The sequence below is a fragment of the Pyrus communis genome, chromosome 3, assembly GCF_963583255.1.
Source record: "Pyrus communis chromosome 3, drPyrComm1.1, whole genome shotgun sequence".
NCBI lineage: Eukaryota > Viridiplantae > Streptophyta > Magnoliopsida > Rosales > Rosaceae > Pyrus > Pyrus communis.
In genome coordinates, this window is record NC_084805.1 from 15,688,936 (window position 1) to 15,761,024 (window position 72,089).

At 36.1% G+C, this 72,089-nt stretch overlaps 5 protein-coding genes across 5 annotated transcripts in view; 2 read left to right on the forward strand and 3 right to left on the reverse strand.

Annotated features, from left to right (window-relative positions):
• Positions 1-19,007: 19,007 nt before the first annotated feature.
• On the forward strand, positions 19,008-19,967 carry LOC137727323 (NADPH-dependent aldehyde reductase-like protein, chloroplastic). Its single transcript, XM_068466188.1, has one exon. It carries the CDS (start codon positions 19,056-19,058, stop codon positions 19,836-19,838), a length of 783 nt encoding a protein of 260 aa, XP_068322289.1. The 5' UTR covers positions 19,008-19,055; the 3' UTR covers positions 19,839-19,967.
• Positions 19,968-20,265: 298 nt separating this feature from the next.
• On the reverse strand, positions 20,266-28,366 carry LOC137727437 (lysine histidine transporter-like 8). Its single transcript, XM_068466297.1, has 5 exons — positions 28,059-28,366; positions 25,112-25,245; positions 24,603-25,018; positions 20,975-21,106; positions 20,266-20,876 (listed from the first exon to the last, which is right to left on the reverse strand). Exons 1-5 carry the CDS (start codon positions 28,364-28,366, stop codon positions 20,385-20,387), a joined length of 1,482 nt encoding a protein of 493 aa, XP_068322398.1. The 3' UTR covers positions 20,266-20,384.
• Positions 28,367-52,651: 24,285 nt separating this feature from the next.
• On the reverse strand, positions 52,652-53,323 carry LOC137728268 (uncharacterized). Its single transcript, XM_068467104.1, has one exon. It carries the CDS (start codon positions 53,321-53,323, stop codon positions 52,652-52,654), a length of 672 nt encoding a protein of 223 aa, XP_068323205.1.
• Positions 53,324-57,126: 3,803 nt separating this feature from the next.
• LOC137727299 (lysine histidine transporter-like 8) lies at positions 57,127-60,100 on the reverse strand. Its single transcript, XM_068466163.1, has 5 exons — positions 59,694-60,100; positions 59,421-59,557; positions 58,669-59,096; positions 57,836-57,967; positions 57,127-57,615 (listed from the first exon to the last, which is right to left on the reverse strand). Exons 1-5 carry the CDS (start codon positions 60,098-60,100, stop codon positions 57,127-57,129), a joined length of 1,593 nt encoding a protein of 530 aa, XP_068322264.1.
• Positions 60,101-69,949: 9,849 nt separating this feature from the next.
• The window catches only part of LOC137728269 (uncharacterized), a 2,183-nt gene continuing 43 nt past the window's right edge, over positions 69,950-72,089 (forward strand). The window contains exons 1-4 of the mRNA XM_068467105.1: positions 69,950-71,106; positions 71,198-71,506; positions 71,595-71,700; positions 71,803-72,089. The exon at positions 71,803-72,089 is cut by the window's right edge and continues 43 nt beyond it. Of these exons, the coding sequence (XP_068323206.1) occupies positions 69,950-71,106; positions 71,198-71,506; positions 71,595-71,700; positions 71,803-72,089 (1,859 nt within the window). The remainder of the gene's footprint in view (positions 71,107-71,197; positions 71,507-71,594; positions 71,701-71,802) is intronic.

The window sequence follows — 72,089 nt, forward strand, 5'->3', positions numbered from 1 at the left end:
GTAGAAATATTGAATGAGCAGTTCCTCCTTCATTTGGTGTGGAAACGACTCACCTTGATTTTGTTGGATGCCACTAATTCGTTTCCTCAAGAGAATGATCTTTGCAGTGGGAAAGAATTTCTCTAAGAATGCACGTTTCATACTTTCCCAAGAATTGACAGTTCCAGGGGACAATTCAAACAACCAATCTTTGGCCTTGTCCATAAGTGAGAATGGAAAGGCCTTCATCTTCAAAATACTCTCATCAACGTTGATGGGTGTCATACTTGAGCAAACTACTTCAAATTCCTTAAGATGTTTGTTAGGATCTTCCATGGACAACCCATGGAATTTAGGAATATGATGTAATAAACTAGACTTAAGTTCAAATTCTTCCGTCTTACCTTCAGCTGCCGTAGGGTATTGTATGCAAAGAGGGGCTGCATTGGCCAAACCCGAGGCAGAAAGCTCTTTGATGGTTCGATTGTCCACTACCATGGTTGGTACTTCCTCTTCAACCTCAATTTCAACTTCTTGCTCCTTTAATTCAGGTTCGGGACTAGGAGGATTAGATGCTCGCGATTTCTTTTTCCTTCTCAAAGTCCTCTCGAAATCGCCGTCAAAGTCGGAGATATGCTCACGAACAAGTTGTGAGCCACGGGTCATAAACTAGTACCTGCACACAAGTAAGGAAACAAGGTGCCACACACGGCACAAAAACAAAACACACACACACGGTGCAAAAAAAAAAATTAAAACAAAACAGAACTGAACAATTTAAACAAGACTCAAGACAAGGGATTAGCAACTTTGCCAATCCCCGGCAACGGCGCCAAAATTTGATGCGAGAATTATACGCACACAAATTAAACCCTATTTGTGACAATTGTAGTAATGATGTAAGTAGGGATCGTTCTAACCGGGGATTAACTAGGGGTGCTAATCTACTTTGAATTGACTTAAAAACGTAAAATAAAGTTTTAAAACACTAAACTAAACTCAAAGAATGCAAAACTAAACACTTAAAACACTAAAACAAATCAAAAGACTCAAAACAGAAACTAGAACTTAAATTGGACGAATTTGAAAGTGCTTATAACTCCAAATGCTTAAAAACACAAAATAAAACAAATACGAATGACTACGACTCAACAAAATATGGGGGGATTGAGTTTTTGATGAAATTAACTAAAATGCACAAATTATAATTAAGGCAGAATGTAAATATGAATGTGATGAAAATATGGATTAATGCTAGCTAGAAGGTTCTTCTCCACACATGTTACACTTGCATACAAGATTGATTTTCAGTTGGTCTTTCGATAAGTTATGAAACTCAACGCTCCAAGTTAATTAGGTCCGCTTAAATTAACCGTCAAGTTCTCCTTAAGTTAATGAATTGGATGGGTTTGCGCAACGCAATTCACAACATTCTCCAAAAGTCCTTTACGTGAAAAGCACAATAAAGATACAATCAAAGATCATTAAGCATCATGAAAACTATAAGTGTTGACGAGGCCTTCGTTACTATGATGAGCATGAAACTAGTGCCAAGAATTCATTTAACGCGATTGTTTATAAGCAACCTCCACTACTTGTGAATATAAGTTCATAACTATTAGGTGAAACTCACTTATATTCTAGCGTCATATTCATGCATGAAAGTTAAGCGTGCACTCTCAATAAACATACATAAATAAGTTATCAATCACACGGTTAAACAAATTGAATCCATAACTTATGAAATTCCAACCAAAGGTAATCAATTCATATTGCAAGCATAAACATGGTTTCGAATCACCCCCTAGCTAAAGGGGGTTTAGTTCCTCATACGTACAAGACAAAGAGAATTGAAATTAAACATTGAAATCAAAGAAACACCTAAACATTCCAACAACTCAAACTTGAATTGTATGAACGTTTAGGCCCTCTTCTCTTCCTCTTTGTTGCGGCACAAGGTCTAAGGATAGGTTTTGGGGTGGTGTGAAGTGTTTTGGAGGGATGGGGAGTGGTTGGAGTGGCTGCAATGGAGGAGAAAAACTGCAGAAAATGGAAGGAAAGCCACGGCAAAGGATTGCTGTTTTGTGTTGTTTTGTGATTGAATTTCTGTGGTGAAATGGGAATTTTTTGTATGAATGCATTGCATGGTTTTATAGGGAGAGAATGGATGGGAGAGCATGTGAATGGCAGCTAGGAGGGAATGATTAAAGAGGGAATGCATGTGGAATGACAACTAGGTTGGTTGGTGGAAAGCTGAAAATGCAAAGGGGAATGCTGGAAATGGGATGGAAGTGCACGGCAAGGTGTGTTTGGGTGCATGTGGCTGAATTATTTGTTTGGGAAAGCATGTGGCTGCCAACTAGGGTGAATGATTGAAGTGGGAATGGAAGAATGTGGCTGCAATGATGAAGAAAATGCTGGAAATATTGGAATGAATATACACGGCATAGAATGGGAAATGTTTTATGTGGCTGCAAGGTTGTAGTTTAGGGTGTTTGAGTGAATGGCTGAGATGGTTTGATGAATGACGGCAGCAAACCCAGGGGCGTATTCACAACGTCTCTCTGCAGGACGCTCAAAACAATCCAGACTTGATCATGGGTACGTTAAATATCCTTGGTTATTTTGCTAGAGTATTAATTTACTGTGGTGCTACACATTCTGTGATTTCTCATACATTTGCTCAAGTGACGCAACCTCACCCTACACCTCTAGGGTATGATTTAGAGTTTGCTATGCCTAGAAGGGAGAGATGTATTGTTGATTATGTGTACCCAGGATGTCCAGTGATGGTGGAGGATGTTATTATGCCAGCTGATCTTATCTCGTTGGATATTGTTGACTTTGATGTGATTCTGGGCACGAATTGGTTGCATTTCAATCGTGCCAATATTGATTGTTACGATAAAATAGTTACTTTCCATCGTCCTGGATTACCTGTGGTTACTTTTGTGGGCGAGCAGATTGGGGTGAGACATGACGTTATTTCTGCTATGCGAGCGGAAAGGTTGTTATCTAAAGGTTGTCAGGGGTACTTAGCTCATGTAATGTTGGATGATGTTGCTCCTAGTAGTGTGAAGGATGTAAGGGTAGTCAGACATTTTCCTGATGTTTTCCCTAAGGATTTACTTGGTTTGCCGCCAGACCGAGACATGGAGTTCACCATTGATTTGCTTCCAGGTACAAATCCTATATCTTTGACTCCCTATCGTATGGCTCCTGCTGAGTTGAGGGAATTGAAAGTTCAGTTGCAGGAATTAGTGGATAAGGTTTTATTCAGCCTAGTACTTCACCTTGTGGAGCTCTAGTGTTGTTTGTGAGAAAGAAAGACGGAACTTTGAGGCTATGTATTGATTGCCGGCAATTGAATCGAGTAACGATTAAGAACCGTTATCTGTTGCCGCGTATTGATGATTTACTTGATCAGCTTCAAGGTGCTTATGTATTCTCCAAGATTGACTTAAGATCTGGATATTATCAGCTAAAGATTAGTAGGGATGATGTTCCTAAGACGACTTTCAGGACTCGTTATGGTCATTACGAGTTTCTGGTTATGCCATTTGGATTGACGAATGCACCAGCTGCTTTTATGGATTTGATGAACCGAGTATTCCAGCCATATTTGGATAGGTTTGTTATTGTCTTCATCGACGACATTCTGGTGTACTCTAAATCTAAATCGGAGCATGTTCGACATCTTACTTTGGTGTTAAAAAGGTTGAGGGAACACCAATTGTATGCTAAGTTTAGCAAGTGCCAGTTTTGGTTAGACCAAGTTGCATTTTTGGGGCACGTCATTTCAGCTCAGGGTATCTTGGTGGATCCTCAAAAGGTGGCAGCTGTGGAGAAGTGGGAGCAACCGCGAACCGTCACTGAGGTGAGGAGTTTCCTTGGTTTAGCAGGGTATTATCGACGGTTTGTTAAAGATTTTTCTATGATTGCTTTACCATTAACAAGGTTAACGAGGAAAGATGTTAAATTTGAGTGGGATGATAAGTGTGAGCAAAGTTTCCAGCAGTTGAAGTATTGTCTCACTCATGCATCTGGTTTGGCGCTCCCGGACGATAGTGGTAATTTCGAGGTCTATAGTGATGCTTCTTTGAATGGTCTGGGAGGTGTGTTGATGCAGCATGGTAGGGTAATTGCTTATGCTTCACGGCAATTGAAACCTCATAAGTTGAATTACCCTACGCATGATTTGGAGTTAGCCGCCATTATTTTTGTGTTGAAGTTGTGGAGACATTACCTTTATGGAGAGAAATGCAAGATCTTTATGGATCATAAGAGTCTTCAATATCTTTTTACGCAGAGGGATCTTAATCTTCGTCAGCGGAGGTGGTTGGAACTGCTTAGTGATTATGACTGCACGATTGATTATCACCCTGGTCGTGCAATTGTGGTAGTTGATGCACTTAGCAGGAAGTCTCAGGGTCGTATCAATGCGTTGTACACTAGTCGCGTTCCTCTTCTGGCAGACTTAAGATCCATGAGAGTGAGGTTGGAGGCAGAAGATCGAGAGGTGGCTTTACTTGCTAATTTTCAAGTTAGGCCAATTTTAGTTGATCGGGTGCTTGAAGCTCAGGCAGCTGATGAGAAAACTCAAGAAATAATCCAAGCTCGAGATCAAGGGTATGTTAGTGCTGCGGACGCACAGGTAAGTGCCAAGTAAGTTATGGTTTATGTTTATGTTTAGAAGTGATTCGAGATGCATAGAGAGCTCATAACCTGCACCCTCGGTGTTAGTGCTCCCGCCCAGAGTTGGGCACAGTCCTTCACATGATGTTCCCTTCCCGCACCACACGCTCATCTTGGATCCAAGTTAGGTGCACAGTCCTGTCGTACAGACCACTTTAGGTGGTTCCGACTCGTAGGTGACCCGCGATTATTCGCCCAGTTGTCACGTGATCGTAGCACTTGAGCATACTTATTATACACCCAGTCCTATCGTACAAACCACTTTAGGTGGTTCCGACTCATGTGCAGGTATAGCTAGTGAGTTGGAGATTTGAGCTCTAGATTCAGCCGTACAGGTCACGTTAGGTGACTCCAGCTGGTAGATTACATAACATTGTTTGGCATTACCTGAGTATTTGCATTTTATTTCGAGGCATTTGGCATGGCATATTTCTGAGCATGATTTATATATATGTATATCCTATTTTTCTGGGAAGTATACAGGTTTAACGGCGAGGGGTTAGAACTTTGTTTATGAAATGGTTTTTGAAAAGCTTTGGTTTTGCCCACTCACGCTTTCTGTTTTGCGCCCCTCCAGGTTCTAGTTGGGCTAGCACTTTTGGTGGCTCCCTAGAGGATTTTCCTGGCTTATCTGACAAATTATCACCAGTGTAGAACCACCCTTGGGTGTGTTTATTTAGTGTTGTTTCTCCCGGATTGCACTAGGTCTTTCGTGCTCTGAGCTTTGTTTTTCACACTTACGCTTGCACATGTATGTTATTTACTTTGTGTATAGCTGGGTTTTTATTTATTCGTACTTTTATTATTATTTTTTTAGCTTCCGCACTGTGCACATGGTTACGTCACTTCCACGTGACGGCCAGCATACCCTGATCTCGGTCGGGGTGTGTCATTGGAAGCACTTGTTACATTTTTTTTGAAAACTACAGAGAAACTGATTTTTCTTCTGTCATGAGTGATGCTAAAGAAATTGCACTTGATTCAGAAATTGACCCTATTTTTCAAACTAAACATCATAGACCTAGAAAAAGACATCATGATGAAGTTGATGGTAATGGGAGGGAACAACAGTCTACTGAAGAATTAATTAGAACAGATTATTTTCTTGTTATAGTGGATATTGCTCTTTCTTAACTGAAACATAGGTTTGAACAGTTAAAGGCTTTTGAATCTATTTTTGGCTTCTTGTTTGATGTACCGAAGTTAATTTCATTAGATGATCAAAAGCTAAAAGAAAATTGTATAAATCTTGAAGCACATTTGAAACATGGAAATACCATGGATGTAGATGGAGTTGACTTATATTCCGAATTACAAGTTTTGCAAATGATGTTACCTGAAGAAGCCTTTCTCTCTAATAACCCTTGGACATCCATGGAAATAGCAAACTTTGTATAAGAAACTGGCATGTGTACTAATGTCTTGATTGCTTATTGTATACAACTGTACCTGTGACCATGACATCTGCAGAAAGAAGTTTTTCAAAATTGAAATTATTAAAATCTTACTTGCGGACCACTATGACTCAAGATAGGCTAATGGATTAGCAATCTTAAGCATTGATAAGGATGAGATTGAAGACTTGGAGTATGATGATATAATTGATGATTTTGCTTCAAAAAATGCCATAAGACAATTTCTTAAAGGTTGAAATTTCAAGGAGCTTTTCTAGGAGTGGTTGCATATGATTGTACTTTTGATTGTTGGGGTTTAGGTACTATGTCCCCCCAATTGTATATTTTCTCAAGTAATATAATTTGGGCATAAGGGCCTAGCTTCCCAGCTTTGACTACGTTCCAGCCCTCGTTAAATATTTTTTTTAAACATATGTTTCCATATTAAAATAGCATATTTTGAGCTTTAGCATTGGGCACCTAAAAACTCAAGACCGGCCCTTGTGTAAGGTGAGTATTTTAGCATGATTAGACAAAGTGGTAACTAAGGTCTCTTTAGTTGACCTCGAAGATATTGTGGTGCCTCTAACGGTAAAGACGTAACCCGTTTAAGAATGAGCCTTGTGCGGATCAGATAAGTAACATGCGTCGGCATAACCAATAAGGCAAGAATCGACTCGAGATAAGGGGGTGTGGCATCACTCAAGGATCCGTAGGGATAAAATGGGTCCAGAATCGTAGTACCCTTATGGTAAAGAAACATGTCTTTAACACTAGTCCAATGCATACATGTTGGTGCATTACTGTATCTTACCAAAAGATTAACAGCAAGAAGATATCAAGTCTAGTGCATTAAGCTAAGTACGATAAAGCGCCTATCGCACTTAGATAAGGAACTTTGGGTTCCAAAATCTCTTCATCAACCTTTTTCGAATGGAAAGGATCTCGTTTTTTTATCTAGCGATCAAACGACCATAAGAGTACTCGAAGGCTTCACTTTATTTTCATTAAAGCGGCGCAACACCTTTTGGTTGTAGTTCGATTGATGTAGTAAGATTTCATCTGAACGGTGCTCTATCTCGAGACTGAGATAGTATCGAATCTTTCTTGGATCTTTCATCTTAAACTCCAACTTCAAGTGCACGGCAGTTCTCTTGAGCTCTTCAAGAGTTCCGATGAAGTTCATGTCATTGACATAAACTACAACAATCGCAAAATTGGAATGTGACATTTTAATGAACACACAAAGGCATAGTTCATTGCTCACGTATCCCTGACTAGTCAAATACTCACTAAGACAGTTATACAACATTATTCCATATTGCTTTAAACCGTAGAGTAAACGCCTCAGTCGAATTGAGAGCGTGTTCTGGGGTTTGGAAATATTTGATCCAGTCAATGTAAGTCCTTTGGGAACTTTCATATAAATTTCTGTACCAAACTCCCCATAGAGACACGCAATTACAACATCCATCAGCTGCATACTCAGTTTTTCAGAAACTACCAAACTGATAAGGTAGCGAAAAATAACCACATCTATAACGGGTGAATAAGTTTTGTCATAGTCAATCCCGAGGCATTATGAGAAGCCTTGTGCAATAAGATGATCATTGTAAAGCACAATTTCATTATTTTCATTACGCTTCCAAAAGAAAACTCACTTGTAGCAATGAGCTTCACATGTGAAGGAGTAGGAGATGGAGTTCCAAACACCTTATGTTTCACAAGTGAATTGAGTTCGACTTGGATTGCTTGTTTCTAGTTTAACCAATCAGTTCTACGTCGACATTATCAACGAAACGAAGTTCAATGTCATCGCTCAACATGATCTCAATAGCTACTGCATATGATAAAGCATCGTGGATAATCATCTCATTTCTCCACGAACGACATAAACTACAACAATTGTAAAATTGGAATGTGACTTCTTAATGAACACGCAAGGGCATAGTTCGTTGTTCACATATCCCTAACTAGTCAAATACTCACTAAGATGGTTATACCACATTATTCCATAATGCTTTAAACCGTAGAGTGAACGCCTCAATCGAATTGCGAACATGTTCTGGGGTTTGGAAATATTTGATCCAGTCAATGTAAGTCCTTTGGGAACTTTCATAGAAATTTTCGTATCAAGATCCTCATAAAGATACTCAGTTACAACGTCCATTAGTTGCATATTCAGTTTGTCAGAAACTACCAAACTGATAAGTTAGCAAAAGTAAGCACATCTATAACGGATGAATAAGTTTTATCATAGTCAATCCTGGGGCGTTATGAGAAGCCTTGTGCATTAAGACGAGCTTTGTAACGCACAATTTCATTCTTTTCATTACGCTTCCGAACGAAAACTCACTTGTAACAACGGGCTTCACATGTGAAGGGGTAGGAGATACAGGTCTAAACACCTTATGTTTCACAAGCGAATTGAGTTTGACTTGGATTGCTTGTTTCTAGTTTGACCAATCAGTTCTACATCGACATTCATCAACGGAACGAGGTTCAATGTCATCGCTCAACATAATCTCAGTAGCTACTGCATATGATAATGCATCGTGGATAATCATCTCATTTCTACACCAAACATCATCCAAGCTAGTATAATGGATCAAAATCTCTCGATTCTCGGGATGTGGATTTGTTTCTTTAAGGACGCTTCCATAATCTAGAATTTCCTCATGAGTTGGATAGAATGAGTATGCGACAATTGAATTCACGATAGGCTCAACAGCTTATGTCGTTGATTTCCTTTTCTGAGGGTGTAAATCCTTTGAACCAAGAAGTCTGCCATGCTTTTGTATTGGGGCAAAGGATTAGGTAGCCGCTAATGTATATAGATCGGCCAAGTTGGTGTCCCGGGCCTCCAGGAGGGAAGTCCATCATACATTTGGTACATCCATCTTTGCAGGCATATTTGTAGCTGGAATATGTGATCTTGTCACTTGCACTAGATCTGTGAAAGTATATGGCGTGATCCGAGCTACGCTCTGAAGATCTAATATGCTCTGCAATTTAGTTTCAGACGGAGTGGTACGAGAATCTAAAAGGACAAAGTAGGAGTCATCCATGATAATTCATGTCGTTCTTCATGAACAGTGATGTTCTTATCTCCTCTTAACGATGAGAAGATTGTCTTATAGAAGTGACAATTTGCGAAATGAGCGGTAAAAAAATCACCTGTCAAAGATTGCAATTAACGAATAATTGAAGGAGAATCATATCTGACATAGATTCCTATCATTCGTTGATGCCTTATTTTTGTACGTAAAGGTGGCGACATCTGCACATAGAACGCACAACCTAAAACGCGCAGATGCGATATGTCGGGTTCGTATCCGGTAACCATCTGAAGGGCATTATATGGCTGGGTTGCAACAGGCCTCAGGCGAACCAACATGGCTGGGTGCAATATTGGATGGCCCTAAGCAACGATTGGGAGCTTGGTATGTATAACCAACAACCGAGCAATCATTTGTAAACACTTAATGAATGCCTCTGCCAAGCCGTTCTGGGTGTTAAGATGGAGTACAGGATGCCTCAACTTCAACCCCAACTGATATACAATCGTCATCAAAAGTTTTAGATGTGAATTCTCCAGCATTATCCAATCGAATAGATTTGATCGAATAATCAAGGTGGTGGGCTCTGAGCTTGATGACTTGAGCTAACAGTTTGGAGAATGCAGTTCCTTGTGGGCAACAAGCACACGTGTGACCAACGTTTGGAAGCGTCAACTAATACCATAAAATATCTAAATGTTCGCAAAGAGGGTGAATCCATCCACAAATGTCCCCCTGAATCCTTTATAGAAAAGTAAAAGGATTCGAGAGAATCTCGTGATAAAAAGACTTAATAATAAGTTTTCCCATATAGCAGGTTTGACATGCGATTCCTTGAATTGAACCTCAACTTCGGGGTTAGTGGATGCCCGTGTGAAGATTTGAGGATACGGAACATCGCTGTTTGTCCAGCATGTTCCAAATGATCATGCCAAAGTGGCTCTCTATAAGGCGTATGGTTATAGTATACAGAACACTTGGGATACACTTCATCTTCTCTAGAATACACTTATGGCCATCTTCATAGGAAGTAATTCAACTTCATTTTCTACATAGGTTTCAACTTGGTAATTATTGTCTCGAATGTCCTTGAAACTCAACAACGTTCTTCCAGAACGTGGAGACTAAAGTGCCTCATCAATGGTCAAGATTGTACCATTGGTCAACATTATAAGTGCCTTACTGTATCCTTCGATTAGGTTGGATGGGCCTGAGAGGGTTATCATAAGTGCATTCTTAGGTACAAAGTTAGTGAAATAGATGCATTCACCCAAAATGGTTGGCGTGGTTACACTATATGCCAGACAACTAACTTTCCCACTAGTCATACCTACAAATAAAAATTAATTTGAATCGATCACATGCATAAAAGTTCTAAAAACAAATATCCATTCAAAATAATTTAAGTATTCAAGGACGGTAATTAAAAAAAACTTAATATCCAAAAACAAATCACCAACAAATAATCCAAACATAAAGAAAAATTGTTCAAACTTAAACCAAAAACAAGGGGGTTCGGCCACTTAGTTGAATTCGGCCTAGGGGTATAAAATTCAACTAAAAATATTTCATAGACCCGGCAGTTTCTTACACAACACCATGACATGACACGAAAATAATAGGTTTCAGGTCAACACGATAACTAATCGGGTCATTATCGGGTGACCCGTTAATAATGGGTTCTTAACGGGTATACACGTGGGTAACCCATTTCAACCCGTTAAGAAAAATAAATTATAATTTTAAAGTTTAATTACTAAAAAATTTATTATAAAGTACAATAGCCATATTGTATATATTGGTATATTCTATATTAAATATATGTATTTTTGTATTATTATTCTATATAAGTTAAAAAAATTAAGTTTTATTCATTTATTTATTTTTATTATGAGAGTTTCTTATTATCATTAATGGGATCAATTTTACTTAACATGTTGTTGTCCAAAATTAAAATCAACTAGTACAGTATTAGTATAGACAATAAGACATCCATACGAGTATGAAAAATGTGAAAGAAAATATAAACACTCGTGATTCATCATTCCTCCACGAGTAAACAATGGTTATACTTACATTATCGTTTAGATTTTTAACACCCTCCAAACTGTCATGAATAGTGTTTTTTATTTGAGTGTAAAAGTAATAAAATTAATAATAATTATTGTAGAAGTGTATGAAATGTAAAAAAAAATATATATATATATATATATATACACACACACAATCACTCATAATGACAAGCTTTACAGCTTTCGTGAAGTGGTCAACTTCAAAATCCAACACTATAATCCATAATCCATAAACCTTAAATTTGTATTTAACCGTCGATTGTCGTTTAGGCTTTATTCTTTATATTGAATTTCATTTTAAAAAATTTCTTTTTTGAAAACATGATCTTCTGGGGGATGTAGGAAGATGAATGGTTCGGATCTTTGATATCACATCCCGATATTTACAGTTAATTGAAATATGAGTCGATGTTATATAGTTTGTACATACTTTATAAACATCAAGCAATATTTTCACTAACGGTAAAACTCTGAACATAATATCAACGATCCAAACTGTTCATCTTCTTGTATCCTCTAATAGATCATGATTTCAAAAAAAAAAAAAAAAAAAATCAAAAACAAAATTTGGTGAGAAAAATGAAGTATAAATGTAAACAACAATCGACGGTTACATTTTGATCTATGATTTATATGATTATAGTGGCACATTTCAAAGTTAAGCCCTTCACAAAAGTTGTAAAGCTTGTCATTATGAGCGTTTATATATTTTTTCTGTATTTTTCACACTTCTACATTAATGAAAAACTATTAAAGACTTTACTTAAACAATAGCAATAGGATAAATGAGAAGAGAATGCTAATGTAGAAAGCCTCACTAAAAATATCATCAATATAACTCTTGAAGATAATATATCAAGCCAAAGTTCCAATACTGTTTCCCATGGTAATTAATGAAAATTGAAGAGTTTGATTGTAAGAAAATGTGCAGGGTTCCAAACCTTGAAACATAATTCCCTTAATTTTGCAAATCTTTGGAACATTTGATATTTTGTAATGTTTTAATGTTTTTTTATTTTTTTTTATTTTTTTATTTAGTATGCTCTTATTTTGGGTATGTAAATATGTAATACTTGAAAGACAAATGCGTTTTTATGTTTTGAATATGATAATATGGTATTTATATACTTATTTAGTATTATGTTTTTCATTTGATTATTTATTGGTTTAAAATATATTTTCCTTAACGGGTAATGAGTAACGGGTCAGGTCATATTACCTGTTAATATTATCGGGTCGATTTCAAGTCAGTTCATTTTGTCCGTTTATTTTAACGGATGTTACACGACACAACCCGTTAAGATATCGGGTATGACACAAAAACGACATGAACATGGGAAACATGACACGAATGCTAGATCTAATAGTTCTTGTCTAAGATTCTAATCTTTCATAGGGGTAACGGCCTCTTGAAAGTTAGAAAGCTTCATCTTGGTACTTTCAGTTCATCCACTTGCACAAAATTTGATTAAACTTCTTACAATGAGAATGGTATTCAACTATAACCTTCTGGGGAGCACTGCAAACACAGGACCAATGGTCCTCTAAACCACGACGGTAACACATGTTTGCATCCATGGTATCAGGTGTTTTGCCCTTATTCTTGAAGTTTGGGGTCTTGGGAGCGAGGTTAGAACGCTTCTGGGCTTAGTTTTCTCCCTTAGATGGGCCTTGACTCTGTTGACCTTGACAGGGTGGCTTCTGGCCGCCCTTACCACACCTATGTTGGCGTTTTGGGCGTTGGTTTATGCTATAGTGTGCTTCAAGCACAATAGTTACCCAAGTAGGTTGAGCATGATGATTTTTCATAAACAGCTGATTCTGCTTTTTAGCGAGAGTAAAACAAAGATCAAATAAAAAACTTAGTAAACTTTTGAGCCCTATATTGTTGCTGCTGAACAATATTGGTGGCAGAGAAGGTCGAATTGGTCTTCTCCAAGAGATCCTCTTCAATTAAGTTCTCATTGCAAAACTTAAGAAGTGATCGGATTCAACAAACTTCAGAATTATATTCATTCACAGACTAAAAGTCTTGGAAGCGCATATGCTACCAGTCATGTCTTGCTTCAGGCAAGAAGATGTCATTTTGTTGATCGAAGCGATTAGCCAAAGCAACCCAAAATGCTCGTGGATCTTCCTCAGCAAGGTACTCGGTTTGCAGTGCATCATGAATGTGCCTTCAGATGAAGATCATTGTAGTAGCTTTCTCAACTTTGCCAACCAGGTTGTCCGTCTCATCTTCAATGGCGGGACACAAATTCTTTGCAGTGAGGTGAAGCTTTACATCTTGGACCCACTTGAGGTAGTTTCTTCCAGAGACATCTAAAGCAGTGAAGTCGAGTTTGTTCAAATTCGACATGTCCCTATCACAAAATAAATGGACAAGAATGTGGTTAGTGTAATGGAAAAAAAATCAATCCATTCACATAAGAGTAGATGAAAAAAAAAATCAATCCATTCATGTTCTAATAAACATTTATTGGTTTAATGTTACATGAAAAAGGCTTTAGGTTTTCATGGGTGATGTTTTTAAAGAAAACTTCAAGTTTTCAAATAAGGCATGTTTCTAGAAATTTCAGGTTTAGAAAGAATTATGAACTTCAGGTTCATATATGCTTGCAGACAAACACAAATAGATATACAAAAATATGCAACAAAAAACTTGCAAATAGATCTTCAGGGTCTGCAATTATAATTGAATTAATTATTTGGACTTCAGGCCAAAATTGACATACCCCGACCCAGAATGTCCACTAGAACTCCGAATCGAGCTGTGCTGGCTGACACCAGAAAGGTGACGAAGCCATAAAGTGTGAGTGACCAACACAAAGATTTTCAAAATCATTTCAATTATCAAAGGTAGTAACCCCTCGCCGTAAAACCTGTATAGTTTCCAAAATCATACTACGTATAAGTATGAAATCAAAAGTATACTAACAGTAAATCTAGAAGTATACCACAACTCAACATCTCAATAGTAATATAATTACTCATATGCTTAATAACCCATACTAACACGCAAGTTAGAGTCACCTATGGTGACCTATACAACTCATCCATATCTCATCAATCAATACTAGCACAAGCCAATCCCTGGCCGGAGGTGTGCCGATGAGGATGTTAGGTCCCTAAGAGAGGTGGATTGTAACATCCCACATTGCTCAGGGGAGTGGATCTTGTAAGCCTTATATGTATATTCCCATCTCTACCTAGCACGAGGCCTTTTGGGAGCTCAATGACTTCGGGTTCCGTAGGAACTTCGAAGTTAAGCGAGTAGCGCGCGAGAGCAATCCCATGATGGGTGACCCACTGGGAAGTTCTCGTGTGAGTTCCCAGAAACAAAACTGTGAGGGTGTAGTAAGGGCCCAAAGTGAACAATATCGTGCTACAGTAGAGTCGGGCCCAGGATGTGGTAGGGGCCCGAGCCGGAATGTGATAAAAATCAAAGTGTGGGTGAAAAATTATAAAACCCAAATTGTTTAAAAAAATAGGCAATAACACTTGGGGCCCAAAAACAATGGACCAAAGTCCACGGAATGGCTAATTAGTTATGGTCGTGCAACCTAAGCCCAAAACCTGGGCTGGGTATAAAATGGGCCGAGCAAACAAAAAAGGTTGCAAGCTTTTCTAGGCTGTAGAAGCAGGCCCAAATTGCTGGGTAAGATCCAAAAGGGCCCGTTAAGGGCAAGATCCACTGCTTAGTAGCACAAGTGATCCTGAGGACGCGATCCAGTGCTTCACAGTGCAGGTGCATCGAGTCACTAGCTGTTAGCTAGGATCAGGTGTGGCGCAGTGCAGGGAACACCAAGAGTAGGGGTCGGGGTTGGGCTTGCAGTAGTGAGCCCAGAAGAAAAAAAAAATCTTTTTTTTTTTTTTTGGCCTTAGTCAAGGCTAGGCCCAATAAACTGGGGTCGGGCTTAAACGAAGATATCCTAGCAAAGCTAGGTGTTCTCGCCGGAGAAGATGATTGGCATCGCCACTATAGGTGGCCAAATCTTGGGTGGGAAGACTCGGGGTACCCTCATAGGTTGTTAGTGATCATAAAGACAAACAGAGATAAGGAAATCTCAACGTTTTAAACAAAAACCCTAGAAATTTAAATCAGAATTTCAAAAAAATCAATGAGATTCGAAAGAATCTTGAGCAAACGACATTGAGGACAAGTTGCAATCCATCAAGACAGTGACCCATGGGCAAGGATTGCTTGCAGGCCAACCTGCGACGATGGGGATGCCATGGAAGGCATCAGGTTTCTGGGTTTCAAACCTGGAGCACGTGGCTCCCATTTGGTCTCTTGGCATGGCGGTGAGGCTTCGAGCCGCTGCTTGCTGGTTGGGTTTTTCTGAAACCCTAGATTTTAATTAATTAATTTTTTTTCTTGATTTCTAGATTATAACTCAATTGAATTTTATGCATATTCAATATATAATTCAATTCATAAACAATTATATGATGCAATTCATGGCAATATCAATTCACATAATTCGATAATTATGGATATAATGCATACACAATTTATGTAGAATGTAAAATTCGAGAAATGTAAAGTTGGGTCATGCATTATGGTGAATGTTCATGCTATCTGAGCTGCAAAAATATCGAGATAAAAACTGTTGTTTTGGAAGAACCTAATTGTGTGATGATGGTTTGATGCAGAAAACTTTCACATCAGATTCCCAAGCATAGTGGTAGAAGCGTGTTGATAATGTGTTGTCGCTTATTTTAATCTGAGAAGGGAGAGAGGGGGCACGACAGAGAGATTTGTTTGTAGGGTTGTGTAGAGGATGTGTTATTTCTCCTACGTAATGCCTTTATTTATAATAAGAGAACTTTAATAAAAAGGGTTTGGGCCAACTTTTTCTTAACAAAAAACTACTATAAACTTTTATTTAACCAAAAGGGCTTGAGATTTAACCATAAGAACAAAACTATTCATCTCCCCAACCCTACAAACATTAAAAACATGGGTTGAATTAAAGTCCAACCCGCAATAAAATTCTTTTTCCATAATTACCCTCAACAAACTGGAATACATGCGTGGACAAGCTTGTCTTTTCTCTTGAATATGCGCTGCACGCTCTCGGTTCACCAAAGCTGTTGCTTGGTATGCCCCAAAGCACCAGGAATGCATGATAGAGATTTGTTTTTGAGACATATATAAAACCATGTTTTATTATAAAAAAAAAAAAAAAACAAACAAACAAAAAAAAGGGTCATTTTGATACAATTAGATTACTAGTCACCTTTTGTAGAGAATGTTATTAAGCATGTAGTCCATAAGCTAACATAGTCTTGCATCCAAATATAAGATTAATATAATTAAGGTACATCTCATAATAAATTTTAGAGTGTATCAATTATATTGTAACATTATGTTATTGGTTTGCTTATGATGATAATGATTAATGACTGCTAACGATATAACTGATATTTCGTAACTTAAGTCATAATATGTAACTAGGAATAAATAAGTATATATATACAAACTCAATATCAATGAAATGGTACACTACATAAACCATCATGGGGTTTCCAGTGGTTGGTGACGAATTTCAGGTCCGTATTCTACACAACATGTCGTGAGTTCAATTGATAGCACGTGTAAATCACACCATAGTGGTCAAGGAGAGACGAAACAAAAGCACCAGTTTTTTTTTTTTTTTTTTCAAAATAAAATAAAATGGCGCACTATTTTATGGTGTGGCAAATACAGTATTTTTGCATGTGTTGAACTTTGGAGATAAACGGACTCCTTCATCTTTTACTTTCCCCTATATTTTTTTTTTTTTTTTTTTTTTTTTTTTTTTTTTTTTTTTTGGGAACAACTTTCCCCTGGAAATTAAGGCTCAAAGGTTGCTTAATTTCCTTTGGCCTTCGATGCAGCAGCATTGGATTTTTCATTAGCAAAAAGATTAATCAATTAATTAATTCAAAACATATGTATTTATTGTATGGAAAAAAAACATATATTGTATCATCCATGAGATAGATGTATATTTTGTTATTGTTCCAGAAATAATATGAGTTATTTTGTTTTAGTTTTAGAAATATTGTAGTTTATTTAACTGTAGTTCCAGAAATAATGTAAGTTATTTTGGTTAAGTTTCATAAATAGTGTAGGTTTGCTGTAATTCCAAAAATAACATTTATTTTGTTCTCTTCTATAAATAGTGTGGGTTATTTTGATTCATTTTTTTTATAGAAATAGTTTGTAATTGTGTTGTAGTTTCAGAAATAGTATATGGGTTATTTTCGTTTAGTTTTAGATATAGTGGTGGTTATTTTGTTGTAGTTTCAGAAATAGTGTTTATTTTGTTCCCTTCCAGAATAGTGTGAGTTACCATGGTTCAGTTTCAGAAGTAGTGTGAATTATTTTGCTGTGGTTCCAGAAATAATGTTAGTTATTTTGATTTTGTTTTAGAAATAGTGTGAGATATTTTAGTTATGATTCAAGAATAGTTGAGGTATTTGTTGTAGTTCTAGAAATAATGTTCACTTTGTTCCCTTCAATAAAACTACGATTTATTTTAGTTCAGTTTTCAGAAGTAGTGTGTGATTTTTCCGTAGTTTTAGAAATAGTGGGTTGTTTTAGTTAAGTTTCAAAAATAATGTATTATTTTCATGTGAACTGATTTCCAACGAAGTCAAGTACTTTGCTTCTGAGTTCTTAGGAGAAGACTACGAGGAAGAGGGAGAGTCAATTGAATGGAAATACTTTTGCAAATTATGGAAATAAATGAAAATTAAATTCTTCTATCATTAATCTTTTGCGTTAGTAAATCCAGTACACAGTTGTTCTCTCTCTCATGAACATATTAAATTCTCGTTTGGGGTTGATAACTATTTCCTCTGTGATTATTTTTTAAATGAAAACTAAAAGCTACTTTTGATTGAATAATTAAAATTTGTTTTTATTCTAGTTTTTGTTCTCACACAAATAAAAAACTATAAAACAAATAAAACCAGAAAATTGATGAAACTTTAATGGACATCAATTCATAGGATGCAAGCAAGATAATGATTAGTAGGTTCCATCTGCAAATGGTGATCAATTTGGCAAAGAAAGTGCAGTCAAAGACGTGACAATCGGTTCTAAGCCACCTGGAATAGGAGAGGAAGTCCCATGAACGGCAGGAACCACCATCGGCTGAAGATTCAAAACCTGAACTTGTTCTGCAGCACTAAGATGTTAAGGGTAAAATTGGATGCCTAATAAATTATTTTGTTTGGGCCAGTTTTGTTGGGCTGGTTGGTTATTGAATTTTGTCCTAACTATTAAATAAATTTAGTACATGATTTTTGGTTAAAATTTAAAGTATGAAATCCCTTTTCATTAATTTTTCTATATAATAATAAGGACGGGAAGAATCTTTCTCATCCAAAGAATACAAGTCCTAATAGAAAAGAATAATTAGTATCAAATCTAATCTAGAATTTATAGCATCACACTTTAATACAATCTTTATAACACCTACAATATTATAACAGAAAGTTAAGATATGTAACAACGCTTAATAGGTTAAAAATACTGAATTAGCGTCCCATATATTATGTCTCTATTCTAACTTAACTATTTGTTATGTTTTTTTTTTTGGTCAACTAATTATTTGTTATGGTTTATCCATGTGTTGACTTGTAGTTTTTTCGATCTTTAGAATATTATCAAGTTTACGCATGTGATGGATTATGTAAGTGCTGACGCCCGTCCGATGAGAAATAATTTAGTAAATGAATATGATTCTCCCCTCCAACTTTAAGTATATATACTCGTATGTATTTTGCCCAAATATGACATACCCGATATCACCAGAGTCTAAACTCATCGTCTCAACTTAACATAAGACCTCCAACAATTCATGGCTACTCAAACAACCCTTCCCCTCAACGGTCGCGTAGCAATCGTGACTGGCGGTTCGCGCGGAATTGGCCGCGCCATCGCAACCCAACTCCACTCTGCCGGTGCAAGGGTCGTGATCAATTATGCTTCATCAAACTCAACACAAGCAGATCAACTAGTCTCTGAGCTGAATTACGAGACTACCCAACTGCGTGCCATTGCAGTTCGAGCAGACGTTTCGGACCCCGATCAGGTAAAGCAACTCTTTGAAAAATCGGAAGAAGAATTCGGGAGCCAAGTCCACATCGTTGTGAACTGCGCAGGAGTTTTGGATCCAAAGTATCCCAGTTTGGCCAACACGACAGTGGAAGAATGGGACAACACATTCAACGTGAACACCAAAGGCGCGTTCTTAGTTTCTAGAGAAGCGGCCAAGAGGCTGGCACGTGGCGGCGGCGGGAGAATAATCTTGATAACGACGTCCCTTGTAGGGGCGCTTATGCCGGGGTACGCAGCTTATGCGGCATCCAAGGGGGCGGTGGAGACGATGGCAAAGATTTTGGCTAAGGAGCTCAAGGGCACCGGAATAACTGTGAATTGCGTTGCGCCGGGGCCTGTGGCGACGGAGTTGTTCTTTGCCGGCAAAAGTGAGGAGACGATTAAGAGGATTGAGGATGCTTCACCTCTGGGTCGATTAGGTAAGCCCAAGGATGTATCTCAGCTTGTAGGGTTTTTGGCGGGAGATGCTGGGGAGTTGGTTAATGGCCAGGTCATTAGGGTCAATGGTGGATTTGTCATATGATCAACTCTTTTCTTTCTTGTATAAATAATTTCTCTTAAAAGAAATGTCATTCGGGTCAATGGTGTATGGTAATAGTTACCAATTGGAATTCTTTTTCCCTTAATTTGTATTGGCAGTTGTCACTAGCGTTTGGGCAATAAAAAATTAGAAAACTTTACTTTGTCCTTGAAAAGATCATTCACTAATTTTCGTCCTTTTGACTTTTACCTCAAATATATACTAACTATACTAGCTTTTGCACACGTTCATGCGCGTGCAAAATATCTTTTTTTTTTACATCAAGGTGCTACGCACAACGTATTAGAGTTCTTGTTGTCCTTTTACATTTGTTTATGCAAAATGAAAATGGTACTAATTTCCATGAGCACTTGGGAAACAAGCAAAGAGTTCTGTTCAATATTGATGACGTCAATCAGAACAAAAAAGAAAACTTTTGATGTTGCTTTCAAATTTGACAGCAAAGTGAAGAATGTCAATCCATGTAGGATTTTAGCATCTCCTTTAGAATCAGAAAAATTGGCATGTAAATATATAACTAATAGTTATTTAAGGCCTGAAGAAATTGGCATGTAAACCTTTGTCGGCTAAATTCCAAACTGATGCAATGACTAAAACAACACTCAAACTCAGCCCCAAGAATCCAAGTCCAATGTTCACACACCACATAGTACTCTTAGGCTCTGGTTTCTTCATTGTGATCCACATGAAACACGGATAAACATATGCCAGTGGCAGTGTCATGCCTCCGATTAGAGGTGCTAGGCTCGGCAAGAATGGGAAAGCAACTGCTATGAAAAATGCCAGTCCTCCGAAGAAAATCCGAAAAGCTATCCGAAGCCACCTTGCACATGGCTTGTTCTTCTTGCTGGTGTACTTAAACTCCAAATTATCAAAAACTACCATGCTGTAGATTTGGAAAGTGCTCAAGCAGTTTATCACTACTAGTATGCAAAGTAGTCCCAACACAGCTTTTGAAGTGTTTTTATGCCCATTGAACTGTGAAAAAGAGGTCAATAGTCCTCCATATGAAGATGGTATCTGCATGAATATTCAAAAGACATTGTAAATCTCTGATCATCCCCAGTTTGATATATTTTTCACAGTTTGGTTGAAATAATTTGGAAAGGGTCTCTCACTTTGTTTCCACAAACCCAAAATCCAGCTATGGCAAGAGGAAGGAAGCACATTGCTATAAGTGCATAAGATATAGTCACTCCTCTCCACATCCGGTTTTGAGATCTCTGTTTTGGACTAGATGGCAATGTCCCCTGCATGAGGAAATTTTAGCCTTAATCATGTGTTAAACAAACTCATACTACAATTTTTATTGATAACAACAGAGAAAATCGACCTCTTAACATGACTAAATTCTAACTCATCTATTAAAATATAATTATACTAGACACAGTGCATCTTTAAAATTCAACCAACACTATTAAAAAAGGGTAATGCTAGGGATATTAAATTTGTAGAAAAAATTTTGTAAACTAAATAACATGAAAGTTGATGATTGGATTATTATTTAAGCATTAATAATCCTGATCATTCATATTGATGACACATCATTTAGTTTGGGGTAATGCTAGGGAGATTAAATTTGTAGACAATTTTGTAAACTAAATGACATAGAAGTTGATGATTGGACTATTATTTAAGCGTTGATAAACATGTTCATTCATATTGGTGACACATCATTTAGTTTACAAAATTTTTCTATAAATTTAGTCTCTCTAGCATTACCTTTTAGTTTGCCAATTTTGTCTACAAATTTAGTCTCACTAGCATTACCCGTTAACAAATTCGATACACAATTAAGTTGCTTATTGTATGGCTTAACCAAACTCCTTCCTCCCCCCCCCCCCCCCCAACCCCCAAAATGTAAAATATATTATTGTGCTGAAAAATAAAAAAAATAAAAAAAAAAAAAAAAAAAAGAGGAAAACTAATGAAAAGGGCTTCAAAACTTTGAGTTTTAACTATAAGGACAAAATAAAAGATAAAGTGAATAGTACCATGATTGACTTTTTAGTGTAAAAATGTAATTTTTCGTTAAAGTGAACAATACCTGAAATTTTTCGTTAAAGTTCACAAAAAAAAAAAAGGAAAACTAATGAAAAGGGCTTGAAAACAATTAGTTTTAACGATAAGGAGAAAATAAAAGGGCAAAGTGAATAGTACCAGGTTTGACTTTTTAGTGTAAAAATGTGGTTTTTCGTTAAAATAAACAGTAACGTGGGCATTTCGTTAAAACTCAAAAAAAAAAAAAAAAAAAAAAAAAAAAAAAAAAAAAAAAAAAACCCTTACCCATTAAAAAAGCCTAACAAAATTTAAACCATTTCTACCCACTAGACAAGTTAAAGGTGTCAAACGAGCCAGCATAGCGCTCCTCAGCCCAGCTCATTTAAGTCCGCTTAAGTGACCTTCGGCTGTGATCGGGCCGAATCACTTAATAAATTGGATGGGCCGACCCAGCATATTTAGATTTAAAGTTGGCTCACTTGGGCTTGGGTTGTGTCTAAAGCATGCTTGGACTAGCCCGTGCCTAATTTGAACGGGTCGTGTTCGTTCTATGCTTGGACTAACCTGCCAATTTGACAACTCCACTCACAAGCCACATTGGGAGGTCAAAAATAAAAGGGTTCTTTAGATATAGATTTTTGCAATTCTTATTTTCTAAATAAAAATTCACCTAATTTTTAAACATTCAAATAAAACTCAAATTTGAAAAAAAAAACTGCCAAATAGAAATTAATCGACATATTATTAAAAGATGTTTACAACTTGTGCCGCAATCAATTCAATAAATATTATTACTTACCTTAATTATAATGAACAAATAATTATTGCACATACTATTACCCCTAACATATATATATATATATATACACACACATTCAAAAGAATACGGTACTACTATAAATATACATACGTTCCAAAGTATATCGTACTACTTTTTATAAATGCATTCAAAAGTATACAGTACTACTATAAATATCCATACATTCAATAGTATATCATACTACTAAAAGTTCAATATATATATATATAGTACTACTGTGACATCCCACATCGCCCAGGGGAGTGATCCTTATATGTATATTCCAATTTCCCTACCTAGCACGAGGCTTTTTGGGAGCTCACTGGCTTCAGGTTTCATGGGAACTCCGAAGTTAAGCGAGAGGGGGGCTAGAGCAATCCCATGATGGGTGACCCACTGGGAAGTTGCTTGTGAGTTCCCAAAAACAAAATCGTGAGGGAATGGTAAGCCCAAAGCGGACAATATCGTGCTACGGTGGTGGAGCGGGCCCGGGAAGTGATCCGCCCTGGGTGGGGATGTGACAATTGGTATTAGAGCCTAACCCTGGTCGCGTGTGTGCCGACGAGGACGTCGGGCCCCTAAGGGGGGTGGATTGTGACATCCCACATTGCCTAGGGAGTGATCCTTATATGTATATTCTCATCCCTACCTAGAATGAAGCCTCTTGGGAGCTCACTGGCTTCGGGTTCAATAGGAACTCCGAAGTTAAGTGAGAAGGGGGCTAGAGCAATCCCATGATGGGTGACCCACTGAGAAGTTGCTCGTGAGTTCCCAAAAAACAAAACCGTGAGGGAATGGTAAGCCCAAAGCGGACAATATCGTGCTACGGTGGTGGAGCGGGCCCGGAAAGTGATCTGCCCCGGGCCAGGATGTGACAATTTGGTATCAGAGCCTAACCCTGGCCATGGTGTGCCGACAAGGACGTCAGGCCCCTAAGGGGGGTGGATTGTGACATCCCACATCGCCCAGGGGAGTGATCCTTATATGTATATTCTCATCCTTACCTAGCACGAGGCCTTTTGGGAGCTCACTGGCTTCAGGTGACCCATTGGGAAGTTCTCGTGTGAGTTCCCAAAAACAAAACCGTGAGGGCGTGGTCGGGGCCCAAAGCGGACAATATCGTGCTACAGTGGTGGAGCGGGCCCAGGAAGTGGTTCCCCCCGGGGCGGGATGTGACAACTACTATACTTTCAAATATATATATATATATATATATATATGCGCAGCACTAACATATATATTAAAAATTATTATATGTAATTAATAATTACCTATATGTAAATTTATGATTAGTAAATAATATATTTTGCAGGTAAATTAGTATTAAATAAAATAATATTTTTTTATTGGGTAGGTAAATTATTTTGCATAGATTGGGTTTGTTTATTATGTAGGTAAATTATTTTTCATGTATTTTACATAGATAGGGTAAATTATTTTGAGCAATTTAACATTTAAAATTTTTAATAGTAGTTGCACTATTTGAATCAAATAACATTATTTTTTAGGTAAATTATTTTGCATGGATTTTTACATACATCAGGCATATTTTATATATGTGTGTGAAATAATTTACCTACATTAATATGTAAAATATAATTTTAGTGACTTAATTAAGCATGTATATATATTAGACATGTTCTATATTGTTATTATATATCAGGCAATGAATTTATAACATTAATGTTTTTTTTAGTAAAATCATTAATTCTCCCTTATAATTCGCATGACATTAATTGTGTACATCAAACATTCAAATATAGGTATTTTAGGCATCCAGAAAATTTTAAATGTGTTAATTCAAATATAATTAATGAATTTGCTGATGTGGAATCTAGTAAATGGGTTTTATTCGAGTAAAAAACCTATGTCGGGTTTTAAAGAAAATTAAGTTTTAGGGGTTAAAGTTATACTTTCAGTAAATAAAAGATAGCAAGAACACTCACCTGAATCTCAAGGATAACATTATGACCTTTGAATGCAAGAAAAATGATGCCAACTGAGTTCAGTACAACACCAAATCTATCCATGTTTGACTCCATCTCCGGTGGGTTGTATGAAATGCCACTAGGCCTGCCCTTGGCGATTGAAAGGCCCCAAATCAGGGTACAGTAGGCAATCGCAGTGGTGGCACCAATCAGTGAGACCCAAGCTATGGAGTTCAAGTTGGGAAACTGAGCCACAACAATGGCCATGCATACGAACAACAAGAAGCACTCTGTGCCAGTCACTGAGTTAACATCACAAACAGCTTTTAAGAAAAGCTTCATGGTTCCACCTCCTATGATGATCAGCTGGGCACATGTACCCCCTGATAGGTACATTACTGGGAATATAGTGAGCAGTTTCCCCAACTTTGGACCTGAAAAAACAAAACTAAATGTCTAGTTAATACCCTAGTAGGCATTACGGGATGCTGTTTGGTATGGAGGAAGAAGCGCTCGTTTGGACTAACCGAAGGCTGTTATAGCGAGGTGGAGGTATCTACTGTACCGAATTCCGGTGTCCGATTCGTGTAGATGTACAAGAAGCCATGCGGTGTAGAGTTGCCATGCGAATGCTAGTGACAAGCATATAATTCCCCATGCCCTGCAACAATTGGAAACATGTTGAGCAAAGTATTAAACTTGTTATAATAAAAATATTACAGTGAGTTTGAATAAAATATTAGACTTGCTACAACAAAATATATACTGTCGTTAAAAAATGCGTCAAGATCGAGCTTTGGTATAATTGCCTAATAAAGCTCGGACCAGCTCATTTGTTTTTTTTTAATCAGCCAAACCATTTCAAAGTATTTAGCTTATAGTGTTTTGTTTTTTGTTTTTGTTTTTTTTCATGTAATCTTTGTTAAAATGAAGAAATAGAGAGTAGAGAGAGAGAGAGAGAGAGGGAGAGAGAGAGAGAGAGGGGGGGAGAGAGAGAGAGAGAGAGAGAGAGAGAGAGAGTGTGTGTGTGTAGCAGAGAACAAGAGAGAAGTAACAAGGGAAAAGAGATTTTTGTATTGTTTTACTTAATGATGAAGTGGTTACAAGTGTATGTGTTTATAGAGTTAGTCACTCTAACAGACTTCCTAACAAACCATCTAATCTAATTACAAATGGCAATGTCTCTTGTCTACGCAACATTATATTCTAACAATCTTTACCTACGGTTTTGTTATTATGTACGTTATTTATTGATTCATATTAATTTTTAATTTTCATTAAGCTGAGTCAAACAAAAATTTAAGTTCAATTTACAAACAAGTCAAGCCGAGTTGAGTTAAGCTTGAAAGTCATTCGGGGCAAGCTTGAGCATACATTAAGAGCTTTTTACAAGCTTGAGCACAAATAATATCAACTGTGAGCCGAATTTGAACACTTTGATAGTTGGTTTGGCTCGACTCATGTGGACCCCTAATATCTTATTGTACAAACTCAATAGGGTGATATTCCCTATCAAAATTGGTTGGCACCTTGTTATTGCACAAGAAGTTTCCATCGGAATCAGATGCTGAGCTTGTGAGAATATTTTATATTGGAAATTATTGAGATATTTTTATTCAGACTACTGTATGATCAAGCCTAAACTAGGTCCAAGAATGTAGGGACAGACAGGGCTCGCATGGGGCACTAATTACCTAAATAAAGTCTGGTAAAATTTAAGAGACACACAAGAGGCGATTCTTCGTGGAATTAGACCTCAATCACCTTGTAAATTATTGGTCCCCATTTTTGAGGAATGGAGTAATTTATATTTGAAATTATAAGTTAATGGTTGTAAAGGAATAATAAAAAATAAAAAAAATGAAAACTAATAAACAGGTTTAAAAACTTTGAATTTTAACCAAAATGGTAAAAATATGTTGTAAATAAATAGTACCAGAAATAAGTTTTTAGAGTAAAAATATTTTTAACGTTAAAAACGAACAGTACGATTTGTTAAAACTCCCTAAAAAAAAGACCAATTAGAGCTTCGCTGCCGTTACCCATGACGTTGGTTGGGGTCAGTAGCAACCCCTTATCTTTGGTTTTTATGTTTGTTTTTTGAGCTTTTATCTTTGTAGTTCTAAGTGAGTGTCTCAAATTTGGGCGTTATATATGCCTAATTTGTGAATTTTTTTTTTTTTTCCATGTTTTTGTTTTCCCTTTCCCTCTCTCGTTCTATCGATTCCCATGGTCCTCCATCCTTGCCATACCCTCCCTGTCTCTTTCTTCTCTGACCCCCCACCACCTATTTTGCCTCTTCCACTTCTTTCATCCCTAAGTCCTCATGCCTTAGATTTTTCAATTTCTGTTCCTTCTTTACCTCTGATTGCCGATGGTGTTCATCCCACCCCTACCACACTTGTGGACATCGGGTCTACAGTGGTCAGTCGTGTGGATCAAAGGTCAATTTCGACCTTTTCTCTAATCGATTGAGAATGACGCATGTTGGCTCGAGTTCAAAGCTCTAATCCCATTCTCTACAGATCTCTTATCCAGGCTTGTTATTTGTCTCTTCCTTTGTTGCTGATGGCGACGACGGCGGTTCTTCCGCCAGAGGAATAGTTAGGCTTCTTGGGATCTGTTCTGATTTGAGCCCTTTATTTTGTTGCTTGCCTAGTCCATATTTTATTATTTGTGCTTAACTTTGTATTTGGATTTTGAGAGAGAATTTTCGTTGAATTTTTTTTTTTGTACCTTGTTTACGATAAACAATAATCATTTCAATAAAATATATTATTTAATATATATTATATTTGTTTTGTGAGAATACATATCTCACAAGAATTTAAAAATGAACAAAAATAAATTGTTAAGCAAAAGAAGAAGAAGAACACGTAATAAATTGACTTGAAAGAACTCCTTGATCCTTCGTAGAAACAAAGGCTAAGTAAAACTATGGTAAATCTTAGGCAGTATCAACGAGCCAGGTACTGTTTTAATGATTTCATACCATCAGAAAACACAAATGCTGATGAAACCTTTTCCTAAAGAATAATTTCAATGATATGAGCATGCTATGAAACCTTTTGCAAGGATCCGGTGGCACATATTTTGAGACACGTTTTTGTTGTTTGCATTTTGTAATTTTTTTTAAAAGAATCCGAAGCGTCTAATATCAATTCACCTCATTAATCATTTTTCCAACAAATTAATTCAAAACTATTAGGACAATATTCATTTGCAGTGAAAAATGGACGAATACAACTCTACAAATAAACACTAAATTTAATTCAACTATCATATGACTTCTAAGTTGAGTAATTTTTGGTAGAGATGATATGTGAGGAAAGACATAAAACATAGATAGTTGAATCGTTGAAATACATTACAAACTGGGTGCCATAAAAATATGCATCCCTCAAATCCAAATCCATGAGTCAAATTTATGAGTTTTAAGATAGCTAGAGTTAAAAAATAGAAGATATTACTTACCATTCAAGAGTGGCAAATGCAAGAGGCAGTAAAAGGGATTGGATCCCAATTCCTGAGCAAAGTAAATGAAAGATAGCTGAAAACACATTCCCATTCCTGGATTCTGTGATGGGCAGCCAAGCATCCTGTGGAATGAGCTCACCACCTGTCCATATTTCAGTTGATTCATTTGGGGGAGTAGTTGTGATGGGAATGACTTGAGCAGAGTAACCTGATGAGCTTCTGAACAAGCTTTTTAAGGAATGGCTATGCCTATTTATTTCTTCCCTGCAATTTGCTTCAACAACCACCTCTTCCAAGTCTGCCATTTTCCTCCAATTGCTATAAAATTCAAACTCACTATATATACATAGGTGGGGGATTTCACACCGACCCAAAGTAGTTGCCTTTTTTATTTATTTTATTTATTTGTTATTATTATCTGACCAAAGTAGTAACTAACAAGGCATATTCTTATGGGTCAATTGCTTTTGTAAGACGTTTTCTTTTTAATAAATATGATATAATATTGAATATAAGACGATAGCAAACACACTATTTTAGTCAACTAATTTAACTCACGTCTACAATATATAATGACTAAATATTAAGTAGAATGAAGCTTTTATGGTAGTATATTGCAATATTTCTACAATATATTCTTTTGCCGGATGTTTACTTTAGTACCAAATTATCAAACTTTCTTTATACAAAAACTGAAAATGTATCAAACCCATTTGTATGAACATTAATCTTAAAAAACTTTGAGTGGAGTCTGATCTTTGTGTCCATACCTGTAAAGTGTCTTGTCTAGATGATGGTAAATAAGTACTCTTGGTTGGGAGTTCAATTACATTTGCTTTTCTCATGATTCTACTTAGTTCGGAGCGTTGTGTGCATTGATCATCTAAATATCCCATAATTATAAAATGCAAAGATTGCAGTTCTCGTTATATTTACTTAACATGAATAATTTTTTCATGACAATTTTATCTCTGTGATTACTCTGTGTGTGTGTGTGTGTGTGTGTGTGTAGATTGTAAACAGCATTATGGTTACTCATCCGAGAACTTCTCATTGTATATTTATCCTAGGTAATGCTAAAAAGACTAAATTTGTAGATAAAATTTAGGGTAAATTACACTTTCATACCTTAGGTTTGAGGTCTATTTCAATTCCTTACAACATCTTCAAAACATTTCACTTTCATACCTTAAGTACTATTTTATTTCAAAATAATACATCCGTTACATTTTTCATCCATTGATTTGTTAAATGTTGACGTGGCTGCCACATATATGTCACGTGGCTGCCAAATGTCTGCCACCTGGCAAATAAAATAATTTTTTAATTTTTTTTAAAAAACCTAAATTTTCTCAAAAAAAGAAAAAAAAAAAAAAAAAGGGTAAATTACACTTTCATACCTCAAGTTTGGGGTCTTTCAATTCCTTACAACATCTTCAAAACATTTCACTTTCATACCTTAAGTACTATTTTATTTCAAAATAATACCTCCGTTACATTTTTTTATCCATTGATCTGTTAAATGCTGACGTGGCTGCCAAATGTCTGCCATGTGGCAAATAAAATAATTTTTTAATTTTTTTTAAAAAACATGAATTTTCTCAAAAAAAAAAAAAAAAAAAATGAAATCCATGCCCCCCCAGCGCCGCGCGACCTCCCCACCCCGCGACACACCTCCTTCGCCCACCCCACCCCCCCGGCGTCGCGCGACCTACCCCCCCCCGTGAGCAGCGGCGCCGCGTGATCTTCCCCCCTTCCACGCCCCCCTCGGGTCAATATGGGTGAGTTTTGAAAATACTTTGAGTTTGAAATGATTTTTGGACTGATTTTGTGGTAGATCCACCTAATCTCGAGTGGAATTTTTGTGGGTGATGGGGGATGGGAAAAAGGGGTGGCTCGGGATGGGACGAATTGGGGTTTTTTTTTTTTTTTTTTTTCTCCCTCTTCTTCTTCTTCTTGCAGGTTTTTGGGTTCTGGGTTAGGGTCGCTTGGGGGGGGGGGGGGGGGGGGGGGAAGGCACTGCTTTCAATTTTTTTTTCTTTTTTTTGAGAAAATTCAGGTTTTTTAAAAAAATTTAAAAACATATTTCATTTGCCACGTGGCATATATGTGACAACCATGTCAGTATTTAACAGATTAATAGATGGAAAATGTAACAGAGATATTATTTTGAAATAAAATAGTACTTAAGGTATGAAAGTGAAATGTTTTAAAGATGTTGTAAGGAATTAAAATAGACCCCAAACCTGAGGTATGAAAGTGTAATTTACCCTAAAATTTACAAACTAAATAATGTTTTACTAATAAAAATAAGTATATTTATCAATATTTAAGTAATAATCTAATCATTAACTTACTTGTTATTTAATTTATATAATTTTATTTACAAATTTAATATCTCTTGTATTACTCATTTACACCAGATGTAGTGGAAGGTTCGCAACCCCTTTGAACCAGGACACGCTTTGTGTGCAAAGGTTGAAATCTTGAAATTTGCAATCTGACCTGAGTTGCTTACCCACTGTGATCTCATCGTAGTGATGAAACAGGGTGACGTAACAAAAATAAAATAAAAAACATACATCATTGCAAGCATTAGAAAAAACATGAAATACCAGTGATTTACTTCAACAAGAGGATCTCAAGAAATTATTTGATTAACTTCATTGCTTGCTTCTGGACATGCATGCACCACATGCATTGCCATTTTTGCTTTTATTTTTTATTTTTATTTTATTTTAATTTCTTTTTGAATTTTTAAAATATTAGTGTGGTCCAGGTAATGGTTCTGCTGCATAATACATTGAACTGGGAGTTACCTTTATAAATTAATAATGGAATCAGGACTATGAGCACTGTGTTTTGACAGATTGCAGAGATTTGTGGAATGAGGATCCTCTTCTGAGGAACCCGAGAATTCTCTAATCATAATTGTTCATCGTAGATCAAGTCATCAGAAATTATTTTATTTAAAATTAAATATAAACAGTACCTGATGAAAACTGATTGTACTATGAATGATAAACGAGTGTGATTGAAATATCTCTAGAATCCTCACAAAGAAAATTTAAAAAGAATTCTGATTCAGATTTGTGAATACGATAATAACACATTATGAAAATGAAAGGAAAAATAAAAAGTCTTTATTTTGCATAGTAAAAGGCATCGACAGGAAAAAGTTGATAGCAAAGCAATAGAGAGGAAAAGCAAAAGCTTAACTTGTCAATTAATTAAGAATAATACTTAACTACTTAAAGATGAGTAAAAACTTCTACTCAAAACTCTTAATATTTTAATCATAGAGCTTTGTGTTTATGATCAAAATCGTTCATACTATGAATCACACTATAAAGATCATATCTGCAAAAAATAAATTAAAACTAAAGTCGTTTAGTCAATCTATTATAGCAAGTACATAGACGGTTCTTAATATTTTTACCAATACTGTTCATTTGTTTTTAAACAATTTGATGATTAAACAACCTTAGTTTTAATTGATATTTTTGCAGAGGTGATCTTTATATAATGATTTATAATATGAACGGTTCTGATTATAAACATGAAATTCTATAAATTGACAACGAACAATTTTGAAATTTTTTAGTAGAAATTCCCACTAATCTTTGAGTAGTCAAGTATTGTTCATTAATTAATTTACCATCCATAAACGTGTACTAGGTTTTAATATTTAATTAATAGTCTTAAAAGTAATTTGGCATGTACAAAAAAGGATCTGGATCCCTTTCCGAGCTTAGGAGGCTGAACCTCTTGTGCAAAGGATCTGAATTGTTGAAATTTGATTCAACGGCTGCAATTATTATAACTCTTAGAAGGACTTCTTGTTTGTAACCATTGGATCAAATTTTAACGGTCCATATCCTTTACTCAGGAGGCTCAACCTCCTCAGCTCATGTTTTTTGACATTCTTCTCGAAAGGAGTGAAACTAAAGTATGAACTACATAATCATAGTGAAACGTTGTGAAAGCATCTCTATCATGTGTGGCACTCAAATTCAACAAATGGGTAGTTAGTGGAGATTAAGTTTACAATATATCTCTTTACTTTTAATGTTGTTTGCAATAATTTGAACAAAATAATTCAGTGCATTTGCAAAAATAATGTTAAATCAGGCAAAAATAAATAACTTCTTGAATTAGGGGCAGTTCTGTTGTAATTAGGGACTGATAGTTTTACAAGGCTTAAGGACTAAGGTGGTGATTGAGGTGGTGACTGTTGAGAATGAATCTCATATTGATGAGATGAGGGATTTTGCATGTGTTTATAACTAGTTGTCAATTTTTCATATTGCCAATTGGTTTTATGGTGGAACCTCAACTTCTTTATGGTATTAGAGCATGATGTCAATGTGTGAAGCCCAATGGCCACACGTGCCCACGTCACCCAAGTTGTGTTGTCAACGTGTTAGGCTTTAAAATTCACCATACATGAGGGGGCGTGTTGAGAATGAATCCCACAATAATGAGAGGAGAGATATTGCATGTACTTATAAGTAGTTGGGCTATTTTCCATACTATTAATTGATTTTATGATGGAATCTCAACTTCTTCAGTGACATCTCATATCCATGTCATATGCCAATTTTGTCAATCTTACCGACACCACAAGTGATAAAAGAGTAATATGTGATATTTTTTTTTTAATACAAGTGATATTCTACTTTAATTTACATGCACTAAAGAAAAGGGAATAAAATTCAATGCTTGAGGAGTGAGGTGGTAGACATTTCGAACCCATGTCATATGCCACTTCTATCAAGAGTGTCTAGTCTAATCAACTAATTTTCCGTAATAGAGATGGTTTACATATTACTGTAATAACAACAACTCCAAGAGACTAAACTAACAACTTAAAAAACCCATAATCCAAGCTCACATAACCTAAAAAATTAAAACCCTAAATGAATCCACAACTCTAAATCATAACTATCACCACGAATCAAAGCATCGGCGCCATTGAACCCACCACATCTATTCATGTAGGATACGTACAACAAAGGGAGGACCTCGAGAAGAGTCAATCCCCAATGATCCAATTGCGCATAATAATGGAAAGAGTCGCGTAATAGCAACTAGGAGTCGTCATCAGACAAAATTGGTTAAAATAAAGGGCAAGTCGCACCCGAAGTCCTTCGAGTCAGCGATAGAAATAAAGTTAGAAAAAAATGAAAAAAATTAGAGAAGGCATTTTCGGGGAAGGATTGAAATGAGGAATGAGTAAAACATGTTAACTACATTGAAATATTTCAGAATTGAAGAGTAAATGAAGAAGACTAACAGTGAGAAAGATGACGAATTAGAAAGAGAAATGAGACTTGTATTAACTAAAAAAAGAAAGATTACATAACTTTGTTTTTCTAAGAAAAAGCCTAACAACTCTAACAAAAAACTAAAAAACTTACTAACTATATTGTTGACCTGTACAATCATTTAACTAATCATCTAACTAATGATGCGGAACTCTTAATAGAACTCACTAAATGCGTTTTTGGTCTTCTGTGGACTCAGAATATGTTAACGAAAACGTCCTAAATTATTGAGAATAACTTAAGTTCAAACTCCCATTCGGCACTCTCAAAACGTGAGCATCATATTTATTCAAAATCAATTAACGAGTGGATAGACCTACCAAGATCATTTGAATCAGAAATGCAAAGTTTCTATTTATGATATGAGATAATACTCTCAACACATACAATAATGCATGATGAAAACCACTATTATGCACTCCCAACCAGCTAATATTTATAGGGAGCATTTTTGCTCGTCATCCTAAAAGTTGATGTATACTTACCATGACAAATGATTAAGTGTATAGTGAGCATACACCATAGGTATGATGGTAAGCAAAAATACACCCAATATTATATGCCTATCAAGTCATCCAAATAATAGCTTGTACTGTATGGATAATTGGTACCAATCAATTCAAGATCCACGACGCAATGAAGTACTACATTTCTTTCAATACGTCGTCTTCAAAAATTTGTCATAGAACCATTAAGCATAGTTGGGTCTTGTTGTATGGTTTTGTTGTTCCCTTCTAGAAATACTTTTTGTGAGTCTCGTCCATTAAGTTCGCAGCCCTAGTTGTTTTACGCAAAAACAGTAGTACTCTATTAGGTATAGAGATTAAAATAATTATAATGCATTCTCTTGTTGGGTTGACTTCAATACGAATTAAAGTATGTAAGGAGTCTAGGGTTTGGATTCCAAGAACAGATTTCCAAGTTTTGGAGTTTAAAGTCCCGGTTAGGAGTCTAACCCCCGGACTCGTGGCACAAGGAATTTTAATTTATATTTCAAACAAAGCATCGTGAGAGAAACGGTATCACCAAACTATATGTCACAAAACTTAATTTCTTCCTTGACATAAAAAATGAAAGAAATGAAAAGGATAAATGATGCAAGAGAATACGTAATTAAGCTTTTTTTGGCTGCAGTTCCAAACGCAAGGTCATGTGAATAGTGGAAATTGGATTATTGTAATTAAGTATCTTAACCTAACAGTACAAAAGGAAACCATGAGGCGCCTATAAGGAAAGTGTAATTGATATAATCGGATAAGATGTCGATGTTGTAGGGTATGATGCATGTATGTAGGGCTGGTTTTGGTTCGGCAACCGAAATGAAAAGTGGTTACTAAAACCCGAACTGAGCATATTGGGAATAAGAAGAAGAAGAAAAATAATACCGAACCAAAGAATAATGTTAGAGAGATTAAATTTATAGATAAAATTTTGTAAACTAAATAACATGAAAGTTGATGTTGGATTATTACTTAAGCGTCGACATACGTGCTCATTCCTATTGGTGACATATCATTTAATTTGCAAATTTTGTCTCCCTAGCATTACCCTTGTAACCAAAAGGGTAAAGTTAGATAAGCTAAATTTATAGGCTAAATTTGCAAACTAAATGATGTATCACCAATAAGAAATAAACACGTTAATCAATATTTTAAATCAATCATCAACTTCCATATCATTTAGTTTACAAAATTTAGTCTATACGCTTTGTCTCCCTAACATTACCTGAACCAAAAATTTTGATTCATAAAAAATCTATAATCTCTAAATTATTTTGATTTTGGTCGGGAACGGGAAACCGAAATCCCTTGATCATGCTTCAAACTGCAGGAGGATTCAAACATTGATCATTACGAGTCAACAGCTGCAAACAAGAAACAACAAACCAAATAAAACCCAAATTGAAATTTAAAATCTGCAATTAAAAACCCTCGATTTCAAAATCCCAAAATCAAAAACCCTGATTCGATTATTTTTATTCCCACACCGGGCGCAGGGTTAATTTTTCCATCGACTTCGGGTTTCCAACTGGTTAGGAACTTTATTTAAGAACTGAGCATAAACGGCGGTGTGGATCTTTTTTGTGTGGTTGGGTCCAAGTAGGACGACCTACATATCTTCTTATGTCACCGAAGAATCAAACCATGTATAGTGCGGAAGAGTTGATCTTTTAGCCAATTAGCCTATTTTTGGGGACCTTCGATGCATTCATCTTCTCCACGAGACTATTGCTCGCATATGCCTCTCTTGACTACTATCAAGTATTCCTTATTTCTATGGGCTTTCTTCAGTGGTCCAAAGAGATCAATTCCCCATTCCGTAAAAGACCAGGCCCCTGTTATTAGCAAAAAAAAGAAAAAAATATGCTGCAAACAATAATCATGGTACATATAAATCATGTCTACTCTACTTCACTTATATTGCTCCTGGATGCGGCTAGCTTTAAAAACTCCACATCGTAAACCCTAAATACAATTAGAATCTCCAAAACGAAACCTTATAATCAAAATCCAAAATGAAAAACATGAATTGATTTTGAGTTAGGGTGAAATTTCTTACCTTCTACACTAAGAATGGTCATTGAAGGTGAAAGATTGCTGTAGCCATTGGAGAAATTTCTCACTTAAATTGTGAGATTATGATTTTACAGGACCAGAGTAAGACAAATCGTCATATGAATACCTCAGTAGTCTAGTCATGGACTCAATAGCTTATGGAACTGCACAGATGGAGCAACGATGCTACCATCATCTTGCTCTAAAGCAGTAGGCAAAGTCCAATAATGAATTAACTAGGTTTCCTATATTCTTGGAATCCTTACAATCTAAGGATTGGCATACTCTGCAAGTAATCATACTCCTAAAAAGATGCATTATCTACTCCTAGATATCATCTATAATTCTCTCGGTTTAATACATAATCCATATCGTAAAATTTCTCTATCTTGACTAGTATAAATACACCCTTATAGGGTTCACCTCTAGTAACGCAATTATCACACAATTATTCTCTTGCCTACTGCTTGAGTCTCAAATATTTGCTTGTTAACTTAGCCATCGAAAAGTCTTTGGACGGCACCCCCTGGTCGTTGGCTGCTTACAATTGTTTTATCTTTTACAGGTTAAACTAGTTTGTGCATCTCCTCCACACATGGTTGTGAGCAAATTTGTTTCAAACATCAATTTTGTGAAGAAATTGAGAAGGATAGGGAGCTTTAGTCTATTGATTCTTGTCTGTGATATGGTGTGGTGCGTCAGAGTCGAGAGAGAGAAGTTGTCGGAACAGAGAGAGGGACTGTCGGTGTTGAGGTCGAGAGAGAGGGGGTTGAGTCTAAAGAGAGGGGTGAAGTTGTTGAGTTGAGAGAGAAAAGAAGAACTTAGATGAGGCTGAGATAGAGAGAGTTGAGTTTAATTCAACATTTGAGATTAAATCTTAACCAATCCGATGACTATAATAATTTAGAATAGTGCTATTCACACATCTACTTTTACCTATTAAACACCTTTATTAATTTTTCTCAATTGATCTTCTTCAACTTATTACACACCAAGAATCATTCACCACTCAAGGCTTCTACATTTTTCGGGTAACTTCGTTCCTTTCTATTTCAGTTTCCAACAATATATATATATAGGGTAAATAGTCAAAATGGTTCCTCAGATTTGCATAACACATCACTTTGGTCTATGAGATTGAAAATCAATAGAAATGGTCCCTGAGATTGTCCACCATCCATCATTTTGGTCCTTCCATTAAAAACTCTTTGTGCAATTTTCAAAGTTTCATAACTCAATCGTTTCTTAACCAAATTCGACCCATAATATATCAAAATGAAGATAGAAAGTGTTGAACAAGATTATACCTATTTAGAAGCCCAATGATTACCAGAGATGGCCAAAAAATAGTCTTAAATGTGACTGGTCCGCGGGAAAACTGGAAAACTCGTCGGAAATTGGGTAAAATTTAAACGTTCATAACTTCTTCAATACTCAACGAACTTGAGTGATTCAAAAACAAAAATAATACTTCTCGATGAGATAAAGAGAATGGTACCTTTCATGATGGCTAATTCACCGTGGTTTGGCAAAAAAATGGCTCAAAAGTGGCTAACTCGAAAATGGTTAGCCACTTTTGAGCCATTTTCCGGTCAAATCACAGTGAATTAGTCGTCATGAAAGGTACCATTCTCTTCATCTCATTGAGAAGTATGATTTTTATTTTTGAATCACTCAATTTCGTTGAGTATTGAAGAAATGATGAACATTTAAATTTTACCTAGTTTCTAGCGAGTTTTCCAGTTTTCCCGTGAACCAGTTACCTTTGAGGCTATTTTCCGACTATCTTCGGTGACCATTGGGCTTCCAAATGGTATAATCCAGTTCTACCCTTTCCTATCTTCATTTTGATATATTATGGGTCGAATTTGGTTAAGAAACGATTGAGTTACAAAGCTTTGAAAATCGCGCAAAGAGTTTTTAATGGAATGACCAAAATGATGGATGGTGGACAATCTCAGGAACCAAAGTAATGTGTTATACAAATCTCAGGGACTATTTTGACTATTTACCCTATATATATATATATATTGCTGGAAACTGAAATAGAAAGGAACGATACTTGAAAAATGTAGAAGCCTTGAGTGGTGAATGATTCTTGGGATGAGTCGCAGACTAAGTCGCTCTCTTTAAGATGTTTCGCGGCTCTGCCCAAAGTGTGCAAGTAGTTCACAAATACCACGTCGTCGCCAGGATAAAACAGCCCATAATCTTTTTCTTCTGATGAGGTTCTTCCTTGCACAACGGAAAAACCTTCGAACTCACACCCTTTCGATATGTTGCTATTAACTCAATATATGTAAAACTTTTATTTTTTCTTCTATCTCTTTCTGCGATACTTAGGACTAATATATATATATATATAAAGAAAGAAAGAGATGTTGGAATTGCAAAACCGTAAGAAAGACAAAGGAGTTGTTTGGGATGCAAAAACTTTAGGAAATCAAAACGGACAGGACATAAAAACCACAACGGGACAAAATCACAACGTAATTCAATTCAAATCGAAAAAAACAAAACGGTTTGATTGCTCGTTTCTTATTTAGGGAAGATAACTCCTTAAGCCAAAATCAATTGACTTTTAATATTGGTAATAAAATAAAACGTAAATATATTTAAATATTTAAATAAAAACATAACTACTCCAATAATCCCCCACTTGTTTTTATTTAAAATATATATATCAAGCAACATATCATAAAGCTATGCATAAGTAAAGGTGTTTCTCAACGTGAACCTGTACATAGTGTTAGTGATTCAAATTATACTAGAGTAACTTATAGTTTTGAACTCTATCTCTGACAACACCACACACATAACTTTATTAAGGTGAAGTTCAAAAAGTCAGCACATTACGGTCATGTGCTTGTATCCCAGTATAGTGAACGCTCTAGAAACTTGCCCAAGATTTCATAGGAAGTGGCCTCATTTCCACATTCACATAGGTAAGACTATGAAGGATATTCCTGTAGCTAGATATCTCACTCAACATAGAGTATAGACCTTACTAAGAGAAAAAAAAAATCTCAACCTAAAAACGCTTCAGGATGTCATGATTCTTAGGGATGGATATGGAATAATATTCCAAATTAAAATTAGCAAGACTTCACTCATATCACTGATAGGAGCATATTTATGCGCCTTAGTTTGCTTGCATTTATGTTGCTAGTACTTAGTAATTTTAGTATTTTAAGCTATTTTCGTGTGTTTGTAGGTCCAAAGGGCTAAAGGAGCAAGAAAGTGCATTTTGGTGCATTTTGGAGTAGTTTGGGGCATTAATTGGATTGCATTTGCTTAAAGCCAAGTAGATGGATGAAATTGAAGACCAAAGGAGGCTAGGAATAAATAAAGGGATGAAGAAATGAAAATGAAGAACAAAGAGTTCACATTCATCACCAACACAACCATGCATCCACACATTCTTTCTCCATCATAGCCATGCATATCCCACCTCTTTCCAAGCCATTCCACATGCATTCATCATCATAACCTAGCTGTCATTCCACTCCTTTTTGCCGTGCACATGCACCACCATTTCAGCCACATTCCACATGCATAACCAACCTAGTGTCACTCCCATTCTTTCCCAACAAATAATTCAATCACATGCACCCATCATCATGCACTCCCCAAGCCGTGACACTCTTCATCATTCAGCCACCATTCATTCATTCCACATGCATTTCCAACCTAATCACTCACCCACACAATCTGCCATCATTCACATGTAAACACATTCATTTCCAGCACCAAACACCATCATTGCCTTGCATCCCATTCCATTTCCCACTCTTTAATCCATTACAGCCACATGCACTCCCTTTAATTAATTCAACCTAGCTGTCAAAGCACATGCACATTCACCCATATGCATTCCCCCTTTAATCCACATGCTCTCCCATTTCAGATTGCATTCCCATCAGCCACATGCATTCACTCTTCATAAATCAGCCACATGCACATTCAATGATTCACTCCACACCCTTGTGTCGTGCACTTCCCCTCCACTTTCCAGCCATCCCACATGCATTTCCACCTATAAATAAGCATCCATTGCAGCCACAAGGGGGGAGAGAGTCACCACAGAAATTGGTCCCTTGGGGCCGTGCCCATCACAACCATAATTCCATCCATTCCATCCATATTTCAGCCATTCACCAAAACAAGCCTTTTGTGCCGTGGCCTTCCCCATAAATCCATTCCAGAAATTCAACCATTTCCACCACTCCTCACTCCATTCCACATACAAAACCTATCCTTAGTTCCTTGTGCTGCAACAAAGAGGAAGAGAAGCGGGCCTAAACGTTCATACAATTCAAGTTTGAGTTGTTGGAATGTTTAGGTGTTTCTTTTCCTTTGAATTCAATGTTTAATTTCAATTTTCTTTGTTTTGTACGTATGAGGAACTAAACCCCCCTTGGCTAGGGGGGGGATTCGAAATATATGTTTATACTTGCATTTTGAGTTGATTACTTCTAACTGCGTTTCATACGTTGTGGATTCAATTTGTTTAACTGTTTGATTGATAACTTATTTATGTATGTTTATTGAGAGTGCACGCTTAATTTTCATGCATGAATATGACGCTAGAATATAAGTAAGTTTCACCTAATAGTTACGAACTTATATTCACAAGTAGTGGAGGTTGCTTTTAAACAATCGCGTTAAACGAATTCTTGGCATAAGTTTCATGCAATCATAGTAACGAATGCCTCGTCAACACTTATAATTTTCGTAGAGCGTAATGATTCTTGCTTGTATCTCTATTATGCAATCATGTAGGGGACTTGTGGGGAATGTTTTGGGTTGTCGTATGCAATCATCCAATTCAATAACGTTAGGAAGATTTGAAGGTTAATTAGTGCATCACGGTTAACTTGGGGTGTTGAGAATTCATGGTTTATTGAAACGCAATTGGAAATCATTTTATTATGCAAGTGTAACATGTGTGGAGATGAACCCCTTAGCTAACTTCCCATCCATTCAATTCCATCAATTTCATCTTTACAATCTGCAACTATTGGAGTGTTTGGAGTTCTTTCTTCTTTTGTTTCTGTTTTCATGTTTAATTTAACTTGTTGTTCAATTATGTTAAACATGTGGAACTAATTTCTTTTTAGTTAGAGGCGAATTTGAAGCCATGGACATATGTTGGTTATGATTTGATTTACTCCAGTTATGAATTCATGAACTTTAGATGTGGTTTACTTTTCTGTTTTGATTAAGAACTTGTTTATGTATGTGAGTTGAGGGTCGACACTTAATTTGCATGCCTAAACTTGATGCTAGGATATAAGGGAATTTCACCTAATCGTTATGAACTTATATTTATGAGTAGTAAAAATCGCTAGTCACGATTGTGTTTAGAAAACCCTAGGCTGGATTAACATGCGTATTCCCTAGTTATGAATGCCTAGTCGATGTTTATGATTTCCGTTGAACTTAATGATCTTTGTTGAATGTCTCTATCATGCGTATTCCATAGTTAGGGACTTTGATTAGGAATAATTTGGTTGTAATGCGTATTCCATTCAATCCAATGAATCTAGGGAAATCTGAAAGTTAATTTAAGCGGACCTAATTAACTTGGAGTATTGTCATTCATCGTTTGTTGAAGTCATAACTGGGAATCAAATTATATGCATATGTTCATGTGTGGATAAGGAACCCTCTAACTAGTTTTTCATCATTCTATTTCATCAATTTCGTTTTTACAATCTGTTCTAATTTTACAAAGTTTTAAGTTTTGTTTTCAAATTCGTCAAAACCAATCCCCCATTTCTTTTAAAGTGTTAGATTAGTTAGAAATACATTTAGTTTGTGTTTATAAGTATTTTGATTCAATTTGTTACACAAATTCGTCCAAATTCACCAAAGTGCTCAAAATTGCCCAGAAAGTGTTTTTAAGGCAGTTTTGAGTGTTTTGGGTGATGTTGAGTATTTTGGTTTGTTTTAGTGTTTTAAAGTTTAGTTTTTCATTCTTTGAGTCTAGTATAGTGTTTTATATTGTGTTTTTACGTTTTTGAGTCAAATCCAAGTGATTAACAATCCCTCCTAATCCCCGGTCCAGAACGATCCCTACTTACATACTTACTACAATTGATAAAAAGAGGGTTTAATTTGTGTGCGTATAATTCTCGCATCAATCACTTGTGACTTGTTATTACCCCTTGAACCTATTTCTTGGGATCTTCAGTCTATAGATTGGGTTGCTATCACAAATGACTCAATTTTCTAAGGGCTTTAGTCCCATCCCTTTCAAGGTTTTCCAAACCTTTTCTCATGCTAGTCCTTTCGTCAAAGGATCAACCAAATTTTCTTCAGATCATATATGATCCACTCTTACAGCTCCATTAGAGAGGTAATCTTTTACAATGATATGCTTACGATATATTTGTTGCCTTTTCCCATTATAATAACGATTTTGCACTTTAGCTATTGCTGCTGTGCTATCATAATGGATCAAAACTGCTGAAATCGGTTTCTCGCATAAAGGGATATCTGATAGTAGGTTTCTCAACCATCTTGCTTCTTCTCCCATAAAGGGGTATCTAACAGTAGGTTTCATAAATTTTAGAAGAATTAGAACCCCCACTATTTTGAAGATTAAAAGGAAATTTATTCTCATAAAAATCAGCATCAAGTGATTCAATTATGACATGGTTTTTCAAATCATAAAATCTATATGCTATGCTATTACATGCTTAACCAATAAAAACACATTCATATGCTCTACTAGCCAATTTCGATCTTTTTGGATTAGGTTTATGAATATAAGCTAAACAACCCCAAGTTTTGAAATACAATACATTTGGTTTCTTATTTTTCCAATTTTCATAAGGAGAGATATTCGATTTTGAGTTAGGAATTCTATTTAACACATAACATACAGTCAACACAATTTCATGGCAGATTGATTACATCTTAAAATTGTTGGAAACTAAAATAGAGAGGAACGAAGTTACCCGAAAAATGTAAAAGCCTTGAGTGGTGAACGATTCTTAGGATGAGTTGCGGACTAAGTCGTTCTCTTTAAGACGTTTCACAGCTCTACCCAAAGTGTGCAAGCAGTTCACAAATACCACGTCGTCCCCAGGAAAAAACAACCCAGAACCTTTTTCTTCTGATGAGGTTCTTCCTTGCACAACGGAAAAACCTTCAAACTCACACCCTTTCGATATGTTGCTATTAACTCAATATATGTAAAACTTGTATTTTTTCTTCTATCTCTTTCTGTGATACTTGGGACTAATATATATATATTATGTAAAGAAAGAGATGTTGGAATTGCAAAACCGTAAGAAAGACAAAGGAGTTGTTTGGGGTGCAAAAACTTTAGGAAATCAAAATGGACAGGACATAAAAACCACAATGGGACAAAATCTAAACGTAATTCAATTCAAACTGAAAGGAAACAAAACAGTTTGATTGCTCGTTTCATATTTAGGGGAGATAACTCCTTAAGCCAAAATCAATTGACTTTTAATATTGGTAATAAAACAAAATGTAAATATATTTAAATATTTAAATAAAAACATAACTGCTCCAACATATATATATATATATATATATATATATATATATATATATATATATATATATTTAAATTCAGTTCGGACATTACCGAACTAACAGGCCTGTGATGATCCCGATACTTGTACCCGAGCTTTGGGGAATTTTTTTGTTTCAGTTACCGAATGATTCGATATCACCGTTTTGGTTTAGGTACGGCTCGGGTCGAGTTCTGTTTTTTCGAGATTTTCTTTCAGTCCTAATGTGTCTGTTCGCATTCACGTTGTCCGTCATGAAGTGATGAGCTAGTTGGACACGCCCTCGTTTCAAACGGTATGATTAAGCACTTGAACCTGAAAATCAACAAACTTTATCATAATAGATTCAAGTTAAGCACAAGAATCTATTTTTGAATCCTTGTGACTGCCACCCACGTAAAAAATGTTGCCATTTTGGACCACAAAATAATCCCAATTGATACTTCTAATTCTAAACCTGTTGTCGAACCCTTAAAAATTTGATACTTCACATTACAGAAGATTCCCACTTTCTTATACCATGAAAATTAAATTATAATTGATCCAAAAAAGTTCTGTCCTTTTAGAAATTTAAGCCTATGGAAAAATTAAAGTTGACAAAGAAGTCATTAAGGTCAACAATTTTTGTTCAATATTACGTAGCATTTAGTGGTATGAAAAATAAGTGATGAAGATTGAAAAGCAAAGATCTAATAGTTTTAGAAATCTAATCTAACAGTTAAAATACCAGTAGCACTCCCGTAGCATTTGAGTGCTATGCGTAGCTTAGTTTCAATAGGAGTTGGGATTTAGACCTTTGTCAGGTAAATTCCAAGTTGCTGAGCCCAAGCATCCAAGTACCGTGTTATTCCACAACATTGCTCCTTTTTGCTTTGGTTTCTTTACTGCAATCCACACGAAACACGGGTATAAGCATATGCCAAAGGCAATGTCAACCCTCCGATTGGAGGTGCCAGGTCTACCAAAAATGGAAAAGCCACTGCCATGAAAAATTCCACTCCTAAGAAAATGAGTAAAGCTAGGCCGACGCGAAGCCACCTTGGACACGGCTTGTTCTTCCTGATAGTGTACTTTGACCCCAGCTTATCAAAAGCTACCAAGCCATAGATTTTGGAATGTGCTTAAGCAGTGTATCACCATAAGTATGCAAATCAGTCCAAGAAAATTTCTTGAAGTGTTTTTATGTTCATGGAATTGTGAAACTAAGATCAATAATCATCTATAGAAAGTAGGTACCTGCATAAATCAAAATACATTTGATGATCAAACCAAAAGATTAATTATGACATAAGTAACTAAACATATAAATGAAAATGAATTTTCACTTATTTACTTTGTGCCAAAAGCCCAAAATCCACCAAAGGCCAAAGGAAGAAAGCACATGGCTGTGAGTGCATAAGCTCTAGTCACTCCACTCCACATTCGCTTATGAATTGAGTATTTGGGGTTTGTGGGTGTTTGGGCACAAAATAATATTATTGGGTCGAGCTTAGGTTTGTTTTCAGTCCAATGCTCTTCCAAAAATACTATGGGCTGTCCAATTGTCATAAGCCGCCCAATTAGGTCGGCTAAGTCCTATTGCAAGAAGGATTGATTTGGAAAAGAGCGAAGAAGTCGAGTCCTGGTACAACAAGGGGGTTTTAGAGTTGAAGGCGCTAAGAAGTCGGGAGTGAATCTGATTCATTATAGAGCTTGTTTCAGAAACCTATTGGAACTAGGATTGGCCGAATCCTAATCAGATTCGATTTAGGAGTTTTAGTCCAAATACATCTCTGGTTCGACCAAGAGTAGGTTCGCTGCTATATATATAGAGGGGAGTGCATCATTCAAGCCTCTCCAATTCTACACAAAAACTGCCCTGCGCAAACTCTCGCTTTACGCGAAACCTCTCAACAACCTTGAGATTTTTATTTTCTTTTTCCGCCAACACATCTTCAGTTTGGATAAACAGCATTGTGAAGGCAAACAGTGACATCTTCAGTTTGGATAAATAGCATTGTTGCCTTAGAATCAGCTGACCGCGGAGCACCTTCAGTTTGGATAAACAGCATTGCGTCAAGGTCGATTGGTTATCTATCCAAGTCTCGGTCGAGAAGGATTTTTGAATCCTTATCGGCAAAGGTCATCTCATTAGCCTTCTCGGCAAAGTGAGGTGTTACAGATTACTGGGCTCAGCTCCTTGAACGTCGAGTTGTTTTATGATTGGATATTCACAAGTAAGTTTTAGAGTTCGGCAGTCTGACGACCGAAACACATTTACCATTAAGACATACATCTCTTTTGAGTACTTGTGTTTATATAGTTTGGTGCCAGTTCGGCGTGCTTATACTCTTACGAATATAATCATTGTGACCGAACCCGACGCCGACGATCCGTGAACTTCGCAAGACTAGTAGCCTTATCTTTAGGCTTTAGAACCTGAAGGCCGAGATGTGTTCCCTTCTCGGCTGCAGTTGCAAGATCCAGAAGTCAACAGCGCGCTCAACGCAACATCAACACATTTTACTCCCTGAACGAGCTCTACCGACGAGTTGGCACCCCCCGCACACAACCAAATGACGTAGTTAGCATATTGATTACTTGGCATGCGCGCCACATAGGCTTGGTAGTTTTAGGGTCAACATTTAGGCTTGCCCAGTGTGACACAATGCTAAAACTACAAAGTTCACATGATATATCTCGATCAGGCTTCATTGGACGAGATTTGTCGCTTATTAAAGGAGCAAGAAAAACTCCTTGAGAAGTGGTGTAGAATTCTTGAAATGCAAGATGCCGGGGGGAAATTTTTCACTCTGGCCACAACCAACATTCAGCCTAAGAAGATTGTCAAGACGGCCAAAGAAGAACCTAGGCCACCTGTTTTTTCGGCCGAGACTGCAAGTTTGGTAGGCCTAGAAGAAAAGTTCTTGAGCCAAATACAAAATTGATTCAAAAAATGATTCGTCAAAGGAATGCTCCAATGATGAACAAGTCTGAGACATAGGCCTAGCTGAAAAAAACCACACCAATTGATATGATTATTGGAATATGGAGAAATCCCATTAGGCTAAGTTGCTTGAGTTAAAAGTTGAAATTGGGGAAATAATTATGCACGGGAAGCTTAATTTTTCAATACATTCGGCAGCCCAAAAAAAAAAAAAAAGAAATATTTCGCCAAATCAAAAGTATTTGAAAGTGATTCTTTATTCGGCCTGGAGCGAAATCAAATTGAGAATTTTGATATAAAAAGATCTCGGCTCGGAATCAAGCATCGCTAGCTGATAAGCTCATATTTATAGATATTTTATATTAAATTCACTTGTCTTTTCTTAGTTAGTTCCTTATATTTTTGAGTTATTTACTTTGTTTTTTGTGTTTTGTAGGATTTGTCAAGCAAAGAAAAGAAAAATAGCACAAGTGGAATTTTAAGTAACAAATTTGTCAAAACTGCCTGTGCAGGTCAGCTGACTTTGGAAGCAAGTTGCGGACAGCTCAGAATGAATTAGAGAATATCCTTGGAAAGATACGGATGTCTATTTTCTAGAACATTTCGTAGATTGTTAATATCATTTTTCGAGAAGAAGTTATGGCCGTTTTAACACTGAAAGGTTCTCAAGAGGCTGAGCAGTTTGTAACCGACAAGAGAGCATTGAAAGCAATAAATCTAATAAATCTAGCAACCAAAACTGATGCAGTCAAGAACAAACCAGCTGACACCTATTCAAATATCAGAGGAAATGGAATTAAAGATGAGGGAGTAATTGGCATAAAGGTTACCCAAGGAGTTACAATTGTTTTACCATTTCCTCTCACTTATTGTCATCACTAAATGGCCATTAGTGGGTGAGTTAAGGAGAAGAAAAGGATGCAGCAAGAATTGGTTTAAAAGTAGCGTTGGGGAAGGAAGGAAAGAGGAGGCCTCAGTCGATTTCTTTCGGTTCTATTTTCTCAAACTCATGTCTATCTTTTGTTTTAACTTAAGGATTGTGTAACCAAATTTTTAGTAGTTAGGGGCTGTTTTGAAGCCCCAAATATGATTGCAAGTTTGTTATGACATTTCGTTTGAATTACTTTTATGAATGGATGAAAATTGGTCACTACTTGTCTCATTGATGAATTCTTTATGTGTTTTCTACGGATGCATACTTAGTAAGCATATATAAGATTCTAATGCTATGAATATGTGTGTGCCTACCCTTGTCAAATGAGGATCTACATATGTCCTAGAGTAGTACGTGTTAATTGCGATTAACATGTGAATCAATTTCTAAGATAAGTAAGACAACGCCAATACTTACGATGCCTTGTGATGACTCAAACTTGTTTCATTCTTAATGATTTCTACTTGTTAAATCTATGAACACGCCATTCTAGATTGCATGCTAGGAACTAAGTTGAGTTGAAAACGTCATTCTCTTAACATATTACATATGAAAGAGTAATAGGTTGAGTTCTAACATTGAGCCAACTTGAGCATCTTCATCCGGAAATAAAAGGAATTTGAATGAAACATAACATGTTTGCACGATTATTTGGTGGTGGATAACAGTTCCCCTAACTCTTTTTCTTAATTTGCGAACTACTTAAAATCTGTTTTTGTCCTATTTTTGTTCAATTTAATTTAAATAGCAAATCAACTCCAAAAATCCCAAAAATTTGTGTGAGTGAGTGTAGCTCTGTGTGTCTAGTGTTTGCATATAAAATTTCGTAGACTTTAGATAAGTGTAAGTCGGTCTAATAATTATTTTTCGGTAGCTGGCCAGTAGGGACAGCAGCCCAATTTTTGTGCCATTTTAAGTAGTTAGATAAAACAATCTTCTACGGGAAAGACCCTTATTTTCATATGCTACAATTGACAAATCTTAGTGTTAATAAGGAAAATCAATAGGACATTTGTGTGCTACTTTGTGGTGTGCTTTTAATCCTATCACTAGCCTCCAATTGATTATGATTTAGCCGTTTTCATTTTCTTTTGCTAAAAAAATAAAAAACAAAAAGAAAAAAAAGATGAATTAATTATTTTCTTAACCATTCGGCCTTTCAAGCCGATGCATAAGAAAATAAGGGGGCATACCATCTTAAAGACCGAACCGGTCTAACTCATAAACTACCAATCAATGGGAAATTACAAAGAATTCCAACAGTTGATTACAAAAAGAAAAATCCTAAGGAGATGAAGGAAGGAACGTTTCAAGGGCGACCTTCAATTCTAACCACCTCACTTCTCCCATTGTAATCTCATTTTGCCGAGTCCTCTTATCCATTTTCAATTGTTCGATCCACTTTGTGCCAGCTACGTATTCGGTCAAACAAGGTTTGCTCGACTCAAAGTCCTTTGCAAGCTCAAAAGCAACTGCTGACCTTCTTTGACGGTCGAGGTCTGCCAGTTGGTCTTTCTTCGCCTTTATTGCCTCAACCTTTGCATGAAGAGCTTCTTGAGCGACCATTACAGCCTTAGAGTCATCTTCTGCTAAAAAAGCTCTCTCGAATATATCAAAGTATTCTCGGGTTCGTTCTAGGACAAAAGATAGACGAATGACAGTTTCATTGCTCAGTAGGCCATCGGCTGGAAGGTTGTTCAAACATTCCCCTACTGAGTTAAAGCCTTTGCACCCGAGGATTTGAGAAGTTGAGAAAGACAATAGCTCCTGTAGCTTGACAAGGGCATTTGTTTCGGTCGTCGATGTTGAAAGATTGGTTGTAATAGCAGAATGACTGACCATCCCTGAAGAACTAGAAAAGGGAACGTCGAGCTCGACTTCCCATGAAGGCTGCACAAAGAAGAAGTTAGTAAAGAAGAATCCAAAAATTTAGCAGATAAGGAAGTCGTGATAGACCTGCCAAGAGGGGACCTCGGCCATGTCTTCTGGTTCGTTGCTCGAACCCAAAGAACTTAGCGGTCGAGCCCAGTGTTTAAGGAGCCTCTTAATTCACGTGGTCGATGGAGGCTATCTACATTTGATGGCCACTGAGGCGGCTACGAAATATAAATAACACGATTCGGCGCGTGAAATTGTCAGTGAAATGAATGATTAGGTACTCGACATTTTAATGTTTTACTCTTGGTTTAGAATTAAAGTAGAAAGTTAATGAAAATATGATGAAGGTTCTTACGAAGGCCAAAGTAACCTCTTGTGGAGGAATGCTGAGATTTTGGTCTTGAAGGTGAATCGGCTTCTCTACCGTCACTTCCGTTTCGACAGGAGGTATCGCTTCATGCCCCGCGTTTGTCTTAGTAGCATGAGGGTTGACTTGGCCAGCCGCTTCAATCACCGGCCGAAGGATAGTGGGTGGCAGCTTGGCTAGTTGGGGGCACTTCACCAACAAAGGGTCTTCACTTTCATCCTCCTAAACAGAAAAGTCTTGTTTATTAGTCGAGAAATCTAGTTAAGTAGAGAGAAAATTGCTAACAAAAGTTTTGTACCCCTTCTTCTACAACGACTATTGATTTATTTTTTGGATTTAGGGGAAGGTTTTCCTAGGCCGGAGTAGCTGCCTCCCCCACAGCAGCAACGGCTAGACCAATAGCAGGATAAACGGCCGCCCTTGAAGCTGCAGAACCCCTCAACTAATAGAGCGACGACTGGTTTGACCACGCCCGGAAGAGTGGGGCAAACATTAGTCGCATGATCCAAGGGAGGATTTTGCAGTCCTTTCGCCGAAGCCTTGATGACAGGAGGAGGAAGAGAAACACTAGGAGCAGTCGCTCCTGTGGTTTGACTTGAGATCACAAGAATCTTTCGCCCCCTTCTTTGCCTTCCTTTTGATGCGTTTTTGGGGCGGGGCAATGTCACTGGCCATTCCAATCTCTGGGTGAGGCCATTTGCTCGGTGTGACTGGCACAGAAGTGGCCGCAACTAGAGTAGGAGAGGTTGTGGGAGTTTAAACAGCTGCAACTTTCTTTGGAGGAACATGTTTTTTTTTTTTATTGTAGCCATCATGGCCGCGTTGACTTGCTTTATTGGATGATCCGCTGAATATAAACTCAAGTCAGGATGATAGTTTTGAGCAATAAATAGAAATAAATAAAAGACGTATACCTTGGGCCGCTTCTTTGGATTTTGGGGTGAGAGTTTTCCTTGGACAATCATCGAAAAGTTTTTTGACAACATCTTCGACCGGTATGCCAAAGAATTCTTGGATGTATGTGTTCCACCAACTAGCAAATATGCTGGTATTGTGAGTTTCAAAGACGTTCGCCCTAAGACGAAATTTCGTGCACTTCTCTTGAAATTCTCACTCAGCCTCTCTACACTCTATTTCTAACAAACCAGAGAGACGTTCTCGACTTAGAAGAGATTGGGAGGTAAGTAAAGGCACATGGCATCCTTGGAGGTAGCCAAGTTGCCGAGCAGTAAAGTGGGGGTGGTAGACTTCCCAATTCGAGCGTCAAGCATCACAACATAGAGGAAGGTTGCGAGCTAGTGATAAGAGCATATTTATGCAACTTTGTTATCTTATTTCTTTGCATTTACTTCGTTAATGTCCATTTATTTTGGTAGTTTATGTTATTTTCGTATTATTGTAGGTCCAGTTGGTAAAGATGACAATAAATAGTCAAATGGAGCAATTTGGAGCAGTTTTGGACTTGGATTGGATAGCATATGGGATGGACGTTTTTGGTGTTTAAATGGTGTTAGACATGTGCTAAAATCTAGAGAAATTAAAGTTGAGGCTTGGAAGGCAAGGAATTAAACAAAAAAAAGGAATCCTAGTTAGAGAGGAACATTATCTTATCTTACCCAACCTTATCTTATCTTATCTCCAGTTGCAAGAAGGAATCCTAATCACATTCCAACACTTCCTATCTGATTCTAGGAGTCTAAAATAATTCAAACAACCTAATCCTTTTTCTCTTGGGATTCAGCTATGCCATTACCCTATATACACACATTATTGCCACAAATAAAAGAGGAACAATGTGTTGCAACCTGTAATCATTCATTGAAGTCGCTGGAGTTTTCTGGGTTCTTTCTCTCTTTGTTTTAATTTTCAATGTTTAATTTATATTGTTTTTCAGTTATGATGAATATATGTAACTAAATTTCTTTTTAGCTAGAGGTGAATTCAAAACCATGATCATATGTTTTATATAAATTGATTACATCCAGTTATTGTTTCATAAAAGGCCTTTCCATGGGTGGTGGGGAATGAAAGAAGTGAATTCATTTCATGAATGCGATTTACTTATCTGCTTTATAGAGAACTTATTCTTGTATGTTTATTAAGGGTGCACACTTATTTTGCATGCAGGGATTTGATGCTAGAATATAAGGGAATTTCACCTAATCGTTATGAACTTCTATTTGTAAGTAGTAAAAGTCACTAGTCATGATTGAGTTAAGTAAATTCTTGGCAGGAGTATTATATTTTTCATAGTTATGAATGCCTTGTCAATGCTTATGATTTTCACAAAATTTAATGATCTATGAATGCCTTGTCAATGCTTATGATTTTCACAAAACTTAATGATCTTTAAGATGTATCTCTATCATGCTTTTCATAGTTAGGAAACTTGAGAAAAATAATTTAGTTGCGTCGCTGAGTCCAATTCAATGAACTTAGGAAAATCTGAGAGTTAATTAGTGTTGTTCACAATTAATTTGGAGCATTGTCATTCATGGTTTATAGGAGGAATAACTGGAAATCAATTTATATGCATATGTTTCATGTGTGGAGAAGAATCCTCTAGCTATCCTCTCACCCATATTTCATTCACAACTTAATTTACTTGCTACCATTTACTTTTGTTCTCATTAAATTTTCCCAAAATCCCCCCAGTCATTGTTTAGATGTTAGTTTAACTTAATTTTTAGTTTTACAAGTTTAATGTGTGTTGATTAACATCCCTTCTAATTCCCATAATAAAATTATCCCTATTTACTCATACTATAATTGCATAATTTATAGGGTTTAATTTATATGTTAGTTTCTACCACATCAGCTAGCACGAACGCCCCCCAGTTTTGTCGAAGATTGGCGTCTTAGGTCTCATTCCATGCCAAGGATGGAAGCTTGATGGAAGAGGGGTAATCCTGATGATGGCAAATCAGGAATTCGTCGTCCAAAAGATCTTCTAGGCCAAAGAAGTACTTGAAGACTTATTCGGCTGAGTGAGGAGGAGCTGGTCTAGAGGCCAATTGGAGACCTAGCGCTTCAGTGGACTTGAAGCTAGGGATTTATAGCCTCAGGGTGGCGAAGTAGACTTGCAACCAGAGCTGGAAAAACCGGAGTGGGCCGTTCTGGTGCGGGTCAATTTTGGTGATGGTCGCTTTGGCTAGGCAACGCATGAGGTTGGCAAGGATGGTCGAAATAAGAGCTAGGGTGTGACAACTGGCCAGGGCTTCAGCCACTGACATGTTTTCGATCAAACATTTGTTTAACTTGGTAAAAACAATAAATTTGTTGTACCAGTAGAATAGGAAGGCTTCATGTTCCCCTTTCCGTAGGTTTTCTTCCCCTCGGCCAGCAAAGTGGTGGACAAGAGTGTTATAGTTGAAGAAGTTCTTGTGCAGCTTCTGGATTGCTTCTTTTAGGGCTTCTTGGTCTTTCTTCTTTAGGGCCTCGAGGGCACGCTCGTTGAATAAAGATTTAAGGTCTAAGTCGAATTGATACCCAGGAAAGACAGTATCGACTAGAAGATCAAACGAAGAACTGCCAAGGATGGCTGATATGTCGAGCACGGTCAGACCAATGGTGCCGAGAGGGAGTACCATTGTGTTGGTGGCCGAGCACCAAAAGCTCAGGGCAGCCATGAGAAGTTCCCAGTCTATGAGAATCTCAACGGTCGTAAGCTTAATGGTATCATAAATGCCAAAAGTCTTCCACTCCGTGCTGAAGAATTTTTCCATTTGTTCGACCCAAGCTGTCTAGGATGCAGGGGTCGAGGGCTAAACTCCTTGAGGCCTAGCCAAATCCCACTTTGACCAATCATACCCTTGGAGTAAGGGTTTCAAGCAATGGAACTTGAGCATGTCGGTGATGGCCTTTGGGACGACGTCTTTGAAAAGTGGTCCCAATATTTGGTGGGTAGCATTTGAATCGCCTTCAAACCGTAGGGTCTTGCTAGCATTTTGGTCGATGAAGTCTTTGCACTTGGTGCATTCCTCAGAAGGCTTGGTAATAAAAGTGTTGGAAACCATTGATGAAGACTCGAGGGTTTTTTTGGGTTTGAGATTTCTGGGTTGTGAGAGCAACTGACAAGAGGTTCAAGAATTTTGAGAGTGTAAAATTTGAATGAATGTGCGTTGAGTATTTATAGGCATTTTGGGAAGAAGATCAACAGTTTAGTCTTTTAAAATAAGGGATAAAATCGACCAAGGGATTTTGTAATCATGATGAATATTCAAAAATCCAGGTTAAGAGTCTGAAGAACTCATAGATTGCAGATGCACGTTTGTGTGTGGCAACGGGTTTAATGGTGCAAAAGACATTTCGACGGTTGCGCGATTCAAAAGTCATTATTAAATGCAGATGAATAAGCGAGGCATCGCCACGTGGCAGAACGTCTGACAAAATTAAGATCGTGCAATTGTGCTTCATAAATGCGCCTGGTGGATGGAATATTCGAGACTTTTCATTGTCTTTTAAAGATACCTTGAGGGTTTGATTTCACTTCTTCAAGGTCGAAACTCGGTTAAGGAGTCCTAGGCCAAAGACCTCAGAAGCGAGGGAGTAATGTTTAGGCCTAAAATAATATTATTGGGCCGAGCTTAGGTTTGTGTTCGGTCTAATGTTCTTCCAAAAATACTATGGGTCGTCCAGCTGTCATAAGCCACCTAATCAGGTCAGCTGAGTCCTATTGCAAGAAAGATTGATTTGGATAAGAGCGAAGAAGTCGAGTCTTGGTACAACAAGAGGGTTTCAAAGTTGAAGGCGCTGAGAAGTCAGGAGTGAATCTGATTCATTATAGAGCTTAGTTTAGAAACTTATTGGAACTAGGATTGGCTGAATCCTAATCAGATTAGATTTAGGAGTTTTAGTCTGGATACATCTCTGATTCGGCCAGAAGTAGGTTCGCTGCTATATATATAGAGGGGAGTGCATCATTCAAGCTTCTCCAATTTAACACACAAACTGCCATATGCAAACTCTCGCTCTAAATGAAACCTCTCAACAACCTTGAGATTTTTATTTTCTTTTTCTGCCAACACATCTTCAGTTTGGATAAACAACATTGTTGCTGTAGAATCAACCGACCGCGGAAAACCTTCAGTTTGGATAAACAACACTGCGTCGAGGCCGATTGGTTATCTATCCAAGTCTTGGTCGAGAAGGATTTTTGCCTTAGTGGCAGAGGTCATCTCATTAGCATTTTCGGCGAAGTGAAGTGTTACAGATTACTGGGCTCGGTGCATTGAACGTCGAGTTGTTTTATGATTGGATATTCGCAAGTAAGTTTTAGAGTTCAGCATTCTGACGGCCGAACCACACTTACCATTAAGACATACATGTCTTTCGAGCACTTGTGTTTGTATAGTTTGGTGCCAATTCGGCGTGCTTATACTCTTACAAATATAATCACCGTGACCGAACCCGATGCCAACGATCCGTGAACTTTGCAAGACTAGCAGCCTTATCTTCATGCTCTAGAACCCGAAGGCCGAGACGTGTTCTTTCCTTGGCCACAGTCACAAGATCAAGAAGTCAGCAGCGCGCTCAACGTAACATCAACACATTTTACTCCTCGGCCGAGCTTAGCCAACGAGTTGGCACACCCCGCACACAACCGAATGACGTAGTTAGCTTAATGATTACTCAACTTGCGTGCCACATAGGCTTAGTAGTTTTTAGGGTCAACAGTGGGTAATGTGGCCTACATGAGTGGTGAACTTTATCACCTTTACAGATATTGATAGATACATTGCACAAGTTACACAACTTGATGGTAGGGCATCAGTAACCGGTGTTGAGTACCAATCCATAAATAGTAAGTACATTATTGATATTTAGCCAACATGACCAAATATCAATAGGATTGACAAAATACATGGATAATATAATCTGTTGGATGTTTGGATGTGCTTTAGTAGGAAGATTTTCTTTTTTTCTTTTTTTGAGCAAAGATAGTAGGAAGCATTTCTATTCATAAGCATTTTCTACTAGAAACAACATAATTTTGATTAAAAAATTAAATATTTCCTGACAAAACATTTGAAATTGTTTAGCTAAAAGTATCTCCAATAATACTAGTTAAATTTTTGTTATTGTAGCAGTCAAATGACTCATATGTTAATTTGGCTAGCCACCACTTACAACAATACAATTTATTTTAGCTAAAGTTATAATATTTTAATATTATTTTTTTCCAAAACTTAACAACCCAAGCCGTTTTTATTCTCTTAAAACCCACAAACTTCACAACCCAAACCGTTTTTTTTTTTTTTTTTTTTTTTGGGTACATTGATATTTTTACAATAAGGGGAGGGGGAATTCGGCTAAGCCACACAGTAGGCAGCCTAATTTGGTATCAAATTTGTCATCCACGAAATTTGAACCTAAGCCCTTTTTAGTGTAGATATTGTAGATAATATCGTTTGTTCAAAAAAAATAAAAAACCAAAAAATAACTTTTTCTTTCTTCTTAGCCAAATCTAACTAGTAACTGTAAGTGTACCTCCAATAGCCTAGCTAAATGAGGCTTTTCGACTACTTCAACAAAAAATACAAAAAAATAAAACTCCAATAGACTAGCTAAATGAATAGCTATCTTAATTTTGTTAACATCATAAACCTTCGCTAATTAGTTGATAAAGCCCACATTAGCTCAATCCGTATTCCATGGAGTCCAATAGACTCCAAGTCACGTGGAGATCACTAAAGAGAATTCTAGTACTAAATGAGCTATGACATTCCATATCCGTTAAGGAACGTTTCAGATCATCACCAAATCCTATGTATCAACTAAGGATCAAATGAGATCATGTTTTGCTTAGAGTACGAGATGTCGGGTCATGCCGAGATGCTTTGAAAGAATTGCATGACCTCAATCTAGAAAGGTCACCTTGACGTTGAACAATTTATAGACATCGAACACCCTTATTTATTTATCTCTTTTTTTTTTTTTTTTTTTAAATTCATTTAGTTTAAAATTTGTAAATAAAGACAGGTGTTCAAGAGAAGAAAAAAAACATTTTGCTATTTTTTGGTCATTTTCTGGAAGGATATATTGTCTTTGAATAATTTTTTAACTTGATATACAAAAACTACTCTACGTGTAGATAGAATCACTCTTCACTGTATCATCTCTTGGGCTTGTCCCCTGGTAGGGTTTGGACTCTCTATGTCTTTTTCTGTCCTTGGGATTTGTATATGAAGATGTTGTTCAAACCCAAGAATTTCAACAAAAAAAAGAAGGGTTATTCTCGGTGCCTTGTCATGATTACAATAAGCTCTTGTATTGTGATTTTATAACTTTATGTAGTAGCAGCTTCTTTGGTTAAAAAAGAATCGAATTCTGTTTAGATGGGGTTGGTAGCAACCAAAATCCCAAAACTAATATGTGGAAACAATTCACTTTGATATTAATTTCTTTCTTTAAACATCCAAAGCAAAACTACATATGCTACTTAAGCTTTTGGCTCAAGGGAGAATAATTAGTAGCTAGAGTTTAGAATTCCGGACACAACATATCATCGTTTGACATTGCTTGGTAATCACTGAGGCTTGAAAAAGCTCACTGTAATACCAGTGTCAATTATAACATAAACACCAGCAGCAATCAACAGGATACTTAGAAGAATTCCCACAGTCCCTAATACCCAATTTACCCACCAACTTAGACTGTACTTCTTGGGTTTCTTGATCTTTAGCCACATGAAACATGGATATGCTAATGTCACCGGCAATGATATCCCTCCTAGCAGACCAGCTATGCTTCCCAAGAAAGGTATGGCCACGGCTATGAAGTAGCATCCATAAGTATACATAGCTCTCATGATAGCCCTAAGCCACCATGGAGCTGCCTTCTTAAACCTCCTAGTGTATTGTGACTCCATCTCGTCAAACATTGGCATGCCATAGATCTGGAACGAGCACAAAGCATTGATTACAACAAACAAACTTGCTAGTCCGAGAACCAATCGGGATGTGTCACGCATATGGAAGCCGTACAAGGCCGCAAACATGCCTCCTTGACGTGGTATCTGCAAACCAAATGCATATTAGTATTGTCCGCAAACACTTAAATAATCTTCCCGTATGAGATATCTAACAAATTGTCAAACTGTTAATTTCATTTATTTGAATGGAAAATCTAACATGGTAAATAGTCTGACAAGAGACAATTAAATTCATATGTTTCATATCAGTTTTGTTTTTTCTGACAAATAAGGAAGTTGAACTTTGATAAGTCAGACATGTTACCATCTGACCATATGCCCAATAGCCTCCAATTGCAAGGGGGAAAAGGCACATTGCTATGAGAGTGTATGAAATTTGGACACCCCTCCACATTGGCACGCGTGATGGATGTTTTTCATTGGATGGCATTGTGGCCTGTAATGGAAGAGAAAACCCCGATTAGAAGGCAATTGGTGAAATATAGTCAGAAGTCCTTCTATTCGATCGAGTTGCAATATCAACATCATTGGCTCAAGATCAGCAAAACATATACGAACATCATTAAATACAACCCTTGTATATTATTTTATTTTTGCAAACTATTTGGCGTACTCTTTTCATTTGCTTAAAAAAAATATTCAACTTAAAAGTAGGATGATCACTTAATATAATTTGTTCACATGGATACACTAAAAAGAGTTAGACCAAAATAAATTAAATTATCTCCACTTGTTTATCATTCGGCCAACATATACTGATTTTATAGTATACTAAACCAAAAGAATAAGATATACTAAGAACTTCAATTGTATGTGCCCACCCTCTCAACGATTCTTAAAAGGGTCCCCGATATACAATGAATTCTTTTTTTTTTCTTTTTGCAACAATATCATGAATTCTATGATTTCTTTTTCTAACAAAAACTCTGTTTCGTTATATATGAACTCAAAACCTTCTTTAACAAACTACAGAAAAATAATTATCAATTTTTTTCTCAGTCGAAAAAAAATTGAGTTTTAAATCATTTTTTTCGTTGAGAAAAAAATGAACATAAAAAAGATAACGGTAATTATTGACAAGTGTACGTAATTAATTACACTACTATACACTTAAAACTGTGAGATTAATAGACGTACCTGAATCTCAAGTATAAGGTTGTGGCCTCTGAAGGCAAAGGCAATCATTCCAAGTGCATTGAGAATATCAAAAAAGTGAATGAAGTTTTTGTTGGATTTCAAGGGATCATAAGACACATGAGGAAGTCTACCCTTATCCACAGACACAACCCATATGATTGTGCAGTAGCCAATAGCTGTGATGGCACCAACAAGAGACACTCCGGCAATGGAGTTCAAGTTTGGCAGCTGCGACAGAATCACTGCGGCGCATGTAAACACCAAGTACCACTCTGCTGGTGTCAATGGCTTTGCAGTGCATGTAGCTCCACACACAATTTGGAAGAACGACTTTGATGTTGCTCCTCCGAGGACAATCAGAGCCACGCACGTGCCGCCCGATAGGTACAAAATCGGGAATAAGGCCAAGAACTTCGATAACTTCTCACCTGAGAAAGAGAGAAAATTGGATGGTTTTGGAAAAGTTACTTTTGAATAGGGGTTGTAAAATTTCTTAGCGCTTGGCTTGTATTGGAGTAATTTCAGAAGTGCCAAAAGCGATAATAGATGACAAAATATTTTTTTTTTTTTTTTTTTTTATACCGCGCTAGAGATTACAAAAGCACTTTTTTATGCTTCGTCACAAACAATTTCTAGTTGAATATAGAACAAAATTTTCTTAATTTTGTATAAAAGCAATACTGAATTAAAGCGTTTCGTACACTTCTGACTAGTGTGCATTTAGCTTAAACTTATTAAATGGTAGTTCTTACCAAAAGTTGCATTGCAAAGTTGAATGTATCTACAATAACGGATGCCAGTTTCAGGAGATTCATGAAGTTGGACCAACAAGTATAAAGTGTAAAGTTGCCATATGAATGCCAAAGTCATACATATAACACCCCATGTCCTGCAATAATTAACCAAATCGATTTTTTTTAAAAGTACCATAATACAGACACTGAAAAATAATATTAAGTTAACTAACAAACTTTTAATTGTTAAATTAAAGCAATACCCATAACATATTAATCATGTTGACTTACCACCCAAGATAAGGAAAGGCCACAGGAAGCACAAGAGATTGAATTCCAATACCAGAACAAAGAGTGTGGAAGGCAGCATAGTAAGCGTTACCGTTCCTAGATTCAGTGATTGGAAGCCAAGCATCTTGAGGGTCAAGCCTTGTGAGGTGGAAAGCCCTCCTAACGGGGCTCCCTATTGGTGTCATGAACCGTGGAGTACGAGATTTTGGGGTTAAAGTTTTCGGGGTTTTTTGTGTTATCTGGTCACCACCACCGGTGGTGGCGGTTGAAGCCGGGATCAGCAGTGGTTGTACCCAAGCCACAGATGCTGCTCGAGACATAGATGCTGGAGGATCTTCTGTAGGTGGCGTAGGCAGCCCCGGTGTAATTGGGACTGGGGTTATCTCATCACCTCCTGTTTCAGACATTTTATTTCAGTTCTCTCACTAGCTAGCTCTTCTAACTCGTCCTCTCCCTTAGTTTCTCGCAAGAAATAAAGATAGCCACTTACATTAATAACTCGTACTTTAGTCTATATATAGAGAGGGAAATTAAATAGATCAATTCAGTATAGGTTTTTTAACCTAATATTAGCTTATATTTGGGAATTAATCATTGCTCTAATCCACTGGAAAAGATAGGACAAGATTGTTTACATATGGTAACAAGTAACAACTAACAACCTTATTATTCAAACTACACGTTGGCGTCCATAGTATATTAATTATTAGGTATATTTCACTGTATAGTCATAAGATGCTGTCTTAAAATTTGGATCAAGATATAAATAGAGGGCTAGGCAGCTGCTGGACTTGTTTATCATGATTATTTTGCTCTTATCTTCTTCTTCTCTTGACTTAGACTAAATCATATTTCGTTAAGCCTAAGCCACAAGGAATTAAAAATTTGTAGACACAACCCACAGACGTACATCATATTCAATACCTTCATTTTAAAGATTTCTCACAATTTTAAGGGACACTTTTGTAGGTTTTACCCTATATTGTATTTTAACATCCAACTGTACGTACATTAATTTTATCTATTTTTTACAAGAATAATATGTAAATGATATGTTAAATTAATATATATAACCAATTTGGATCGTAAAGAAAGTTGCAAAAGAATCCTTAATATTTTCTTTAAATAAAATTATTTGAGAATTCCTCAAGACTGCCATCATATCTACTTTGCCAACCCCTAGCGTACGAGTCTAAAAATTAATATAACCAATTTGGATGGTAAAGAAAGTTACAAAAGAATCCTTAATATTTTCTTCAAATAAAATTGTTTGATAATTCCTCAAGACTGCCATCATATCGACTTTGCCAACCCCTAGCGTACAAGACTAATTTAGGCGACATGGAGATGCTCGTATAAGACAAATATAGTAGAAAAGAAAATGCATGTTGTGCATGAAAATATGGAAAAGAAAAATGAAAATATATAAAACGGGCGCAAATGGACATATATAACTTGGAAAATGTAAGGAATCTAATATAAGAAACGTCATAACAGCCAGGCCCAGTGCCATCCTATTCTGGTGTCCCGAATGTTAATATAAGTACAGCCATGGTGCCGTTAAGTTTACAAATTAAAGAATAATATCGATTGTCTCAATAGTTAAAGCTTTCGTATTAATTTTACTAGACCTAGATTCGAACTTTGTGTCTTCACTTATTGTAGTTGAGATTAGAAATATATCACTTATAATCAAAAGTTTTCAAATTAGAGTCCATAATTATACATAGATGCACAGTTAGAATGTACAAATTTATCTCTAATCAAATATAGACGCAAAGTAGTTGATTATTAATTAGAAGTAGTTCCGGAGTCACCAATTATTATTATCTCAATTTTTTCTTTTAGATTCTAAGCCCTTCACTAATATCTATTTGGACCTACACAGAAAACTGTTATACCATATCCCAAATTAGTTGGTAACCAAAAGTTTGAGACTTGTGACCTTAATATATTAGTCTTAAATTTAGATAAAAACTTATTAACATGGGGTTTCTTGGCTCAAGCTTCTGCGTTTCTTAGTTTATTACATGTCGTCCTTTTCTGCATAGCTGCTTAGTTACACCTAAGAAAAATGGTCGACTTCACATCACATTAACAAAGTTTGCTAACGTAACTCAGACTAGCTAACACTTCTCTCCTTCCTAATTAAGTACTTAACAAAACATATACAGTTTGCTCAACGTCCTTAACAACTTTTCTAGTAATGTATAATTCCAATTGTATTACTTTTCTCTCCTTCTTGCAATTTTCGTTGCATGAATATCTCACTGATTAAGCATAATATTGTAAAGTATATCAAATACCAATTCTCGAGTCTCCCATGTCTATCGCAAGCCAATTGTGTGGCACGTAGATTGGCCAAGTTGTCCTTTAATTTATTTCAAAAATGTTTCATTTTGGTTTGAGGATCCTCCAAATCTCATCCGGAATGCTCTCCTAAGAGATTATAATTCTTCTTGAATCAATAAAATTGCCATCGCTTATCTTCCAAAGAAAAGTATGTACATCATAATATTGGATTTTGTGTGTGTGTGTGTGTGTAAACAGAAATGAGATTAGGATATGCATGTCATCTATGATTTAGTTAGTTAGAATTAGATGGCTCTAAAGTCTTAGTCAATCATAAAGGAAATGAAAATCCAGATTCTGACATAAAAACAGTTTAGCTAAATTTAATTGTACAAGAAATGTTCTCTCCAGCAAAATCCAACTTGGATATATTGAGATGACAGTAAGTGCTGAATTCAATAGAGTAAAGCGACACTCTTTGTTTTCTTATTTTTTTTCATTTTTCAGCTTTCACAGGTAACCAATACATATATATATATATATGGCGATCAAAGAAAGAAAGTTCTACTTAGCCGGCTAATTATTTATTTTATGCAATACTGCAATTGGTGACTGGAGAATATAACACCCTAGTTTGTTGCAGGTTTGATAAGCAGCCAATATTTATATGCATATAGATGCTTTAGACAGCGACGTGCAATATTCACTGGCTTTATATTTAGGTGGCCAACCTGATCTCTATATATATTATGAGTCTGTGACTTGTTATGAAAGGAGGGTCCTCAGTTGACCCTAATTCATCGGCGTTAGAATACAGGAAGTAAACATATTTATAGTTGGAATGTCAAGAGTCTTGTATTATTTTGTTGGTGAAGGAATGGACAATGAATAATAATTAGTTATTTTTATAACGTTTTTATACGACATTAACTTTCAAGATATGCACGATGAATATTATAGACTGCACGATGAATATTATAGACTATCTTCCCTTTTTATCTCAAGAATGTTAATAGTGATTCTACATGTTTTGATTGCTAGATGAATACATATATTGTTAGATCAACCAGACTGAATTTGAATAAATTATTCATTGCCCTCTAACTTTTTGTATATATTGAAAGCTATTTATTACTTTTTTTTTTTGTTTTACATAATTAGACCATCTTCAAAACATATTCAAAATTTTAAATTTGAAGGCTTATTTGGCACATTAATCATTTTGTAAATTTTGTTCTCCAACCGATATGTCAAATTTAAATTATTATTAATTGTATTATTTACTTTTTATAATTGTAATTAGTATTCCTTTCTCAAGGCATTTCTTTAGACAAAGACCCCGTTTTTTCCTCTTTTCGGATGGTAAATATTTCTCAGATAAATCTGACCCCTTCCCCTGTTCCCGCCTACATATATGGGATATTTTAAGAAGTGCACATCTTTCTTAGTAGCGGGGTCACCAATGTCAGTAATTGACGATTATACAATTCGAACAATTTTGAATTCGCCTCAAATAAATAAGTAATTTGAAGAGAGTAATTAGTATTTTTAAAACAAAAGAGAATAACAAAAATTATAAATAAATAAAAACATTTATTATCCACTAAAAATATATTTGAAGCTATTGCCAAATTTGTTAACAACTCCCTCTGCTGCCATTCCATGTCATACCATATAAAAATTAGCATTTCGGTTAAAAAAATATTAATATTTTTTTTTTTTTTTTTACCGTTATTACTAATATGGATTTTAAAAAAAAATATATTTTTAGACGTGGCTTTAAATGCTAAAAAATTAGACATCATCGAAAGATACTCATCCAACGGTTGTGAAAATTAATGAAGGTTGAAAAGCTATAAACCGGTTAAGCCTGCTAACAAGTAACAAGTAAACGTGAGGGTCCACTTGATTCAACTCATCCCAGAAAAAAGGGAAAGGTTGCCCCATCTCTCTCCGTCCCTCCCACCCTCAGCTTCTCTTTCTTCATCATTTTCAGAGTCCACTCCAGTGTCCACCCAACGCCACCATTTTCAGTCCCACGCTCCTGCCTCATTTAACAGCTTCCCACCCCTTCCTCTATTTTCGCCGCCAGTGGATGCCGCCTATGTTGTACGATACAGCGACACGGTACATGCCGACACAGTGATGCGAAAAATTTCAAAATTGAGAAAGAGAGAGGGAAATGGGGTTATGGTCAAGAGAAGAAGAGAGGGAGATAGGGTGTCGGAGTCGAGAAAGCAAGAGAGGGAGAGAGCCTCAAAGTGGAGAGAGAGAGAGATAGAGAAAGCGTCGGAGTCGAGAGGGGGAAGTGAAAGTGGGGAGCTGAGTGAAGACCTAAGAGAAAGAAAGTAGTCGACTTTGAAAGGAGGGCTGAGAATCAATCTCAATGAAATCCAACAGTTAATATTAATTTGTTTAGTAAATAAATTAATAAGAAACATTGTTGGTTAAGTTCGGTTTTATCGAACAAACCATTCATGGAAACTGAATACCATACCAACACTTTTGGTAAGTTTCGGTTACCTAACGGTTCAGGATGATCGGGATCAGTTTGTTTTGGGTCTGGTTCGGGTAGGATTTGATTTTTTCAGGTATTTTTTTCCAGCCCTAGTTGAAACATCAATCCGAAAACTTTGTCCTCTACGTTTTTCTTCTTCTCCTACTCTCTGTCCTGGGTTTCATCTAGGTTTTTTACATATTTGAGCCCTTCCTCATCGACGACGTTTTCTCTGAAAGCTCCCAAATTCCGCTCCAATTTTCCTCATTTCTCTTTCTAAATATCCCTACCTAATTCCAAATTCCAAATCAAACGGTGAGTTTGAGGACAAATTAAGATGATGACGAAGAAGATGGTTATGATGGAGACGATAGTGAGTAGAGAGTAAAACAAATTTATTTAAAAATTGTAATAAGATACAAACTACAGCAAGTGGTCCAGGAAAATGTGGTGGGTTTGCTCCTTGACATGAGGTATGAGGCGCGAAGTTAGCAAAAACATAGGTGATTCCCTGGTTGAAAGCTTAAGGAAGACTTGTGCCATTTGAGAGTGGGATGGGCTGAAATGCCATAAGCCTCTCCAGGCTTCACTGCAAATTAGTCCTATCCTTTCGAGTATGGGATACCTCAAGTTTCGAAAAAATAAATAAGGTATTCGGACACCTTTTTGAATTTTAAGGTAATGTTTTAATTTATTTAATTAAAATTGTGGCATCAAATGCTACATAGTACCAAAGTTGGACCCTTAATTATGAGTCCATTAATTTGTGTACGTCGATCAATTTTGAATTGGTTCGAACGGTTCAAATTTGCTCGTTTAAGCTTGGTTGGCAAGTCAAATAAGCCGAGTTTGAACAAAATATTAGGCTTTCTAGAAAAATGAGCTAAGTTTGAGTTTTGACAAGTTGGGCTCATAAGACTTGTGAACAATTAATTCATATATTTTCATGAGACAACTCAAGTTTTGGTTTGATTCGGCTAGTTCTTTAAAGGTTGGCTTCTAAATGTTACTTATGTTAGAAATAAAATTTTGAGAAAAAAGAATAGAGAGACAAGAGATGTATTAAGAGGAGAAATCAAAGTGTCATTTGCTTCTCATTAGACTGCTTATTAGTAAGCGCAGGATTTACATAAAAAGATGTTCATCTATTGATAGATTACATATCAACCTAGAAAGTGAATAGCCACATAATAAGTATTATTTATAACACTCCCCCTTGGATGTTCACCCATCAATAGTAGTTATCTCGATAAAACCTTGCTTGGAAAATATTAGGAAATAATTATTGTAGTTATTATAATATTATTGTGATTATGATAATATTTTTCCGATTACGTCAAACATTAGGAAAATATTATCATAGTTATTATAATATTATAATTTATCTTTTCTAGCATAAGTCAAATGCCACAAATTGTGGATCACGGCTTGCATGTCATAATAGTGGCTATGTGCTTTGATTGTAATATTTATACCTTGTACAGAAAGAATTATTCAATTGAAGAAATTCATTCAAAACAATTACACACACTATTTTCTTTACATGGTATCAGAGCACCGATCCTGGTGACTCTAGATAGACGTTTATCCCACTTCCGCTACAAACACTAGCCAAATTTTTTCTAGCAAACACAACCGACATGACAGGAAAAGATCAAACACCAACAGAAAATTTTTCTTCAGGCTATGCAGCCGACAAACATCCTGTTAACCTCCATCATGACAATCATATTCCTCATCAAGCTACCAATGCCAATGCCGGCACACCAATAGCCCATGTTTCCAATTGGGCCCCATCATCTTCTTCATCGAATCCATTGCATGGACTCTCCAATGAACAATTACTACAACTGGTTCATGCTCTGTCCGTGATAACTTCCAATTGTGCTTCCGGTAACAATAATATTTATGCAAATGCTGCAAGTTTGCCTCCTGTTTCTGCTCCTGTAGTTGCACTCACCAAGCCTTGGATTTTGGATAGCGGAGCTACAGACCACATCACTTCTGATTCTACATTTTTCATTAAAACTAATTCATCACCTAACCCATAGTCAATTTACCCACTAGTTCTACAGCCCCAATCATTTTTACCAGCACTATATCATTTAATTCTGACATTACTTCGGATAATGTTTTATGTGTCTCGTGTGAAATCCCGTTTCCGAATTTCACTGTTATAATCTACATATTTGTATTATTGAGATTTTATATTATTTTTTGAGAATTTATATTAGTTTATTTGAAATTAGATTTCAATTAAACTAGTTACGAAGAGTGTAGTTTGAAAAATTATTATTTACTCGTTGACCTTTTGAGGTCACAAGTAACGTTTTTTAATAGGTCTCGAAACTACGAGCGCATAGGCGAAAACCGTTTACGAGTCCAGGTTATAACGGTATAGTTATAGACGTTTGACACTACTACAAAAGGACCTTATAGTGTCAGTTGTTGCGTCGGTTTAATATAATATAGTGGCGAAAAAGAGACTTGCAACACCCACTGAAGATGACGTCATATTTACTGTCCTTATAAGCGTCATAAAATTTCTACGTCGCTTTTAAACCGACGTAAAAATTTAATGTCGCTTATAACCGACACATATTTTAATATTTTTAAGTACTGGCGTCGCTTTAAATAAAATAGTGTCGCTTTTAAGCGACATAAATTATGGGTGTCGCTTCAAGGCGACACTAATTCTTGTTTTTAAATATTTTAAAGCCTGCGTCGGTTCTGAGTGACATATATTTTATTTTTTTAAATATTTTAAAACCCGGTGTTGGTTGTAAGCAACAGATTGATGGTCTTTATATCCTCTCCCCCGTGTTTTCTTTTTCTTCTCTTGCACTTTTCTTATTCGTTCTTCCAATTTACAAAGCCTCCCCGTGTTCTCTCTCTTTCACCTTTCTTATTTGGTCTTCCAACTTCATTTGTTCCTTCTTCACAACAGTAAGTTTTTCTTGCTTATAATATTTTTATTTTCTCCTCTTATGTTTAATTTTTAGTTACAATTTATTTTTGTAGGAAATTTATTTGAGCTGGTTGAGTACATAAAGAATTGTTGACATCGGAATTCTTCAACAAATCAGGTTTGTATCACTAACTTCTTTAATTTTTAAATTGTATAATACACAAGTTTATTTATTTAAAAATTATAATTTAAGCACTTAGATAAATTTCTACTATTTTTGTTAAATTAATAAAAATTTTGTCGAATTAATTAATTTTGTCACTTGAATTGTTATGAGAAAATGGAATGAATAATATTTATAAGCATTTATGTTAAATTAACAATATTAAATATAACATAAACTTATAATATTGAGTAATATAAGAATTTATTATGTTTTTTTTTTTTTGCACTCTAATTGTTATTTTAATTTGTTGTTATTTTGATAATTTTTTGTTGTTATTTACTAGAATGGATTAGATGAACATAATTTGAATTGTTATGAGAAAATGGAATGAATAATATTTATAAGCATTTATGTTAAATTAACAATATTAAATATAACATAAACTTATAATATTTAGTAATATAAGAATATATTATGTTAATTTTAATTTTTTTTGCACTCTAATTGTTATTTTGATAATTTTTTGTTGTTATTTACTAGAATGGATTAGATGAACATAATTTGTATTGTTATGAGAAAATGGAATGAATAATATTTATAAGCATTTATGTTAAATTAACAATATTAAATATAACATAAACTTATAATATTTAGTAATATAAGAATATATTATGTTAAATTAATTTTTTTTGCACTCTAATTGTTATTTTAATTTGTTGTTATTTTGATAACTTTTGGTTGTTATTTACTAGTATGGATTAGATGAGCATAATTTGAATTGCTATGAGAAAATGGAATGAATAATATTTATAAGCATTTATGTTAAGTTAACAATATTAAATATAACCTAAACTTATAATATTTAGGAATATAAGAATATATTATGTTAAATTAATTTTTTTTGCACTCTAATTGTTATTTTAATTTGTTGTTATTTTGATAACTTTTGGTTGTTATTTACTAGTATGGATTAGATGAGCATAATTTGAATTGTTATGAGAAAATGGAATGAATAATATTTATAAGCATTTATGTTAAATTAACAATATTAAATATAACCTAAACTTATAATATTTAGGAATATAAGAATATATTACGTTAAATTAATTTTTTTTGCACTCTAATTGTTATTTTAATTTGTTGTTATTTTGATAACTTTGATAACTTTTGGTTGTTATTTATTAGAATGGATTAGATGAGCGTAATTTTGATAACTTTTTGTTGTTATTTTAATTTGTTTTTACTATAATAGGTGTTGAAAATTAAAAGATTGCAATCGTGATAGAGTTCAAGGGATGAAAGATAGAAATTGAAAATTCTGATAGTTATGCCTACATGATAGAGATTGAAAGATTGTAGGCATCTTAGTGTCAACGTAATATTTTGCCTTCGTAAAGTGGTAAAACATGGACAAGAGTTGGTTGACAATACCCCGAAATTTTGAAGCGTATACAACTGGAATTAATTTGTTTTTGGATCAAGCAGTTGCAATTGGTGTTGGTCCTAATAAGTTTAGATGTCCTTGCAAAAGATGTTGTAATCGATATACTTTTGTTAGGAACACTATTGTTGAACATCTCATATTGTATGATATGGATAAAGATTATAAAAACGCTTGTTGGCGACATCATGGCGAGCAAAACATTGGAGAGCAAAATGTGGCAGTTGGAGAAGAAGAAACAGGAGATGAGGTGATTGGCATGCATGATTTTCTTAATGATGTATTTGTCTAACCATTAACAGAAGAAGGTGTTGGGCCATCTACTGAACACCCTAAAGAGGTGCAGACTTTTTTTAAGTTGCTTAAAGAGGCAGATCAAGATTTGTGGCCAGGTTGTAAGGAGTTTAAGAAATTGGAAGCAATTGTAAGACTGTATCAGATCAAGTGTTTAGCGGGAATGCCTGACGAGATCTTCACCACTTTACTGGAGTTAATTAAAAGAATGTTGCCTGAAGGAGATTGTTTGCCTGAATCCTGTTATAAGGCAAAAAAACTTATAAATGACTTGGGTCTGTCGTATGTGAAAATTGATGCATGTCCCAATGATTGCATGATCTATTGGAAAGATACTTCAGATTTGACCGTGTGCTCAGTTTGTGGTAAATCAAGATATAAAATTACCAATGCAGAGGATAGCTCGAGGAAAACGGTCGCAGCTAAGGCTATGTGGTATTTTCCTTTAAAACCACGATTGCAACGATTTTTTATGTCGAAGCATATGGCTGAACATATAAGGTGGCATGCAACTGAATGTCCTAAGGATGAGTTTATGAGACATCCTTTAGATTCTCTAGCATGGAAGCATTTGGATAATTTATATCTGAATTTTGCGTCAAAAATTCGAAATGTCTGATTAGGGTTGGCCAGTGATGGATTTAATCCTTTTGGGAAAATGAGGAATGATCATAGCACATGGCCTGTGGTGCTTTCTGTTTATAATTTGCCACCTTGGATGTGCATGAAGCAACCAAATTTGTTGTTGTCTTTGTTAATACCAGGACCGCGCAGTCCTGGTAAAGAGATTGATGTATACATGCGTCCGTTGATTGATGAGCTGAATAAGTCGTGGGAGGTGGGCATTCCCACTTATAATGTGTATTCCAACCAAAGTTTTACGATGAAGGCTGCCGTGTTATGGACTATAAGTGATTTTCCGGCTTATGGAATGTTGTCAGGATGGAGTACACATGGCTATAAAGCTTGTCCACATTGCATGCATGATAAAGAATCTATTTACTTGCCAGCGAGTCGTAAGATTTGTTATATGGGGCATCGACGTTTTCTTGAAGATAATCATAGGTTTCGAAGGCAAACAAACAAAGATGCTTCAGTTGGGCAACGCAGAAGAAGAACTTCGAGCAGTACAAGTAGTAACAGTCAGTGGAAGAAGAAATCTATTTTTTATGAACTACCTTATTGGAGGCATCTGTTGATTAGACACAATCTTGATGTTATGTATATCGAGAAGAATATATGTGATAGTGTGGTGGGAACATTGCTAGATATAGAAAAGTCTAAAGATGGATTGGCTGCACGTGCAAATCTTGAATTCTTGAACATAAGACATAGTCAACACCCACGTAGAGAAGGAAATAGAACATTTCGACCTCCAGCATTGTTCACATTGAAAAGGGAAGAAAAAACTGCGTTTTGTAAAGTGTTGTCTACTATTCGAGTCCCCGATGGATATTCATCAAATCTATCGCGATGTGTACATGTGAATGAACGAAAAATACATGGGTTGAAAAGTCACGATTGCCATGTTTTAATGCAGCAATTACTCCCGCTTGCAATACGCCTGATTTTGCCTAAAGTTGTTACTATGGTTTTATTAGAGTTGAATGCAATTTTCAGACAGTTGTGTAGTAAGAAGGAGTCTGAGGAAGGATTTAAGCAACTGAATTCAAGAATTGGCTTGACATTATGTCAACTTGAAAAAATATTCTTTCCTGCATTTTTTGATAAAATAGTGCACCTCCCAGTTCACTTGGCAGATGAAGCAGCTCTTGTAGGGCCTGTTCAATATAGATGGATGTATCCAATTGAATGGTAATGAATAAATTTTTATAAATTTTTTACAATTGTAGTCATAACTTTAATTACTAATTATAATAATTTGTATTTCGTTTTATAATTGTAGGTATTTGCAAACACTGATGCGCTATGTTTGTAATAAGGGTCGTCCTGAAGGTTCTATTGCTGAAGCATATTTGGTGGATGAGTGCTTGTCCTTTTGTTCCATGTATCTTAGAGACGTTGAGTCTCGTCGTACCCGTAGAGGCCGAAATGAAGATGGTATTGGACGTGGAGTATCTGGTGGGTTATCAATTTTTGACTCGAAAGGATGTTATATGGGTTCAGGAGAAAATGTGGAGCTCGATCTAAATGTTCTTGATCAGTGCCATAGATACATTCTAAATAATTGTGATGAAGTTAGCCCATTTAGAAGGTAAGAACTTTTAATCATACATCTTAATGTTTTATTGGTTTTCTTAACCTTGAAAAAATAATTATCTAAATTGGACATAATTGTGTAGGCAACATGAGGAATTCTTGAAAACTAAACATCGTCAAGAAAGGTTAACTATGCGACAAATTAAGGAGCTAAGCAAGAAAGAATTTCCAGAATGGTTCAAGCAACATGTGAGTTGATATAACAATCATATTATTTATTTATTGTTTTGCATTTTAATTATAACATGTTTATAGTTATTCTGTCAATTTTTATCTTCATACTTATTACAGATGAATTCAAGATATGATGCTAATGACACATTGATATCTCAAGACTTGCATTGGCTAGCTAATTATCCTAGTAGGGTTGTGAGTATATTCAAAAGTCACATTGTTCATAGATTTAGATTTTGTATAAAATCTGTGGATGATAAGCATAAGAATCAAAATTGTGGTGTCTTTGTACCTGCAAATGTTCCTGGAGCAATTGGGCAAATGAATTGTTATGGCAGAGTTGTAGATATGTTCGAGGTCAAATATTGTGGTCCTACTGAAGCAGGAGATAGGGGTCGAGCTGT

What these genes read in the sequence shown, in the direction of transcription:
- LOC137728268 (XM_068467104.1), bottom strand. Translation starts at nt 53,323, where the DNA reads ATGGAAAAATTCTTCAGCACGGAGTGGAAGACTTTTGGCATTTATGAT.
- LOC137727323 (XM_068466188.1), top strand. Translation starts at nt 19,056, where the DNA reads ATGGCTACTCAAACAACCCTTCCCCTCAACGGTCGCGTAGCAATCGTG.
- LOC137727437 (XM_068466297.1), bottom strand. Translation starts at nt 28,366, where the DNA reads ATGGCAGACTTGGAAGAGGTGGTTGTTGAAGCAAATTGCAGGGAAGAA. An exon ending in CCTCGCTATAACAGCCTTCG is followed by an intron (nt 25,019 to 25,111) that starts GTTAGTCCAAAC and finishes TTGTTTTTTCAG; the next exon opens with GTCCAAAGTTGGGGAAACTG. An exon ending in ATGTTATCCTTGAGATTCAG is followed by an intron (nt 21,107 to 24,602) that starts GTGAGTGTTCTT and finishes TTCCTCATGCAG; the next exon opens with GGGACATTGCCATCTAGTCC.
- LOC137727299 (XM_068466163.1), bottom strand. Translation starts at nt 60,100, where the DNA reads ATGTCTGAAACAGGAGGTGATGAGATAACCCCAGTCCCAATTACACCG. An exon ending in ACTTTGCAATGCAACTTTTG is followed by an intron (nt 59,097 to 59,420) that starts GTAAGAACTACC and finishes TCTCTTTCTCAG; the next exon opens with GTGAGAAGTTATCGAAGTTC. An exon ending in ACCTTATACTTGAGATTCAG is followed by an intron (nt 57,968 to 58,668) that starts GTACGTCTATTA and finishes CTTCCATTACAG; the next exon opens with GCCACAATGCCATCCAATGA.